A 72,089-nucleotide genomic window follows, 5' to 3' on the forward strand; every position below is an offset into this window, starting at 1 on the left:
TTTGCTGTTCACCCTATGTGGGAAGGGTATGCCCAGACGTGGGTCCCGTGCTCACTACGCCACTGGAGTCAAGCTATCCTGGCTGAAGACGGCTGATAGCCAGAAACCGGTCCTAGGATGCTTGGTTCCAGTCCAGGGAAGACATGGCTTGGCAGTTCAGTCTGGACTATTCCCATGAGGCACAAGGTCAAGACTGATTTGCATATGGCCATGTCTGAATTGGGGTGGCTTGGTGAGCAAAATAATGATGGATCGTCCATCATCTTGTGTGTTTTGCTGTTCACCCTATGTGGGAAGGGTATGCCCAGACGTGGGTCCCGTGCTCACTATGCCACTGGAGTCAATCTATCCTGGCTGAAGATGGCTGATAGCCAGAAACCGGTCTTAGGATGCTTGTTTCCGGTACAGGGAAGACATGGCTTGGCAGTTCCATCTGGACTGTTCCCATGAGGCACAGGGTCAAGACTGATTTGCATATGGCCATGTCTGAACTGGGGTGGCTTGGTGAGCAACATAACGATGGATTAAACCTAGATCTGTGACTGGGGGTGAATGTTTTGCCATTGTGCAACATTCCATCCATCATCTTGTGTGTTTTGCTGTTTACCCTATGTGGGAAGGGTGTGCCCAGACATGGGTCCCGTGCTCACTACGCCACTGGAGTCAAGCTATCCTGGCTGAAGACGGCTGATAGCCAGAAACCGGTCCTAGAATGCTTGGTTCCAGTCCAGGGTAGACATGGCTTGGCAGTTCGGTCTGGACTGTTCCCATGAGGCACAGGGTCAAGACTGATTTGCATATGGCCATGTCTGAACTGGGGTGGCTTGGTGAGCAAAATAACGATGGATTAGACCCAGATCTGTGACTGAGGGTGAATGTTTTGCCATTGTGCAACATTCCGTCCATCACCTTGTGTGTTTTGCTGTTCACCCTATGTGGGAAGGGTATGCCCAGACTTGGGTCCCGTGCTCACTATGCCACTTGAGTCAAGTTATCCTGGCTGAAGAGAGCTGAAAGCTAGAAACCGGTCCTAGGATGCTTGATTCCGGTCCAGGGAAGACATGGCTTGGCAGTTCTGTCTGGACTGTTCCCATGAGACACAGGGTCAAGCCTGATTTGCATATGGCCATGTCTGAACTAGGGTGGCTTGGTGAGCAAAATAACAATGGATTAAACCCAGATCTGTGACTGTGGGTGAATGTTTTGCCATTGTGCAACATTCCGTCCATCATCTTGTGTGTTTTGCTGTTCACCCAATGTGGGAAGGGTATGCCCAGACGTAGGTCCCGTGTTCACTACTCCACTGGAGTCGAGCTATCCTGTCTGAAGATGGCTGATAGCCAGAAACCGGTTCTAGGATGCTTGATTCCGGTCCAGGGAAGACATGGCTTGGCAGTTCCATCTGGACAGTTCCCATGAGGCACAGGGTCAAGACTGATTTGCATATGGCCATGTCTGAACTGAGGTGGCTTGGTGAGCAAAACAACGATGGATTAAACCTAGATCTGTGACTGGGGATGAATGTTTTGCCATTGTGCAACATTACATCCATCATCTTGTGTGTTTTGCTGTTCCTCCTATGTGGAAAGGGTATGCCCAGACGTGGGTCCCGTGCTCACTACTACGCCACTGGAGTCAAGCTATCCTGGCTGAAGATGGCTGATAGCCAGGAAACCGGTCCTAGGATGCTTGATTCCAGTCCAGGGAAGACATGGCTTGGCAGTTCGGTCTGGACTGTTCCTATGATGCACAGGGTTAAGACTGATTTGCATATGGCGATGTCTGAACTGGGGTGGCTTGGTGAGCAAAATAACAATGGATTAAACCCATATCTGTGACTGGGGGTGAATGTTTTGCCATTGTGCACCATTCCATCCATCACCTTGTGTGTTTTGCTGTTCACCCTATGTGGGAAGGGTATGCCCAGACTTGGGTCCTGTGCTCACTACGCCACTTGAGTCAAGCTATCCTGGCTGAAGACAGCTGATAGCTAGAAATCGGTCCTAGAATGTTTGATTGCGGTCCAGGGAAGACATGGCTTGGCAGTTCGATCAGGGCTGTTCCCATGAGGCACATAGTCAAGACTGATTTGCATATGGCGATGTCTGAACTGGGGTGCCTTGGTGAGCAAAATAACGATGGATTAAACCCAGATCTGTGACTGGGGGTGAATGTTTTGCCATTGTGCAACATTCCGTCCATCACCTTGTGTGTTTTGCTGTTCACCCTATGTGGGAAGGGTATGCCCAGACTTGGGTCCCGTGCTCACTACGCCACTTGAGTCAAGCTATCCTGGCTGAAGACGGCTGATAGCCAGAAACTGGTCCTAGGATGCTAGATTCCAGTCCAGGGAAAACATGGCTTGGCAGTTCGGTCTGGACTGTTCCCATGAGGCACAGGGTCAAGACTGATTTGCATATGGCCATGTCTGAACTTGGGTGGCTTGGTGAGCAAAATAACGATGGATTAAACCCAGATCTGTGACTGGGGGTGAATGTTTTGCCATTGTGCAACATTCCGTCCATCATCTTTTGTGTTTTGCTGTTCACCCTATGTGGGAAGGGTATGCCCAGACGTGGGTCCCGTGCTCACTACGCCACTGGAGTCAAGCTATCCTGGCTGAAGACGGCTGATAGCCAGAAACCGGTCCTAGGATGCTTGGTTCCAGTCCAGGGAAGACATGGCTTGGCAGTTCAGTCTGGACTATTCCCATGAGGCACAAGGTCAAGACTGATTTGCATATGGCCATGTCTGAATTGGGGTGGCTTGGTGAGCCAAATAATGATGGATCGTCCATCATCTTGTGTGTTTTGCTGTTCACCCTATGTGGGAAGGGTATGCCCAGACGTGGGTCCCGTGCTCACTATGCCACTGGAGTCAATCTATCCTGGCTGAAGATGGCTGATAGCCAGAAACCGGTCTTAGGATGCTTGTTTCCGGTACAGGGAAGACATGGCTTGGCAGTTCCATCTGGACTGTTCCCATGAGGCACAGGGTCAAGACTGATTTGCATATGGCCATGTCTGAACTGGGGTGGCTTGGTGAGCAATATAACGATGGATTAAACCTAGATCTGTGACTGGGGGTGAATGTTTTGCCATTGTGCAACATTCCATCCATCATCTTGTGTGTTTTGCTGTTTACCCTATGTGGGAAGGGTATGTCCAGACGTGGGTCCCGAGCTCACTACGCCACTGGAGTTAAGCTATCCTGGCTGAAGATGGCTGATAGCCAGTAACCGGTCCTAGGATGCTTGATTCCGGTCCAGGGAAGACATAGCTTGGCAGTTCGGTCTGGACTGTTCCCATGAGGCACAGGGTCAAGACTGATTTGCATATAGCCATGTCTGAACTGGGGTGGCTTGGTGAGCAAAATAACAATGGATTAAACCCAGATGTGTTACTGGGGGTGAATGTTTTGCCATTGTGCAACATTCCGTCCATCATCTTGTGCATTTTGCTGAACTTGTAATTCACTCCACACTCCTTCCACATTGCAGTCAAGTAAGTAGACATAAAGGTGCAAATTTACAAGCTCCTTATGCCAGTTTTGCGCCGCCATTACGTCACTTTTGGGACGCAGTGACAGAGCAAAGCCAGCGCCATGTTGCGGGCTATTTACAACGTGGCACATCTATGGAGATGCGTCACGTTGTAAAGCCCTGTGCCACATGTGGGTGTTCCTGCAAAGGGGGGGGGGGGGGGGGGGGGGTGTTCCGGCGCAGGAACACCTCAGAAAAGTGGCTGTGTGAAATCTACAAGAAGTCACTTTTCCGGCCATGCTGCGTCAAAACCCTGCGCCTGCTTGAAGCAGGCGTAAGGATTGACGCAACATGTTAGGGATAGCGGCACCCCGAGCCTTGCTGGAGCTGCGTCGCGCTTCCGACACAACTCCAGCAATGCGCCACCTTTCCACGGGGGGATTCAACCCGCATCTGCCCATCCGTGCGCCACGGCACGCCGCATTGTAAATGTGGCGCATCAGAGGTGGCGCACGGGTGGGCAGATGCGTCTCAACTTTTCTGGAGCATCCCTTCTGATTAGCAGAGATTCACCAGAAGTAATAAATCTGCCCCAAAGTTTGTATCTCTGTCAGATACTCCCTCCTTAGGGAAACCCACTCTTGAGAATACTCCCAAAGGGCTGTTGCCACCACAGGTGCTGTAGTGGTCCTAAGGGGAATTTCCTCTGGGTACCTAGTGGCATGGGCCACCACCACCAGGAACATCTATGCCCAGATGCTGTTTGAGGATCCATGGGACCAACAATGCCAATCCCTACCCTCAAAAGGGAACCCCCACCACAGGTAGTGGTATCAGGGGGGCCTTTATAGTACCACCTTCCTTACCACTGGCTTGACAGGTTTTGACAGGAGCGACAAAACTTTGTGTCTTCAGACATGTGGGGCCAATGAAAGTGAGGGACAATTTTGTCCCAAGTCTTGTTTTGTCCCAGGTGTCCTGCTAAAGGAATATCATGAGCTAGTGTCAATAGGAAGCCCCTGAATTTCAAAGGTATAACCAACCTCCTGGTTGCACCAGACTTGGGGTCTCTACTCTCTGAATACAGGAGTCAATCATCCCAATAAATCTTATGGGTGCCACTAGCATTCCCAGCAGCCTCAGCAGCAGCCTGCTGTCTGACGGGTTCAAGAGAAGGGCAGTAAGCATGAGCGTAAAATCTGTTCCGCTCGCGAATTTTGCAAATTTTTGGTAAATTCGCAATCCGCTAACTCTCGCGAATTTGCCGAAAATTCGCAAATTCGCACGCGGCAGATTTTTTTGCTTGGTGATCCAATATTGCGGCGCGCGGCATTCACTTACCTTCATTCAGCGCTTGCCGAGTTGTTTTCCTCAATATTTTGCGAGTGCTGCGCCATTTTGGATCTTGTTGCGGGATCCCGCGGGAGTTTGGCGACCGCGATTACGTCATCGCGGCTTGCCAACTTGCACAGCGAGAGTTTGTCAACGCGAGTACGCCGTGATCACGTATCGCGGGAGTTCGCAATTGCGAACACGTACATGCGGCGGGCAGCAACAATCTCGCACTCGCGAAATTACAAAATTAGCAATTCTGCACAAGAAATCCACCAGTAAGCAGCATAAACCTTCTGAAAATGGTGATTTTTATCAGAATAACTCCTCAGGTTGACATTTGCCTGCTTTTTTTGCAAGGAGTCCATTTGGGGGGGGGGTGGGTGGGAGGAAGGAAGTGCCCCACAGTCTCCAACTTCCTGTTCCTGTCCAGCAGGCTCCTCCCAGTGCTTTCTTCATGTGCTGGTCACTTTCATTCGGATCTTGACCTGGAAGGATTACTTTTTGTGGATGCTGCTGGATATTTGGATTTGAGGCCTTTTTGACTTTCTTTGGATCACTTTTGGATGAGAAATTTCACAAGTAAGTTTGTCAGGGGCATTACAGTTGCTGCAACCACAATTTTGGAATTTTCGATTTTTGGGCTGTTGTTGGGGCCTTTTGAGCAGGGGTAGTGAGTGTTGCATGGGCCTAGTCTTTCTGTGGGGTGTCTTGAATTTAAACATCATGGATGGCATGGGATTGTGCTGATTTTTCAGTGTTTTTCGATTTTTTGGGCTGTTGTTGTGGCCTTTTGACCAGGGGTAGTGAGTGGTGTATGGGCCTAGTCTTTCTGTGGGGCGTCTCTCTTGAATTTAAACATCATGGAGGCCATGAATGGCATGGGATTGTGCTGATTTTTCTGTGTTTTTCGATTTTTTGGGGTGTTCATGGGGACAGGCCATGTGGGTGGGGCCATTTTGAGTGCTGGTACAGGCAGGCCTTGGCCATGTGCTGGGAGGCAAGTGGCCATTTTGAATGCAGGCAGTATTCTTAGGCCTGCAACCATTTTGCCTAGCTTTCAACCAGTATGCCCAGGGGTAGTGAGTGGTGCATGGGCCTAGTCTTTCTGTGGGGTGTCTTGAATTTAAACATCAAGGATGGCATGCGATTGTGCTGATTTTTCTGTGTTTTTCGATTTTTTAGGCTGTTGTTGTGGCCTCTTGACCAGGGATAGTGAGTGTTGCATGGGCCTAGTCTTTCTGTGGGGTGTCTTGAATTTAAACATCATGGAGTGCATGGATGGCGTAGGATTGTGCTGATTTTTCTGTGTTTTTTGATTTTTTGGGCTGTTGTTATGGCCTTTTGACCAGGGGTAGTGAGTGGTGTATGGGCCTAGTCTTTCTGTGGGGTGTCTCTCTTGAACTTAAACATCATGGAGGCCATGGATGGCATGGGATTGTGCTGATTTTTCTGTGTTTTTCGATTTTTTGGGGGGTTCATGGGGATAGGCCATGTGGGTGGGGGCCATTTTGAGTGCTGGTACAGGCAGGCCTTGGCCATGTGCTGGGAGGCAAGTGGCCATTTTGAATGCAGGCAGTGTTCTTAGGCCTGCAACCATTTTGCCTAGCTTTCAACCAGTATGCCCAGGGGTAGTGAGTGGTGCATGGGCCTAGTCTTTCTGTGGGGTGTCTTGAATTTAAACATCATGGATGGCATGGGATTGTGCTGATTTTTCTGTGGTTTTCGAGTTTTTGGGGTGTATAACTGAACTGATGTTCCTCTGTCTTCCACTGCTTTTAGGTGCACAAGACTCAAGAGAACACCCAGTGCCAGGAAGAAGTCCTGCAGCGGTGTGTGTGTGTGCAGCATAACGTCACGCAACGTCACGTCTGGCCACAGACAACTCTGCAACTCGTGCAACTGCGGCCTGCTGTTCTGACCTCTGAAGAAGATGGACCCAAAGAAAGTTCCCCGTAGCTCCTCTAGCAAAAAGTTGCCAGTAAGGAGCAGAAGAAGCAAGTTACCAAGGAGACTGGTGTGCCGGCCGCCTCATCTTTTGGGAGCAAAAAAAAGAACGCCTGCAGCAGCAGCGGGATCTGCTGGGGACCAAGCTGGGAGCAGCACCCCCACACCATTGGGCTCAGTGCCACCACCACCACGCCAACTTAAGTCCAAGCCCTTGAGTGCTGCAGAGGCACTTAGTCTAGTTGTTCAATCACCATCAACCAGTGATGTTGGCTAATCGCAAGAAAGTAGCAGCAATGTCCCTCAATCAACACAGGTTGTTGTAACTCATCTGACGAGTGTTGAACAACTACAGCCGCAACAACAACCACATGTGCAAGTACAAGCCCAAGTACATGTGGAAGGAGAGGCAGCACAAGGAGATGCGCAAGCAGAGGTGCACGGAGGGTCACAAGTGCCCACAATAGTTGTTCCTCCCGAAGTAGGGCACATCAGGAAATCGACAATCAAGCCGAGGTATTATTTGAGGAAGCCACTCCTCCTGATGATCATTCATTGTCTTCCACATCCCTAGCAAGGAAAAGATCAAGGGTGGTGTCTACATCTTCTTCAAGCCCACCTCATTCTGATGATACGGATCTAAATTGGGAACCATCATCACTGCCGTCTGAGAGTGAGGCACACCATGATCTGAAAAAGGTAGTGAAGCGTAAAAGGAAGGTCGTCCAAAGTCTCAAAGTTATGGAGTGTGATGAGGCTCAACAAGAAGTGGCGGATACTCCTGCTGATGAAGACTCTCACGACGATGACATACACGTCACTCCAGGCTCAGCAGACATGCAGCAAACAGACATTTTGACCCTAGCCCGAGAAGCTGCTGAGCGTGATGATGATGACGTTGTCGTCGACGAGGAGGCAATGGAAACACCACAATCATTGGAGTTAACTAGTACACCAACACCTACCGCTTCCATATTTCTTCCTCGCCAGAAGGGACCTCCATCCACCTCGACCTCAATTGGTGGTGGTGAAAGTGCACAACGTAGTAAAGTTCGGCAATCCACATCCTCCACTTCATCTGGCATTAGCAGCATGACCACCACCAGTATCGCCCCCTCCTCCGGCCCCCACAGACATTTCAAGTCCGCAGTTTGGGACTTCTTTAGTGTTTGCCCAAAAAAGGAAAACTTCGCCATTTGTAGCATTTGTAAGCATGCAGTTAGTCGTGGTAAGTTTGGTACCAACTATGGTACCGGAGGCCAGAGAGGTCATCTTAAGAGACAGCACGCTGTGCAATGGTTTGCGCACCTAAAGGAGATCAAGAAAGCCCGAATTGCACGTCAAGAAAACGTTGATGTTTCATCTGATGATGACGAGGAGGAAGAAGCATCAAACGCTTCACTTACACCCAGTACCCCTGTCAGCACACCCCCTGTGAGCCACACTAAGAGTGTGGGAGAGAGTGAGACACCAATGCGAAAAAGTTCATCAGCAAGCGTAACTGGGTCGAAGAAGTCATCATTATTATCCCGTAAAAGCATGGTCCAGGGGAACATTAGAACCATGATGTTTTCAGACGCGCCATATGATCGCAACCTGGCTAAAATGCTAGCTCTGGACCTTCTCCCTTTTTCTTTTGTAGAAGGGGTTGGTTTTCTAGAATTAGTGGCAGCACTCTGCCCTAAATGGAATGTTTCTAGCCAGTTCTATTTTGCCAGAGTTGTGGTTCCAGCACTACATGAAGAAGTGCTGGAGGTGATTGGGGCAGTTTGCAGAAGAGTGCTGTTCACACTATACATCTGACAACAGACATGTGGACCAGTGGCGCAGGCGCTGATTACATGTGCATCACTGCACACTGGGTCTCTTTTTCAGGTGTTAAAGCAAAGCTAAACGCAGATGTTGACCCGGACCAAGTTTTTAAAGCTGCTCTGAAACATGCAACACTAGCCATGTTTGGCTTGGAGAAACGTCATACAGCACAAAACATTTTGAATGAGTTTAATGCAAAGGTCTTTCACTGGCTGTCCCCAAAAAAAAGATTGGTTATGTTTCCACGGATAAGGGCGCCAATGTAGTTAAGGCCATGGAGATGGGTGACTATTTCAGAGTACCTTGTTTGGCGCTCTGTATAAACCTTGTTGTTAAAAAATTCTTGAGTGATGAAGACAGTCCAGCGTGCGAGTTAGTGGCCACCTGCCGAAGAATGTGCAAACATTTCAGCCATTCTTTTAAGGCCCGGAAGCAAGTGAGGAGCCTGCTACATGAACGTCGAATGCCAGTGAAAGCACTCATCCAGGAGGTGCCAACACGTTGGAACTCAACCTTCTACATGCTTGAGCGTCTGTATGAGCAGTATACGGTACTCGATCACTATTTCTTAACACTGAGTACAGCTCAGAGTCAGAAGGACCTGAGGCTAGATGCGGCGCAATGGAACCTAGTTAAAAGCCTGACAGACATGCTTCGCCCTTTTGAGGTCTTCACGCATGCAGTCAGCAAGGAGGACTGTAATTTGGGAAAAGCTATCCCATTGTTGAACATATGTAAATGTATATGTAAATGTAAATGTACATGTATTTGTATAGCGCAAATCGCAGGCATCTATGCGCTTGCTTAGGGAACCCGTCCTGGTATTCCCCTGTGAGATAGCCCCGGCAGGGTATCCACAAGGTGAAAGCCAGGCATCCCGCCGCGAGGGGCCGTTGTGGAGATTAAGCAAGCTATTGCCCAGAGTCGCAGAGTGTGAACCCGTGAGTCGAGTAGGCACCGGAGCGAGAATTATCAAATCCGTGGAATTATTGAGCCCAACCCCCGTCGAGGCGGGGAATTGAACCCTGGTCCAGGGCCGATCTCAGCTTCCGGGTCTGCCGCCTCTAACCCCTGAGCCACACTTCTCCACATGCTGGAGCACAGACTGAAGCGGGTGTCTTCTATATTTGAAAAAGATGAAAAAAAGCAAGAAGTTTTTGATTTAGCTGAGAAATTATTACAGCGCCTACTTTGCGATGAACGTCTTAAAATGATCCAATCAGAACAGCATTACATTTGTGCTACTATTCTGGATCCACGCTACAAAAAGACGCTGGCAGGCTGAGCATTCTTTCCTTTTGATTGGATATTGGATATTGGATAGGTATTTATAGAGCGCGAACGTTCGCTCCAGAGGGAGCATCTTGGCGCTGTAAAAACCTGGGACCAGAACACTGGAAGGGAGGTGGAGAGTTAGATGGCTGCTTTAGTCCAGTCGTCAGAGAGATTAAAAATCCACGTTTTGAGGTGCTTCCTAAATGGTTTCTCATGCGTCTGAAGTCTAAGATGCCTTGGCATACTGTTCCAGGCTCTAATAGCCAGGGTGCTGAGAGTTTTTCCGCCTTTGGACTTCAGGTTGAATATAGGGGGGGTCATGAGGTTTTCTTGAGAGGATCTGAGAATGCGACCCGGGATGTAATGAGGGAAGCGTCTCGACAGGTAGACTGGGCCGGATTTGTGGAAGGCTCGGAAGGCTACGACGAGAATTTTGAAGAGTATTCTCTTGTGCAAGGGGAGCCAATGTAGGAATCTGAGGGCAGTGGAAATAGAAGATTTGCGTGGGAGTTTTAAGACAAGACGCGCGGCAGTGTGCAGGACACTTTGCAATTTCAGTCGGGTGGATTTCTTGGTCCCTGCCAAAAGGCCATTACAGTAGTCCACTCGAGAGAGAATGAGGGCTACCGCAATGGTCTTTCTGGAATCGAGCGGGAGAAAGTCACAGAACTTTCTCATGGATTTTATAATGCGAAAGCATTTCCCTGCTACAGTTGTGACATGGGAATCGAACGAGAGATCGGAATCGAAGATGACTCCGAGGTTTCTGGCCGATGAAACTGTCTGGGGTGGGGCAGCAGAGTTATCAGGCCACCACAGAGCGGGACAGAAGGAAGCATTCTTTCCAATGGGCAGGATCTCGGTTTTGCTGGAGTTACAGCGAAGATGGTTGGTGTCCATCCATTGAAAGACCGCTGTGAGGCAGCATTTGAGGTTAAGTTCGGCCGAGTTGGAATTGTCGTCGAGAGGGATGACAAGCTGAGTATCGTCAGCATAAGACGTGACAATTATGCCGAACGATTCTATGAGTGAGAGCAGAGGGATGAGATATATATTGAATAGGAGGGGACTAAGAATGGAGCCCTGGGGGACTCCACACGAGATCTTTTTTTCTTTGGATTGGAAAGGGCCCAGTGAGATGGATTGAGACCTGCCACTGAGGAAGGAACTGATCCAGGCCAGGGCTGAGTTGGTGATGCCAATGTCCATAAGTCTATTGAGCAGTATGGAGTGGGAAATAGTGTCGAATGCCGCCGTGAGGTCAAGAAGGATCAGGATGGCCTTCTTCCTCTGATCTTGGAGGTTTTTAATGGTGTCGGTCAGCTCGATCAGGGCGGTCTCGGTAGAATGTCTAGACCGGAAACCGGACTGCTGGAGGTGAAGTAGGTTGTGGGCATCAAGGAAGGACTTGAGCTCTTTGTGGACCAATTGTTCCGTAATTTTGCCCAGTGCAGGTAGCAGAGTGATGGGACGAAGGTTAGCTAAATCAGAGGGGGGTTTGTTTGCCTTTTTCATCAGAGGTTTAACCACACCTTTTTTCCAAGCGAGCGGGACAGAGCCAGATTTGAGAGAGAGGTTAACTATTTCGTTAATGATGGGGTTTATTTCATCAATGATAGTGTGGAGGATCTTGGGGGGACAAGGGTCAGAGGGAGAGCCCGATTTGCATGACAGGAACGCTTCTCTGGTCTGAGTTAGGGTTACCGGAGAGAAATGATTGAGGCAGTTTGCAGTCGGGTGAGATTTGTCTAGCTCCGAAAATGAGAACACCGGAGGGGAAGGGGGGAAGTTGGTGTGGATAGAACTAATTTTTTCCTCAAAGTAGTCGGAGATCTTATCACACAGCTCTTGGGACGGGGGGATCTCTGGTTGAAGGGCTTTTGGTTTAGTAAAAGATTTTACTATGGAGAAGAGGATTTGTTGTTTTTGACTGGCCTCATTAATGGCGTTTACATAGTAGGTTCTTTTTGCTGACTTTATAGATGAGAGATAATTTTTTCTCTGGAGAATGTAGTTGCTACGGTCGTCATTGTCGTAGGATCTACGCCATTTGCGTTCTGCTTTCCTGCAGAGTAGGTGAGCGGCGGTAAGATCGGGCGTATACCAAGGGGCTTTGATTTTCGTTTTTTTAAGGGTGTTATCTTTTTTATTAGGTGGACATCGTTCAGAAATTTCTTGAGAAAGCCAGTTATTAAAGGTGACTGCATCTTTATCGATGTTGCCAGAGGAGGGGGGGGCGTTAGAAGGGGAAAAGGGATGAGAGATAAGACTTGCCTGCACAGTTTTCCAATTTATGGAGTGAGTGTGTAGACGGATTGGTTTTTTACAGTTAGAAGGGGGAACATTGAGGATATGGAATCAAGCTGTGATCCGACCAAATTTGGGGAATGGGAGGTGAGGTGGAGATCGCTGGGAAATTAGAACAGACACCGTCCAGGGTGTGACCAAGGGAATGAGTGGGCAGCTTGACGCTTTGTTGCAGGTCAAAGATACCCAATGTCTGCAGCAGGTTACTGGTGGAGGGGTCAACAGGTATTTCCAGATGCAGGTTAAAATCGCCCAAGAGGGTGAAGTGTGGGTATCGGAGTAGGAAGTGTCCGAGTGCGTCATTGAGGGAGCCCAGGAATTTCGCAGCATTTCCAGGAGGGCGGTAGATCAGACCACCTGAAAAAGAGAGGGCTTGGTTAAGTTTGATGGAGAAACCTAGTCCCTCGGCATCAGTGAGGGGGTCGAGGCAGAAGGTGTGGCAGCTGAAGGAGTTCCTTAGAATGACAGCGACACCTCCTCCTCTACCTTTCAGTCTATCCTGTCTGTGAAAGGAGTACCCTGGGGGGAGGGCGATGGCTATGTCCGGGTTACTGTCTTCAGTAAGCCAGGTCTCAGTGATCATAAGGCAGTCCAAGTTATGGTCGATAATGAGGTCGTGGATGTCCTGACTGTGTTTGCACATTGACCTGGCGTTTATCAGACCTCCTGTGAAGTGAGGTTGTTTAAGAGAAGTTGGCTGCTTGGTGGCGAAGTTGAGAATCCAACGACAATTGTTACAACTGGTGGGACCGAATACATTAGAGAGATCAAGTTTGCAGGGGCAGTCAGATCTACCTCGAAGTTTGCGAAGGTCGTTGGGTGCATACCTGATGTTTGGAGGATGTTGGGCAGGGGTTCCTGCGCCTGGCGCGGACTTAGCGCGGACGGGCGCAGACGGGCTTCCCTTAGGCGCTCCCGCTGCGCTCGTCCGCTGCGCGCCCTGTGCATACACATTTATGTTGAAAGGTGGGGGCGTGGCCTGAAAAAGGGGCGGAGTCTGCGCGCACGCCGGTGGCTATGGCGGCTGCAGGTGATTAGCAGAGGAGGGCGCGATGCAGCCCAAGTGATCAGCTGAGCGCGAGTGAGCGCTACGTAGTGCTTTGGTTAAAAAGCATTCAATAATGTGACAACACACGAAAATACAAGTTTTTTAAAATAGCAGCAGAGTACCACCAGTTCCCGGCTTCCGCCTCAGGACTGGGACCAGTTTTACACGTTGCCGCTGATGTCAGCGGTTTAAGTAGTCAGGATAAGGGGGCGTGGCCTGAAAAAGGGGCGGAGTCTGCGCGCACGCCGGTGGCTATGGCGGCTGCAGGTGATTAGCAGAGGAGGGCGCGATGCAGCCCAAGTGATCAGCTGAGCGCGAGTGAGCGCTACGTAGTGCTTTTGTTAAAAAGCATTCAATAATGTGACAACACACGAAAATACAAGTTTTTTAAAATAGCAGCAGAGTACCACCAGTTCCCGGCTTCCGCCTCAGGACTGGGACCAGTTTTACACGTTGCCGCTGATGTCAGCGGTTTAAGTAGTCAGGATAAGGGGGCGTGGCCTGAAAAAGGGGCGGAGTCTGCGCGCACGCCGGTGGCTATGGCGGCTGCAGGTGATTAGCAGAGGAGGGCGCAATGCAGCCCAAGTGGTCAGCTGAGCGCGAGTGAGCGCTACGTAGTACTTTGGTTAAAAAGCATTCAATAATGTGACAACACACGAAAATACAAGTTTTTTAAAATAGCAGCAGAGTACCACCAGTTCCCGGCTTCCGCCTCAGGACTGGGACCAGTTTTACACGTTGCCGCTGATGTCAGCGGTTTAAGTAGTCAGGATAAGGGGGCGTGGCCTGAAAAAGGGGCGGGGTCTGCGCGCACGCCGGTGGCTATGGCGGCTGCAGGTGATTAGCAGAGGAGGGCGCGATGATGAAGATGTTACAAAGTACAAACGTTGGCTAGCCTTCTCAGCCATGAGGTTTGAAAGAGAACGGCAGGAAATTGAAGGAAAAGGCAGTACATCAGCATCAGCAGGCCAGCCCCAGTCAAAAGAATCCATTTCTGCACCTGTGGCTGTGGCAGAAGTGACCTCTCAGCCGTTAAAGACACCGGCAACCGGATCATCTGCACCAGACACAACAGTAATATTGGGTGAAGATCAAGAAGAGGATTGGCTATCTGAGCTTGGGTTTGGTTCTCTAAAGGTCCCACTCCCAGCAAAAAGTAAGCATAGTGGAGGAACCATGGAGTACCTTCAGTCGATGGTGCAGGACTATCTGAATGACTCAACAGAGGTCCATCTTGATGCTGACCCATTGGCGTATTGGTATGGGAAAAAAGAATTGTGGCCACAGATCTACAACCTGGCTATAAACTACTTGTCTTACCCACTCACAAGCGTGTCTTCTGAACGTGTTTTCAGTGCTGCTGGTGGCATTGTAACTTCCAAACGGACACGCCTCTCGTCCAAAAATGTGGAGAGGTTAACAATGATCAAGATGAATCAGCACCTCATACCACCAGATTACAAAGTACGAGAACACACGCCGGGTGAAGACGAGGAGGACAGCAACTTAGATCAGGGAATTTCTTCTTTGTTCGGTGACACTGACCTATTCCTGCCTAAATTCGCAGAGTATGAGGACGAACTCTTATTCTAATTCCCTGACACCGAGCCCTGAAAATGAGCCAATGAATCAATACATTTATTTTTCGTCCTTTTTGACTTTTATTCCTGTGTGTGTGTCTTTCGTTGTTTTGCACACTTAATATAATTAAAACTTTAATCACCTAATCACAAAAACAAGCCCATCAGCAGAACTGTCTTCACTTGTTTGCTTATTGATTTGAAGGTGTCGCAGTCTGCATTCCTCAGGTTCACAAGTTCACAAGAACATGCTCCTCTATCCTCCTCTTCCAGACTCCTATTTCCCTCAAAGCAGAGGGCTGGATTACGCCCAATGAAGAAAGATTCTGCACTTGTGGGGGTGTTCTACTTCTTTGCGGGTGAGTTGGCGGTTCCTGGGGCCATTGCTGGGAAGCTCTAATACCCGATAAAAGTGGTTTGGACCAAATCGGAGGCAAATTTTTTTCTGCGTTTTTGCTGACTTGCTTGCCTTTGAGGTGCTCTTTGGGGGGGTTCCTGGTGTTTGTGGGTGGGTTTTGGTATGTGGGAGCACTGCTGGGACAGTCTAATTTTGATTGCATTTGCTTTTCAGGAAATCCGTGGTGGGAAACAGGAGTTATGACCTAGTTGCACAGCGCGTTTGGACCGAAGGCCGATAAATATTGTAAGTATGAGATTTTCCTTTTTGGCTGTTTGGGGGTGTTGTGCTTTTTTTGCGGGTGGGTTGACGGGTCTTGGGGAATTCCCGGGAAGGTCTAATACCGGATAGGAGTGGTTTGGACAAAATCCACGAGGGAAAAGTTTTTGCTATTTCTGACATTTCGTTCAATGTAGAGTTTTTGGGGGCCTGTTTGGGGGGGTTTCGGGTGTTTGTAGGTGGGTTTTGGGGTCTGGGAGCACTGCTGGCTATTGATACCTTTGATTGCAAGAGGTTTGAATCAAATCCATGGTGGCAGACGGGAGATAGGGCCTAGCTGCAGAGCGCGCGCGGAGTGATTTTGGAAATTTCCATGAAAATGACTAAGTCCCCATTTTTGTACTTTTGCTTTTTGGCTGTTTGGGGGTCTTCTACTAGTTTTCGCCTGGGTTGACGGCTCTGGGGCCATTGCTGGGAAGCTCTAATACCGGATAAAATTTGTTTGGACCAAATCGTAGGTGAATTTTTTTCTGCGATTTTGCTGACTTGCTTGCCTTTGAGGTGCTCTTTGGGGGCGTTCCGGGTGTTTGTGGGTGGGTTTTGGGGTCTGGGAGCTCTGCTGGCTATTGATATCTTTGATTGCAAGAGGTTTGAAGCAAATCCATGGTGGCAGAGGGGAGTTAGGGCCTAGCTGAAGAGCGCGCGCGGAGTGATTTTCGAAATTTCCATGAAAATGACTAAGTCCCCATTTTTGTACTTTTGCTTTTTGGCTGTTTGGGGGTCTTCTACTAGTTTTCGCCTGGGTTGACGGCTCTGGGGCCATTGCTGGGAAGCTCTAATACCGGATAAAAGTGGTTTGGACCAAATCGTAGGTGAATTTTTTTCTGCGCTTTTGCTGACTTGCTTGCCTTTGAGGTGCTCTTTGGGGGGGTTCCGGGTGTTTGTGGGTGGGTTTTGGGGTATGGGAGCACTGCTGGCTATTGATACTTTTGATTGCAAGAGGTTTGAAGCAAATCCATGGTGGCAGAGGGGAGTTAGGGCCTAGCTGAAGAGCGCGCCGGAGTTAATTTGGAAATTTCCATGAAAATGACTAAGTCCCCATTTTTGTGCTTTTGCTTTTTGGCTGTTTGGGGGTCTTCTACTAGTTTTCGCCTGGGTTGACGGCTCTGGGGCCATTGCTGGGAAGCTCTAATACCGGATAAAAGTGGTTTGGACCAAATCGTAGGTGAATTTTTTTCTGCGCTTTTGCTGACTTGCTTGCCTTTGAGGTGCTCTTTGGGGGGGTTCCGGGTGTTTGTGGGTGGGTTTTGGGGTATGGGAGCACTGCTGGCTATTGATACCTTTGATTGCAAGAGGTTTGAAGCAAATCCATGGTGGCAGAGGGGAGTTAGGGCCTAGCTGAAGAGCGCGCCGGAGTTAATTTGGAAATTTCCATGAAAATGACTAAGTCCCCATTTTTGTACTTTTGCTTTTTGGCTGTTTAGGGGTCTTCTACTAGTTTTCGCCTGGGTTGACGGCTCTGGGGCCATTGCTGGGAAGCTCTAATACCGGATAAAAGTGGTTTTGACCAAATCGGAGGCGAATTTTTTTCTGCGATTTTGCTGACTTGTTTGCCTTTGAGGTGCTCTTTGGGGGGGGTTCCGGGTGTTTGTGGGTGGGTTTTGGGGTCTGGGAGCACTGCTGGAACAGTCTAATTTGGATTGCATTTGCTTTTCAGGAAATCCGTGGTGGGAAACGGGAGTTATGACCTAGTTGCACTGCGCGTTTGGACCGAAGGCCGATAAATATTGCAAGTATGAGATGTTCCTTTTTGGCTGTTTGGGGGTGTTGTGCTTTTTTGCGGGTGGGTTGGCGGGTCTTGGGGCATTCCCGGGAAGGTCTAATACCGGATAGGAGTGGTTTGGACAAAATCCATGAGGGAAAAGTTTTTGCTATTTCTGACATTTCGCTCAATGTAGCGTTTTCGGGGGCCTGTTTGGGGGGGGGTTCCGGGTGTTTGTGGGTAGGTTTTGGGGTCTGGGAGCACTGCTGGCTATCGATACCTTTGATTGCAAGAGGTTTGAAGCAAATCCATGGTGGCAGACGGGAGTTAGGGCCTAGCTGCAGAGCGCGCGCGGAGTGATTTTGGAAATTTCCATGAAAATGACTAAGTTCCCATTTTTGTACTTTTGCTTTTTGGCTGTTTGGGGGTCTTCTACTAGTTTTCGCTTGGGTTGACGGCTCTCAGGCCATTGCTGGGAAGCTCTAATACTGGATAAAAGTGGTTTGGACCAAATCGGAGGCGAATTTTATTCTGCGATTTTGCTGACTTGCTTGCCTTTGAGGTGCTCTTTGGGGGGTTCCGGGTGTTTGTGGGTGGGTTTTGGGGTCTGGGAGCACTGCTGGCTATTGATACCTTTGATTGCAAGAGGTTTGAAGCAAATCCATGGTGGCAGAGGGGATTTAGGGCCTAGCTGAAGAGCGCGCGCAGAGTGATTTTGGAAATTTCCATGAAAATGACTAAGTCCCCATTTTTGTACTTTTGCTTTTTGGCTGTTTGGGGGTCTTCTACAAGTTTTCGCCTGGGTTGATGGCTCTGGGGCCATTGCTGGGAAGCTCTGATACCGGATAAAAGTGGTTTGGACCAAATCGGAGGCGAATTTTTTTCTGCGATTTTGCTGACTTGCTTGCCTTTGAGGTGCTCTTTGGGGGGGTTCCGGGTGTTTGTGGGTGGGTTTTGGGGTCTGGGAGCACTGCTGGGACAGTCTAATTTTGATTGCATTTGCTTTTCAGGAAATCCGTGGTGGGAAACAGGAGTTATGACCTAGTTGCACAGCGCGTTTGGACCGAAGGCCGATAAATATTGTAAGTATGAGATTTTCCTTTTTGGCTGTTTGGGGGTGTTGTGCTTTTTTGCGGGTGGGTTGGCGGGTCTTGGGGCATTCCCGGGAAGGTCTAATACCGGATAGGAGTGGTTTGGACAAAATCCATGAGGGAAAAGTTTTTGCTATTTCTGACATTTCGCTCAATGTAGCGTTTTCGGGGGCCTGTTTGGGGGGGGTTCCGGGTGTTTGTGGGTAGGTTTTGGGGTCTGGGAGCACTGCTGGCTATCGATACCTTTGATTGCAAGAGGTTTGAAGCAAATCCATGGTGGCAGACGGGAGTTAGGGCCTAGCTGCAGAGCGCGCGCGGAGTGATTTTGGAAATTTCCATGAAAATGACTAAGTTCCCATTTTTGTACTTTTGCTTTTTGGCTGTTTGGGGGTCTTCTACTAGTTTTCGCTTGGGTTGACGGCTCTCAGGCCATTGCTGGGAAGCTCTAATACTGGATAAAAGTGGTTTGGACCAAATCGGAGGCGAATTTTATTCTGCGATTTTGCTGACTTGCTTGCCTTTGAGGTGCTCTTTGGGGGGTTCCGGGTGTTTGTGGGTGGGTTTTGGGGTCTGGGAGCACTGCTGGCTATTGATACCTTTGATTGCAAGAGGTTTGAAGCAAATCCATGGTGGCAGAGGGGATTTAGGGCCTAGCTGAAGAGCGCGCGCAGAGTGATTTTGGAAATTTCCATGAAAATGACTAAGTCCCCATTTTTGTACTTTTGCTTTTTGGCTGTTTGGGGGTCTTCTACAAGTTTTCGCCTGGGTTGATGGCTCTGGGGCCATTGCTGGGAAGCTCTGATACCGGATAAAAGTGGTTTGGACCAAATCGGAGGCGAATTTTTTTCTGCGATTTTGCTGACTTGCTTGCCTTTGAGGTGCTCTTTGGGGGGGTTCCGGGTGTTTGTGGGTGGGTTTTGGGGTCTGGGAGCACTGCTGGGACAGTCTAATTTTGATTGCATTTGCTTTTCAGGAAATCCGTGGTGGGAAACAGGAGTTATGACCTAGTTGCACAGCGCGTTTGGACCGAAGGCCGATAAATATTGTAAGTATGAGATTTTCCTTTTTGGCTGTTTGGGGGTGTTGTGCTTTTTTGCGGGTGGGTTGGCGGGTCTTGGGGCATTCCCGGGAAGGTCTAATACCGGATAGGAGTGGTTTGGACAAAATCCATGAGGGAAAAGTTTTTGCTATTTCTGACATTTCGCTCAATGTAGCGTTTTCGGGGGCCTGTTTGGGGGGGTTCCGGGTGTTTGTGGGTGGGTTTTGGGGTCTGGGAGCACTGCTGGCTATCGATACCTTCGATTGCAAGAGGTTTGAAGCAAATCCATGGTGGCAGACGGGAGTTAGGGCCTAGCTGCAGAGCGCGCGCTGAGTGATTTTGGAAATTTCCATGAAAATGACTAAGTCCCCATTTTTGTACTTTTGCTTTTTGGCTGTTTGGGGGTCTTCTACTAGTTTTCGCCTGGGTTGACGGCTCTGGGGCCATTGCTGGGAAGCTCTAATACCGGATAAAAGTGGTTTGGACCAAATCGGAGGCGAATTTTTTTCTGCAATTTTGCTGACTTGTTTGCCTTTGAGGTGCTCTTTGGGGGGGTTCCGGGTGTTTGTGGGTGGGTTTTGGGGTTGGGAGCACTGCTGGGACAGTCTAATTTTGATTGCATTTGCTTTTCATGAAATCCGTGGTGGGAAACGGGAGTTATGACCTAGCTGCACAGCGCGTTTGGACCGAAGGCCGATAAATATTGTAAGTATGAGATTTTCCTTTTTGGCTGTTTGGGGGTGTTGTGCTTTTTTGCGGGTGGGTTGGCGGGTCTTGGAGCATTCCCGGGAAGGTCTAATACCAGATAGGAGTGGTTTGGACAAAATCCATGAGGAAAAGCCTTTTGGCACTTTTTGTAACTTAGGGTTCGTTAGGGTTAGCCCTAGCAGCAGGATTGCATGTGTTTCGGTGTGTTCTAGATTTTTGCAACTGAGTTCTGGGGTCTTAGAGCACTCGTGGGAATGTGTAAGTTTGGTTGCAAGTGATTTGAAGAAAATCCATGGTGGGAAAGGGGGGATTTGGCATAGTTAAAGAAAGCGTTTGCCACTATTTTTAACTTAGGGCTCGTTAGGGTTAGCAGTATTTGTATTGCATGTGTTTAGGTGGGGGGCTGTTTGTGGGGGGGGTTTGCGAGTCTTGGAGCGATGCTGGGTATGGATACTTTTGCTTGCTTGCAAGTGGTTTGAATACAATCCACGGTGGGTAAGGGGGGATTTGGGCCTACTGTTACTTTCAAAGTACGTTTTATCACCAGTTTTCTACTAGGCCTCGTTTTTTGAGATCTGATTGGGGGTCTTCTACATTTTTGCAACTGACTTTAGTAAGGGTCTGAGAGGGAGCACTGCTGGGAAGGTCTAATTTTGTTCTAAAACACAGTTTACACTACACCTAGCTTGAGGGGAAAGATCCGCTAAATTAATTTGCCCATACTTATTTATCCTTCAAAAGGAGACTCAGACAGAGTACGCACTTTCAAAAATATTGTACTGTCTATTAGGAAACTCAAAGTGTGACTTTTTGCACTACACAGCGTACATACCTTATATTTATTTATCAGTTGTGTTCTAATGTATCACTTCCTGTTTTTCCATCAATAATTACAGGCCGGGTTTCAGTCTGTGCAATGGGAAAAAAAGGATGAAGTCAGGCGTCACATTAGCGAGCCGCAATTAGGCATCCGCCAGGCAGGCAGTGGACAGGGTGTCTTCTGGTCACCAACATTGATGGACGAAGCGTCAGCTGGAATGGAGGAGTGCCGCTAATAAGAGGAATTGTTTGATGCGTGCAACTTACTTACCAAATTCAACAGAACAACTATAACAACATACAGATACAGTATCCATTCTTTTCAAATCATTTTTTAAGTAATGTTATTGCTGTGAACTTCTATGAGTGTGACTCTGCATTTCTTGCATCTCTCTCTGCTTCTAAATTGATCCCTACAGCCATTCTATAGGTTTTACTTCGGCTATTTTTTAAACCTAATTTAATGTAAGAAGTGTTTCTCTGAGTGAAGAGATAGGCAAGTGAAAACGCTGTAGCCCTGTACTGTCGCATTCTGTCATTCACGGTCGTCGAAAGTACTACTTACTTTTCAGTAACAATGCATGCAGTAGTGCATGCACTTCCTTTATGCCACTTAAAAGATTTATGGTTAGCTTTGTACCCAAAGAGTTCTTTATCTTCAATTATTGTTTGTCCATGCTATGCTTTTTTTTTCTTCTCTCAACAAAACCTACCCAAAAAGAAACCCCCATTCCCATCCATTTTCCAAACCCAAACCCTCTTCCCCCAGGCTGTGTGGTTTTGATTGATGTGTGACTAAATGACATCAATAATTCCACACACTTGCTGGGGAGGATAAGGTCATAGCAACAGGCTGGTGAAGGAATCCGAGGATATATTCTAGACTTACTCAGCTTCAGTACCATTTCTTGTAGTAAAACTGTTTAGGGGTTTTTTGGTTGCGATATCAAGGGCGCACTGCCTCAATTTCTACGTTACTGTATGTTGGTTCAAAGGTTGCTGTGTAGTGCGTGAAGAGCAGACAGTAAAACACCCATAACCGTCCAATAAGTCAGAGACCGAATAACAATTAAACAACTGTGCTCTCCCAACTACATCAAGGTATTACAAAGTTACAAAACAGTGTGAGGTATGGAAAAATAAACAGAAGCAGATTCTTCAGTGTGTATTCTTGTCCCAGCAGGGAGATGGTTTATTGCATCCAGACTATAACAGTCTCACAAAATGCCGACACGTGTTTCGTCGTGTGCCGTAGAGTCAACACGACTCTTCAGGGCTGGTGGTACAAGAGAAAGTGTACATATAATCAGTAATTTGTCATGTCATTACAAGATGTACTGCATATGGTGACAGATGTGTAACACACATGCAGTAGTGGTGTGCATGCACAATTGCACATAGTGAATGTGAAGGATGACGACGCCCGAGATGTTGGGAGTGAACCACCTCAAGGAAGTGAGTGGTTGACCTTGAGTGGTGGTGTGAGGTGTGAGGTAGGTCTAGCGTATGACAAGTGCGAAGGTTAAGGTGAGCACACGGTGGTCCTACATTACGAGGGTGACAGGTGTCAGATAGTCGAAGTGAGAGCGCACTACAATGGTGTATATAAGAATAGTGGGTGACAAGTTCAAAGAGGGTAGTGTGGGCCTGATTGGTAATATATATACTAACGGGAGTGCACTGGTAAGATTGAGGTGCTCTCTCTAAACAAGCAGGTAGTTACCTTTAGACTCAACACCAGGAATGGGTCGAGTGAAGTCTGGAGCTAACGTTAACAATCCGTGTAGGTTGTTTAGATAGAAGCTGGAAATGAGAAAAAGTATCTGTATAAGACATCAGGAGGGCATGAGATCGGGAAGGAATGGTAACGTGCACCTCGGGGATTATCCCTAGATGACGCTCAAACAATGGGAAGGAAAGTGCGTAGGCAGTATCCTTACTCATGATTATTTGCAGCTCAAATCAATTAAGAGAGTGAGGTTGGAGTGTCCAGTTTAGTCACACTCTGTTGTGACCATTAAATTCCACCTTAGCCGGTGTGTAAGAGTCTACACACTAAGCACTATGTTAAAAGAAATAAATTACAGGTACCAGGATTATGAGGTTAGAGATAGGCTCCATCGCGTCATGCTAAGTCACTCTAATAGTGTGTCCAGTGAAAATCACAGTGTGTCAGAATAAAAACAATTGATGATACATACATTCTCTGTCTGGAAACGGGTATGTTCCAAGTGGTAGGGTCGAAATTGGTTAGCTTAGCTATATCCCGCTGTGAGCAGGGTAACGAGGTGTTCCGAGTGTTGGCTCTATGGAAAACGACAATGGGGGACAGAGTAAGGGCCCGCCATATTGAGTTAAAGGTGGCATTTGTTTGTTTGAAACACCCCGAAAGTCTCGGTACAAAAGGCGGAAAAGATAACAGGTTACTGTATAGACCATTACCTGAAAGCGTGTGTCTTTCAGGCGATAACCGGGAGGGGATCCGTCGAACAATGAACATCCAGAAACGTGTTGGTTTCAAAGATAAGCGGCGTGCTGTGGAGATTAACCGTAACACGCACGCATTAGACTATTGTAACTTGCGTTATGTGTGCGTTCTTTAAGATTTATAAGATAGGATAGAATAGCATCGCTTACTTAGATTCAGGTATCCCTCCTCTTCAGGTTCCCGGTGGCCGTCTATCATGAACGGACACATGACCGGGAGGGAGGCGTTACTAAATAGAAATCCTTAGAGATAGAAAACGTCGGCTGGTTTGTGGAGAAAAAGAGAAAACGTAGCCGCCATCTTGGAAAGGGGACTCGGCGAGAAAAGTGATAGTTCTCTCACAGTCCATAGTGATAGAGAAAATGTATTGATGAGTATACGGAGTCTCAATAAGGTATTGATGGCGAAAAATAAATGTGTGTGTGTAACACCACATTTATGTTAAGAGGAGAAGAGAAATGGCTATCTGGTGAAAGGTATATGCGCTATTTTACAAATGTTGGCTAGTAGGGCGTGACTGGTTGAATACGTATAATTGTAACTCGAGCATGTCGTTTCTATGTAACGTAGTGCCGAAGGCTCTAAATTGGAAAAAAACGAACAATCGGTGGTGAATAGTGCTTGACATGTAGCAATTTCTATTGTGAAACAGTGCATGTAAGTGTGGTGTGGTTAAGGGACACTTGATTAATTGTAACCTTAACGGTCGAGTGAAGGTGTATTCCCCTTCCCATAGAATCGTGACTGGGTTTATCTCTTGATGTACAACAAGTCATAGCATTTCAATCTAGTCGTGCCAAAGTTGGAATGGCTCATGGTTGAGATCACTGTAGCAGTATGGCATTACAATCAGCATTATCACAGTCATTGTATAAGTAACATTAAATGCATATTTCTAATAACAACATCCATTAAAATGAGTTTATGTACAGTAAAAGCAAATGTGTTCAAATTTCCCATAGGGTTGGAAGTAATTAGATCTTGGCTCTATGGATAGGTAGATGTTTTGAAATCAGGATCCCAAAAGGTGACTAGTCAGTCACCCAAGAAGTATTGAAGCTCAGGGTCATAGTTAAGTCCATGTTCCACGCTCTGTAAACGCATGATCCATGTGGCTTCCCTACGTCTGAGCGTTAATTCACGGTTGCCCCCTCGGATGTTGAGGGGAATCATGTCAATCCCAAAGACACGTACATTGAAGTCATTCTCCAGAGGTTGACATTCCGCTATATGTAAGGCCACAGGGTACCTGGGGTCTTTTTTTCTGAATAGCTCTCAAATGCTCTGCGATTCTTTCTTTGAGTGTCCTGATAGTGCTGCCTACATATACTTTGCCACATTGGCCCTCAATCACGTATACCACAAATTTGGTCAGGCAGGTGATGTTGTGTTTAATTTTGTATACAGTCCCCCAGGGTCCTTGAACGTTGTGGTGCCATGTTTACCCCAAATACACATGGAACAGAACCCACATCTGTAGAAACCTAGTCCTCGTGTGGAAAGCCAGTCACGAGCTGTAGTGTTAGGGGGAACTGTAGGGCTCAACTTATTCTTAAGGGTAAAACCTCTTCTGTAGGTGATGGAGGGTCTGTCTGGGAGAAACTCTTTGAGCATCGGATCTCCTGTGAGTATTTTCCAATGTTTGTTGAAACTCTTTTTGGTGGTGTAATTGAGTGCATTGTATTCCGTTATTAGTCTGATTTGTTTATCGGAGGACTCTGTCTCCGTGCGTGTCTTTAGGCAATCTGGTCTAGGAATGGCTCTAGTTTTGCGTTCTGCTAGTTTGAGGGATGCATTAGAGTATCCTCTCTGTGTAAATCTGTCTCTCATATTCGAGATACATTTCTCGAATTCACTGGATTCGCTACAGTTGCGCTTAGCCCTTAGGAATTCACCATAAGGGATAGAACGCAATTGGTGTTCAGGGTGAAAACTGGAGGCATGGAGTGTGGAATTGCAGGAGGTAGGTTTTCTAAAAAGTTTAGAGTGTAGTTGGTTGTCCTTCACATAAAATTCTAAGTCCAAGAATTCCATGTTTGTGAGGCTGTGTCGCATGGTGAAGCTCATTTGCCATGTGTTATTGTTCAGATGTTCCAGAAAAGATTGGAGTAGTGCCTCGGAGCCTGACCACAACAGAAAACAATCATCGATGTAACGACCCCAAAAGACTATGGAGTCGACGTATCTGATTCCTTTGGTGCCCCAAATAAGGTCAGCCTCCAAAGCCCCCATGAAGAGATTGGCAAAGGAGGGGGAGAATTTGGAACCCATAGCTACCCCCTTCTTCTGTCTATACCATTTGCGGTCAAAGATGAAAAAGTTGTTTTCTAGGATAATTTTCATCATTGTTATGAGCATGTTGGTGTGTGCCCAAAGTGAAGCCGGTCGATTAGATAAAAGTTTGGTGATAGTTGCTAAGCCTAGTACAGGATCGATGCTGGTGTAGAGAGACACCACATCTAAGGTCACTATAATGGTGTCTTGTTGCCACTCCATGTCTGACATGATACTGAGTATGTGTTTGGAGTCCTGTATGGAAGACGGAAGATTTTTGACTAGAGGCCCCAGAAAAAGATCCACATATTCGGCGATTCTTTCGGTGGGACCTCCAATCCCCGATACTATCGGTCTTCCTGGAGGAAATGGTAGATTTTTGTGGATTTTAGGTAGCGTGTACAGCCAGGGATACGTGGGTTTGGAAACTTTAAGATATAGGTACTCGTTGTCATCTAGAAGACCAGATTGTTTCCAGTTGAGAAGGTGTCCATTGATCAGAAGTGTAAGTGGACCCATGGGGTTATGACTGAGTGATTCATAACACGAGTCGTCACTGTTGGCCTTGGATCTCCTTGTTGTAGTCCACCAGATCCATGACCACCACATTTCCCCCTTTGTCCGCCTCCCTGATGATTATATTGGGATTGTCGCTCAAGATGGAAAGTGCTAGCCGTTCTCCTCTTTTTAAGTTGTCTTTGTATTTAAATTTAGAGTTCAAGTTTTTGAGATTGGTTCTATTAAGGGCCTCAAGAACATGTCTGTGAAATCTGTCAATCACATTATCCCCTGATAGTGTAGGTGTCCATTTGGATTTGCTTTTCAAACCACTCGCCATACTGTAATCAGTCCCAACATCCAACTCCTCAAGTAACTTTTCCATTTCGAGAGGACTGTCTTCCCGGTCAGTCAAAGAAAGAAGCAAATGTGTAGCTTGCACATCTTTAATGGTCAAACAATCGTCATCAAAAACATTTGGAGTGTGTCTAAGTTGTCTCTGTGTGTCTTGTGCTTTGGCAAAATGTTTCTTCAGTTTGAGGTTGCGAATGAATTTAAAGACATCTACCTTAGTTTGGCACAAGTCACCAGTAGCATAAGGATTAAAGTTAAGGCCTCTACTCAATAAGGAGACCATCTCGGGTGTCAAAGGAAATGAGGACAAGTTGATAACCTGTACTTCATCACCAGGTGTGGCTAGTTCTTCTGTGTGCCTGACCTCAGTTTTCTGCGATAGTCTTCGCTTGTTCCCGCGTTTGCCCCTATGGGGTTTGGGTCTGCAGCGACTCTTATTGGCTGTATTCTGATTCCTTTCCTCACACATTCCATTTCTAAAAAAAAGGTGGAATTGTTGGGCTCTGAGTTAGATAGAATCTCATTCTCAATGTCACTGAGCCCAGTAGAGCTCAGGGAGGTTGTACTGCAATTGGCAGAACTAGCCATTTACACTTAAAGGAAGAAAATAACACAGACTTAAGTTTCAGGAAAACAAACTTACTGTTAAACCCCCACCCACCAGACTCAAAAGCAGTAAAAACAGGTATGGTCAGATAAAGTTTCAAAAAAGTATCTTTTTTGTAGCCCTAACAAAATAATCTCCCGCAAGACCCTCCCTAACCCCAACGATTGTCCAATGTCCTTCAAAAGTCCCAAAAACAACCCAACTCCCAATTCCCACCCCCCAAAAGTCTCTAAAAAAGGGGCAAGGGACACTACGGCAGGGTGCTGTTGACTTTAGCGGCCAGGGCATCATACTCCTTGCGGAGGGTGGCATGTTCGTAGCGGAGGCCCTCCACCAAGTTCTTATAGGTTAGGACCTCCTGCTCCAGGTAGGACACTCTGAGGGATAAGCGGCGCTGGCGTGCCTTGCAACTCCTGTGGGGGGCAGCTGCTGTCTTTGCTGCTCGGCGGTGGCGGTTGGCTTTGATAGCCCGGCTCCATACCGCTGGAGCACTGCGCTGGCTGGAAGCCCATGGGGGCACGGAGGAGGATGCAGCTGTCCTAGTGGATGTTGTATCGGTAGACTGCGTGTCCTCCTCCTCCAGGGCCACCAGCCGCCGATATTCGGCGACAGTGGCATCCAGCCTCCGTTGCCGGGCCATTCGAGCCAGCTCCCTCCTTGATGGTCTGTTTGATTTGGAAGGAGCAACTATATGAAGAAAGAAAGACATAGTCTGTAACCAATGCTCCTTGAGATTAACACAAAATGATTGAGCAGAAAGTTGTGTCACAGTATAAGTAGCACTGTATACAAAATTAAACACAACAGTATAAGTAGCAAATTGAAAGCACAGTACACAACTGTTGAGGACAGGAGGAGGAGCTTCGCGGGCAAGCAAGATGGCCGTGTAAGCTCGGAGCTCCGCAGACCCTCCGACCCTCCGCAATAATCCTGCTCGAAATCCTGTTCCACGTAGGTGGATTCCGACTGCTGACGGGTCACTGATGCGGAGCCTGCCTCCCGCCTGCGAATCGGAGGTTCCTACGCTGAGCTACGTCGCGTGATGCCCCTTGCCAAGGAAGCGCCATTGTCTCCTCGGTCTCCGTCACTCCGCATGACTGGGATGCGTAGTGCTGGGTGGTGATCCCCACTGGCGGAATTTCCGATACTGCTGTGTCTCCTATCACTAGACTGTGCTCCACATCTGTCCTACAACCTCGGCTCGGCGCACCTTAGGCTCGGAGCTGTGTGTGGTGGCCCCACGGTCTCATCGGACCCAACATGGCGGGCAAGGGCGACCCGGATAAGACATCGAACAAAGGAGTTTGTGGCAAGTCCCAAGTGCAGCAGAACAGAATTGATAGATATGCTCAACTGGGCATCTCGCCCGCACCGGGGGCCTCCACTAAGGACATCTCCTCATCGGGCTCGCCAGACGGGTCCGAGCCCACCCTCAGTGACATTATGGGGGCCATCTCGGGCATACGAGCCGAAATACAGAAACAGCACGAGGTTTTGACCCACAAAGTGGACACATTGGCGGTGGACCTCACCCTCATCAGAGCCGACCTGGGTAAAACTAACGATCGGGTGAAATCGCTGGACTTAAAAACTTCGAACCTTACCACTGACGTCTCGGACCTGCAAACCGAGGTCCGGACCCTACGGCTCGCCTCTGACCAATTCTCCAGGAGACTGGACGACTATGAAGGTCGTGCCAGGCGACAGAATGTCCGCATCATTGGCGTTCCGGAAGGGTCGGAAGAGGCATCGGCAGACCTGTTCGTTGAGGACCTGATACAGAACCATCTTACTCCCCCCGGGTTGAGCAAATTCTTTTCGGAGGAGCGAGCACATCGGGTACCAGGTGGCCCGCCAAAGTCGGGCGCGGCACCTAGACCCATCATTGCTAGGTTCCTCAACTTCAGGGATCGGGACGCAATTTTACAGGCGTCCAGGAGGCACGGACCGTTACAGTACCAGAACTCTGAGGTGCACTTCTACCCTGACTTTACCAGAGCGGTACAGAGACAACGCCAGAGCTACGTGGGAGTGAAGCGGCGACTGAGGGACATGGGACTCAAGTATTCGATGATGTTCCCGGCCAAGCTGCGGGTTGAGCTCGAAGGCCGTGCACTGTTTTTTGACTTTCCGGACAACGTAAGCGAATGGCTCGACACCCTACCACAGCGTAGCGATGACCGGAAGAACAGCGAAGGGGGCGCTGCTGGTGGCGCTGATTTGTGAGTACTGGCTCTACTACGAGGACACTGGCGGTTGGTAGTCCTGCAATATGTGACATTCGTCCCTTTTTCAGTGTAATAGCAATTGGAGCTCCTGTCGTTTCATGGGGGGCGGCGGGAGGTGTCCGCGGGGAATCCTTACTCCTCTTGGGGCTTTTTGTAGACTAGTTAATGGGGCGACAGGCACACTGCTGGTTGGGAGGGCTTTTTAGTCTGCTGCAGGGGTGCAGGGTGGGGGGTGTTTTGGGACAAGTTCGAATGTCTCTTGGTGTGATTTTGTTTTCTTTCTTTCGGCAATGGGTGATGTATATTGTTGCACTTTTGATTCTGCAAGGGTCTCTCGGGCCGGGTAGGGGAGGGTGCCACGATGATGGGGGGTAGGAAATTAAAAGTGATCAGTTGGAATGTCAATGGGTTGGGTGACCGAATCAAACGGGGGATTGTGCTTCAAATGCTCAAGCGTCACATGCCTGATGTGGTTTTTCTACAGGAAACACATTTGATTGGGAACTCATGTAAGGCGCTCAATCGCAAAGGGTACAAGATGGTGGCGCACTCAGGGTTCACTTCGGGCTCTTGGGGGCGGGCGTTCTTTTCCGGGCTTCCCTTCCGCTGGAGATTGACGTCACTACGATAGATGATAGGGGACGCTACGCAGCGGTGGCTGGGCGGTGGGAGGGGAGGGCCCTCATCCTACTTTCAGTTTACGTCCCGCCTGGCCTACAGACCAGCACGTTCCAGGACCTTGGTGGCGCCATTTTAGCTCTGCCTGACGGCTTACTTATTGTTGGGGGTGACTTCAATTCGGTCTGCTCTGGCACCCTGGACCGGCAACCGTCTAAAGACCTTCGCCACTCTCAATTGTGGTTGCCCTCGTTTATAGATTCAATGGGCCTTGTAGATAGTTGGAGACTCCTACACCCCACGCTTCGTCAGTACTCCTTCCTGTCTAGCGCGCATGGCAGCTTGTCCCGTATAGACTACTTTCTTACCTTGGCAGCTCACGCTACGGCCGTGTCTGAGGCCCGTTTCCTGGCGCGAGGAGTTTCTGATCACTCGCCGCTCCTGGTCTCCTTTGACTTTGATATCGCCCTGTTGGTGCGACCGGCAACGGTCAATCCTTGGTACTTTCGGAACCCAAAGACCCGTGCCCTACTGGCCAAGGCTATAGACCGTTACTTCTCCGAGAATGAGGGTTCGGTTGGGTCGTCCGTGACCCTGTGGGAGGCGTTCAAGACCGTCCTGAGAGGCGAGGCATTTGCTTTAATAGCGGAGGCCCGTCGGAGTAGAGATGCCGATCTCCTTTGTATCGAGGAAGAGATCTTGAACCTCGAAGCCCAGCTGGATCCTGAACCTAACCCAGACCTCCTCCATGCGCTTTCCCTAAAGCAATTGGAGTACCGAGATCTCGCTACGAATGCCGCCCAGACCTTGGCTAGGGAACAGCAGGGCCGTATCTATGACGTGGGTGACAAGGCTGGCAAGCTGTTGGCCTGGTTGGACAGGAGGGAGCTGGCCAGTCGGGTTGTACCTGAGATCCTAGGGGCAGATGGAACCCCTGTCACTGACCCTTCCGCCATTGCCGAGTCATTTGCCGACTATTTCAGGGGTGTTTACACCTCCACTTCTGACTGCTCAGAGGCCGACTCGGCAGAACTTCTTTCGACCGTGGATCTTCCCTGTCTCTCTGAGGCGGATCGCGATGAACTGGATAAAGACATATCTTCTGACGAGATTGCCCTCGCGATCCTCTCCCTGAGATCTGGCAAGGCGCCGGGTCCCAACGGTATCCCGGCTGAGCTCTACAAGATACGGCCTGATGTGGTCTCCCCGCATCTCCGTACTATGTTCCTGGAGGCGCGAGACGCCGGCGTTCTCCCCCTGGACCAGAGGGTGGCCACTATTGTGGTCATCCACAAAGACGGTAAACCAAGGGATGTGTGTCGTTCATATCGGCCTATCTCCCTCCTGAACACCGAACCCAAGGTCCTCGCCAAATTGCTTGCCAACCGACTGGTAGGGGTCATTGGCGACTTGGTGCACCCGGACCAGTCGGGCTTTATTCCGCACCGCAACACTGCCCTTAATTTGAGACGGCTTCACGGCGCCCTGGCTAGGGCGCACACTCTTACGGAGCCAGCTGTGCTGGCATCCCTCGATGCCACCATGGTGTTTGACTCCATCGAGTGGAATTACCTCTGGGCAGTGTTAGCTAAGCTCGGTTTTGGCCCGGTCTTTCTTAGCTGGGTGAAACTTCTTTATGCCAGCCCAATGGCTAATGTATCCGTGAATGGTCGCCTGTCGACGTCCTTTGTCCTTCACAGGGGTACCAGGCAGGGCTGACCCCTGTCGCCTCTCCTTTTTGCCCTGGCTCTCGAGCCCTTGGCGGCCACACTGCGCTTCCACCCTGACCTCCATGGTATCACCTGGGCACCTGACTTCGAGGACCGTATCTCCCTGTATGCAGATGACATCCTCCTATATCCGACGTCCCCGTACAAGTCTCTCATTGTTGCCTGTGACGTTCTCAGACACTATGGGAGATACTCTGGCCTGATTATCAACTGGGCCAAGTCCTCCCTATACGTATTGAAAGTTGACACGCCGCGCCTCCCCAGAGGCTGCAACATTCAGGTGGCCACACAGGGCTTCAAGTACCTAGGGATCTACATCTCTGGGAACCCGAAGGTTCGATACGACCAGAACTTGCTCTCCCCACTACAGCGCCTTCAACGCGACGTGGAGGGTTGGCGTAAGCTCCCGCTCTCCCTGCTTGGCCGAGCGGCCCTGTTTAAAATGATGTCCTTGCCCAGATTCCTGTATGCCCTACAAAACACCCAAGACCCGGTACCGGCCCGATATTTCCGGGAAGGTGAGAGTCTTCAGCGGGCCCTACTTTGGGACGGCCGCCCTCGGGTGGCGATCACGAAGCTCACGCTCCCGTGGTATGACGGGGGCATAGCACTACCGGATGTTCGTAGGTATTATTGGGCCTCCCAGCTTTCAGCCCTCAATCACGGGTTTTATGGGCCGGTGAATAGCCCCGGCTACGCCATGGACAGGTGGCTTATGAGTGGTGGTAATTATTACCGAGCCCTTTACTCCAGATCTCTTGATCGGCGTATGTCCGGTCCCACGAGGACGGCAGTCTCTATTTGGCGTACGATCACCAAGGTGCAGGGATGGCAGGGCAGACTGACCAGCTTCACTCCTCTGTATGAATCCGATATGTTGGGCAGACTATGGCACACTAAGGGCTTTGACAAATGGGACCTCATTGGCATCTCTAGGGTGGGAGATGTGATTTCCAAAGGGACTATCAAGACCTTCCCCCAGCTACAGACTGAGTACCAGCTGGGTGCCTCGGAGTTCTTCCGATATGCCCAGCTGAGGCATGCCTTGCTTTCTGCTATGACCCCTGGGGAGGATATCCCGGAGAGCTCACCGCTGGAGGACAGAGTGCTGGACGGCCATATGCCCGATAGCGCAATCTCACTGTCCTTCAAAAAACTAATTAATGTCCGCACTGACCTTCTCCTTGGGTTGCGTGACCAGTGGGTGGCGGATGGCCTGGAAATCGACGAGGAGGACTGGCAGAGTGCAGTGTCCTCCCCTAAGGAGGTGTCCATCTCATCTCGGCTTCGTCTGTTATGTTATGTTATGTTATAAACCGTTTTGTAACGCGCTCTGTTACTTGTGAGTATCCTGGCGCGGGAAACGGATCAAAGCGGCAAAGAACAAGACAAGAGAATCCTCCTAACCTGCACTCGTAAATAGGTGGGTTTTCAGATGTTTTTTAAAAGCAGTTACTGTCGGCATGGAGCGAAGGTGGAAAGGGAGGGCATTCCAGGCTCGAGCAACCACCACCGACAATGACATACCACCCAGTCTGGCGCGTTTGAAGCGGGGAAGAGACAGTTTGAACAATGAGGCAGATCTCAGGGTGCGTGTCGGGATGTACTTAGTGAATCTTCTCTTCAGATAAGAGGGGCCTTGGTCATGAATTGCGCGAAACGCCAGCACCAAGGCTTTGAACCGAATGCGTTGTATAACTGGAAGCCAGTGAAGCGAGCGCAACTCCGTGCGCACGCTCTTCCACCTAGGGATGTTAAATAAAAGGCGTACAACCGCATTTTGAACAATTTGGAGGCGATTAACCAGGTATGCTGGAATGCCACTAAACAGTGCATTAGCATAATCAAGGCGGGCCAGTATGAGTGCTCTGGCAACCGACTCTCTGGCCTCCCTAGGGAGCAGGGGAAAAAATTTGCGGAGCATTTTCAGAGTGGCAAAACAAGTGCCGGTGAGTTTTTTGATGTGGTGCTCAAATCTGAGATCCTCCGTAAACCAAACACCCAGATTTTTTGCAGGTCTTCCCATCTCGGTTGGGCCAGGAATGTTTGGGGGCCAGAGTGTGCTCTTGAATGAAGGGGGAAAGGAGCCGTAAAAGAGCACCTCGGACTTGTCCTCATTGCACTTCAGCTGGGCCTGTGTTAACCAGCGAAATACTGAGGACAAACAAAGATGAACAGTGGATGTATCCAGGTTGTCATCTGGCCAGGTAAACAGCAGCTGGGTGTCATCAGCGTACCCTACAATCTTAGCCCCGAACTGTTCAGCCAAGTATACCAAAGGTGTAATGTATACATTGAACAGAAGGGGGCTAAGAGTGGACCCCTGCGGGATCCCTGTAAGCAAAGGTCTTTGCTCCGAGGCATGCGGAGGCATCCAAACCTGCTGGGTCCTATCTGATAAAAAAGAAGAAAGCCAATCAAGCACCACTCCCCCAACACCAATGTCTGACAGCCGGCCAAGAAGGAGATCATAAGGGACAGTATCGAACGCGGCAGAGAGGTCCAATAAAATTAGGACCGCTCTGCCACCTCCATCAAGACACTCCCGGATGGCTTCAGACATCTCCACCAGGGCCGTTTCGGTGCTATAGGCAGCCCTAAAGCCCGATTGGGCCGGGTGGAGGGCATTAGATGTTTCCACAAAGCTCTCCATTTGAAGAAGAGCAGCCTTCTCACAAATTTTTGTGAGAGCAGGCAGGAGGGAGATGGGTCGATAGTTTCCCGGGACCGACACATCTAGTCCTGGTTTTTTCAGGAGTGGAAGGAGTTTAGCTTGTTTCCAAACCTGGGGGACCACGCCAGCGGCCAAAGAAAGATTCACCAATTGCATGATCTCACTGCAAACAGTCTCCGCCACTTCCGAGAGCACTCGGGCAGGGCATGGGTCGACAGGGGAGCCCGATTTAAGGGACTGGAGAAGACGGAGAACATCCTCTTCCAAAACCTGTGCAAAGGTGGTAAGTTGATGCACAGGGGGTGCGGGAGAGGGTGAGCAAGGGCCGGCTACAGAGCGATCAGCGGGAAGTGCCTCTAAAAGGCCTCGCTGGATCTTCGCTATTTTAGTTATAAAAAAATTAGACAGCTCCTCACACCATTGTGCAGAGGACGGGAGGGCCATGGCTTCCGCCACAGGGGACACAAAGCTTTTGACGATCGCAAAGATCTCTCTGCTGTTGTTGTTGGCCTTGTTAATGCGCCCGGCATAATAGAGACCTTTAGCGACCCTAATAGCTCCATAATAGTTTTTTTGAGCAAGTCGAAGGGCGGATTTAGCCTCGGGGCTATACTCTCTCCTCCATAAGCGTTCAAGTCGCTTACAGCCCTGCTTCAGTTCTCTTAGTTCTGGGGAGAACCAGGGTTGGGAGGGCGCGCGTCTGGCTCTGGTCAGCACTGTTTGTTTGGTAGAAGCAGTCGCCGCCTGCCCTATCCATTCATTAAACTCCCCCACTGCATCGTCCAAGCATCCCTTGAGATGTGGGCGAGTGTTAGACAGGGCCAGTCTGAACGCAGGTAGATTAATTTTTTGACGATGACAGGTGGGGGGCGGGGGGCTGGACTCTGCCAGCTCCCAGCTAAACCTGATCAGGTCATGATCAGACCAGGATGTTTTTTCCACCGACACTGGCTGGATGGGGAAATTCGTACATACCAGGTCGAGTAAATGGCCACCCACATGTGTAGGCCCCGACACCCATTGTACTAGCTGGGCAAGCTCCAGAATTTCCCCGAGCCTGCGAGCCTCGGAGGAATCAGGGATGTCCATGTGGACATTTAGGTCCCCGACCAAAAGAAACTTAGGAAAGCCTAATGCCCGTGGGACTAGGTGTTCTTCTAAAGAGTTGAGGAATTGGGTGGCTGAGCCTGGGGGCCTGTAGATCAAAGATCCACCTAAGGTGAAGTGGGGAGAGGTTTTGATGGAGAAATGGAGAACCTCACCCCCTAGATTCTCAGTGAGAGGCTCAGTTTCAAAGCTCCATCCCTCCTTGAACACCACCGCTAGTCCGCCCCCTCTACCCAGGGGGCGGTCAGCTCTAGCTATCTTGAACCCCCTGGGAATGGCGAGTTCAACGCTAGGAGCGGAGGTACAAGTCAGCCAAGTCTCTGTAAGAAACAGCAGCTCCAGTTGGCCATCTGAAAGTAGTTCAAAGATATCAGCCGCATGCTTCACTGCCGATCTGGCATTGATCAGGCCCGCCCTGATGTTGGTAGTGGCGGCGTTGCTAGCTGAACGTGGAGCGAGAAAGGGTTGGGGCTGGAATGCACACATAGTACATCTTCCCAAAGCATTAGCAGGGTTAGCGCGCGTGCACGGCAAGCCCTTGCTATGAGGGGCAAGTCTCAGAAGATCCGCTCGAGAGTATTGCAGCGTCTCTGAGCTAGCCAGCACAAAAGGAGGCCGGGCAGGGTGACTGGCCCTGGGCCCGTCCGGGGCACGGACGGGCACAGACGGGCCCTCCTTTGGCGCTCCTTCGGCGCGCAGTCGGCGTGCCCGCTGCGCGCTCGAGGGCACATCGCTATTTAAAGGCCAAGCCCCTCCCCGCGCTGGACCGCTAACTCGAGTCCAGCCGGGAACCGGGACTACCAAAATGGCGCCCGACCTAGCCCTCCACTACAATCGGCACTGGCAAGCCGCGGTGGACCGGGGCCCAGGGGGACCGGTAAAACGCTCACGCACACAGCGGAACAGCAGGTAGGGGTTAAAAACACACACAGCACAAATTGACAATCAATTGGGGGTGTTTTTAAAAATGAATTAAAAATCAGGAGAAAAGTCCAATTTAAAATCCTGCACAGGGTATACGTTACTGGCCCCGCCTTATACACATGGGTTACTCGCCCGACGGCCTCTGTCGTCGAGGCTGTGGTGCCCTCGCCACCTTCTTACACATATTGTGGGAATGTCCGGCCACAGCGTCCTACTGGAGAAGAATTCACAGGGTCATGAGCGAAGTGTCGGGAGTGGGGATTGCGGCGGAAGCTCGTAGGTGCCTCCTCAACATTTGGGAGCCAACAGATCACAACACAGCCCAAACTCAGTGGGTGACCCTAGGCAATATGGTGGCCAAGAGAGACATCGCTCAGAGGTGGGGGGCCAATACGGCACCCCTTGTGGTACAATGGAAAGCCAACATGGATTGGTGTATGTTCCGGGAAAAGACTGTCTATGTTGCCAGGGGTAGACCTAACAAATGGAACAAGGTTTGGGGTGCCTGGAACTCTTACCGGGGAGATGTGTGTCTGCCACCCGAGCCTGTTTCATTGGATGAGCACCTGTCACTGTGACCTATGACACCGACTGTATACGATAACTGATTGATCCTGTTTCCCCCCCCCCCTCCTATCATCCTCCACTCTTCTGTACTTCTGAGTTGCTGGTCTCTTCTCCTCCCGGCCTTCTATTCCTTGCTGTATTCTTCTCCCATTGCCACTCTTCGGCGCCATTTGGCGTCTTCTTCTTATTGTTATAAAATTATAAAATAAACCTATAATTTCCTGCCGTACCTGACTTGCACTATTATGCTCTGCCAACTATGCTGCCTTGCCTCCGGGATGTTAGGCTGAATAGCTGTGTGCTCTTGTGAAATAAAGGTTTTCAAAAATTAAAAAAAAAATAAAAATAACTGTTGAGGACAGTATCTATCTAAACTCCCACTTCTTCATCCTTGCTCTAACATTAGTGGGAGTTTAAGGAACACATTCTACGAGCACTATGGACTTCCATTACAGTTGACTATGACAGTACACCAGTCTTTTTCTTCTTCTTCTCTCTTGTTTAGGAAAATTGGTACGTTACCTTATGCAAGCCGGCATAATGCCAGCGCAGTGAACTTGCACCCGAGAAAAACAGACGCACACCATGATGAGTGAGACAGACTTGTGTGACTGTACCGGCCCAGTACATGCAGGTGGTGAAGCTCTTACTTTTCTATTACGGGTGGCACTGAGAATACTCTGTTAAAAGGGCTACTGCTTAATTAATTTAGCTTTCACCCTACAGTGCAAATGAGTACTAGAAAAGGAAAATGAAGCAGCTAAATAATCTGATTATCTATCACTTCACATGGGATGTATTTGATTACATATGGGATGACTTTAGGTGCTTTGCTTATTATTGAGTGAACAGTGATACACTCACACATGAATGACGTACTACTATTAAACTAAAGTTATTAAGAGAGGTAGCGAGTGTCCACCTTAATAGCCGGATATATGCTGTGCTTGCAGTTGCAATACAAACTACTGCTACTATTCATGGTAGTATTTGGACAAAATTACAACTTCTTTTCCTTGCCTTTCCTACACTGGAACGGACGTGCAGGTGCGGTGTTACATGCTCTTCAAAGTAACACTTAGTTCATCCAGTGACCGTCTACTTTCTCTAGATACACATATGCTATCTAAGAGTCAGATAGTACCATGATCCAGGCATCCATCCTTTCAAAGTATATGCACACATACAGTTTCTGTTTCACCCACCCAGGCTGTTCTCCTTCCACCCATCCTTGCTTCATCATTCACCCAGCCATGCACCATACCATATTCTTTCCTTCCCAGCCACCTCGGGGACCAAGCAAACACATATCATTCTTCTTTGCCAGTCATCATTACATTTCTCGTCCTTCCACACTTACTTACACCCTTCTTTCACTTTTCGTTCATCCCATCCATCAAGTTCATCTCAGATCTGATTGGGATTCTTCTCGCCAAAAACTTCACAGCTAAGACGAAGTACATTTAGAGGAGACTACTACCTGGTTGATTTATAATACACCCGTGCAGAAAGCACACTCTGCAGTCTTCAATCTCAATAAGTAAGGAATATATAGCTTACCTCTGCCCGCCACCACCGTGTGAACCCTCACAGGCACATTGGTGTCGTCCGGCACTTGCACCGCCTCCTCCCCAGAAGCGTCCTTGTCCTCATCCACCACCACCACCACCTCCGTGCTGGCCCCGCCACCAGATGTTCTAGCTACAAAGTCATTTAAGAATGTTAGAATACACCACTCACTACTATATAATATTTGGTCTAGGAATAAAGAAATGTGAAAAAAACAGAAACAATGTAATAATTTGTGACTGTCTACTCTAAAGTAAAAATGTCCCTTTTTCCAGGGAAGGCTGTTGTCTTGCTGCAGTTTTTGGCACAACTGATGAATGCTTGCTTTTTATTTTTAACACGCACCACTTTTTCTCCTAACAGACAGAAGCTTGACTTCTAAGAACACCAGCAAGATCAAATTCAAACCAGGTGAGAGCTCGGCTCGACCACAAGAAATGTGTTCAATTAATCGTCAGCACTAAGCACTTTTCCATTTTTAGTTAAACGTTTAGTTTAATGACAAACTTGATTTTAATAAATGTGTTTACTTTTAATAAAGTTTTTAAACTTAAATAGACTCTGTGGTTTTTGGTCCTCCAGACTAGAGTGGCTGAGCTCAAGGTTTTGCAATTTTTGCAAGCATGCGTCCGTGCCTCTGACATTTCTTGACTCTGACTCCGTACTCTTGTCCTGCGTTGAATAATCAACATTGGGGATCAATCATCGGTGACTTTCGGAGCTAAATGACTCTGCCACACTATCTAGTCAGTAAAGAGATTGGGGGTACAACTACAAAGTCTGTTATCACTGAGGTATGTGGAAAGTCTAACAGCGCCTATTATAATTGATAAGCTAAGCAATGCATTATTTAGTGTCCATAGTTCTGTTTGTGCAGATTTGTCCCTGCAACAGTAGTAGAATGGATTGTTCTCCTATCCAAACCAAAAGTAAAGTAGTATCTTATTCTTTCTTGGTGGTCATTCACCTTTTTATTGTTGGCAATTGTCAAAGCATAAACATTTAGAAGACTTGAAAAGACATTATGGACAATCCCAGAGGACTGCACTCAGTGCATAGCGCTATTGCTGACTAGAATGGGAGTCCAATGGAATTGCCAAATGTGCAATCTTAGTTAGCGAGGCAGGATAAGAATTTAGATCTAGTCTACAAGAAGATCAAAGATGATTTGGAATAAATCGAATGAGGAACGCTAGGAAAAAATAGGTACTCTATATTAAAATTAAAACTTACCGGGGCCATCAAAGGAGCCCTCGCCTGCCCGATCCTGGCCTGCATCCTGTTGAACAGCACCCTCCTCCTCCTGTGTCCTCTTGCCCCTGGGGGGAGCTGATGTACAACATGAAAGAAAGAAAGACCAGAAAACATGGATGATATTTGTCAACCAAATCAAACATTTCAAAAGAACAATAACAAAATATTTTGCCGAAATAGCAAATAGACAACTATTCCACGGGATATATTGACCGATCTCATGTGGTCTACTACGTTATTAGTATTGCTTGATTTGCGGACCGTCGACTTGGAAAGTTCTTATGTAACTCACTAAACAAAGTATTCAAAAGGTTCGCCTAGGACTGGCAGGCAGCAGTCCGCAGCACGCGAAGTGACAGACAAAGTCCATCGTGATTGCAGATCAGCGACAACACTAAAAAGTTTCCTACTACATTAACCAGTCATTAAAATACTCAAACTATCAATCCACCACCACTATTTCTTCTTATCGTCATGTGTACAAAGGAATGACTGGACTTGAGTCTGTAGGGGCTGATTTAGAAGCCCCTTGCGGCTCTTTTGCTCCATTGTTGCGTGACTTTTGTGACGCAGCAGCAGAACAAAAGAGGCGCCATGGTGCGGCGTATATTAACAATGTGACGCATATGGGAGATGCATCACGTTGTAAAGCCCTGCGCCATCAGGGGGCGTTCCGGCGCAAGGGAGGACGTTCCTGCGCAGGAACACATCCTAAAAGTGGCTGAGGGAAATCTACAAGACTTCAATCAGTCACTTTGAGGACAATAATGTGTGACTCAAACCCTGCGCCTGCTTGAAGCAGACGTATGGCTTGACACAGCATTGGGGAGATAGGGCACCCCAGAGCATTGATGGAGCTGCGCCATTGTTGCGATGCAACTCCAGCAATGCGCCGCCTTTAAAGGCACAGATGCGTAACGCTTTGGTGACGTTTTGGGCCCATGGTGCGCCGCATTGTAAATATGGCACACCATGGGTGGTGGTGGCGTGGCGCAGAATTACTGGCGCATCCCTGATACTTTGCAGGGATGCACTGGTAATTAAAAATCTGACCCTTAGGGCTCCATTAGGATGTCGGGCGGATCGCCACCGCCATGGTGGCGGTGGCGATCCGCCCGACAGGGGCCCGCAACGTAGGGAAACACAGCCCGCCACTTTTCCGCCCCGGTCGCATTGCGGCCGGGGCGGAAAATGATTAATATGGTGGCTGTGTCTATAAGTCACCGCCAGCCATATTACAATGGCACGAGTGCAATGCCTTTCTGCGGCGGCAATGCCGCGACGGAAAGGCAGGCGGTGTTCACTCTGGGGGCCCCCTGTGGCCCCCCGGAGTGAAGGCCAAAGGGGGGTGGCACACGGGGGGTACCGTTGGTACCCCCCTGCATTTACATAATCAAAGCGGTAGGCACCACGCGGTGCCTGCCGCTTTGATTATGTAAATGCTGCAAAGCATTTTTAGTATTGTGGCGGGTGGAGCACAGAGCTCTGCCCGCCACAATACTATAAATACAGGATGTGCCCGGATGGTCCCGATTTACGATAGGATGGCGGGCGGGCAAAGCCTGCCCGCCATCCTAATGGGGCCCCTAGTGTCTAGCATTACGCAGTTCTTTAAACTACACTCATACATAATTTCACAGGCCAATGAAATGAACACAAAATCGAAAACAAATAAGCATAGTAGCAACGCTACTGAGAAGGAGAGCAGTGCACCTGAAATGCACAGAAGATTTTGAAATATAATTTACCTACAACGTAATCAGCAGCATTAATGCTCTTGGTAAAAAACTAAAATTTGCAATATAATAACACACAGAGCAGGAGAAAACAGAGTAGTAAAGAAATAGCTACTACTACTCACCAAGCCCGGGGATCTCAAGGCCGAGCAGGTCCAGCAGATCGCGTTCCCTGTCCAGGAGATCCGTCCAACGGTGGGTGGCCTGGTTGTAGGTGCGCCGGACCCGAGAGTGTTTGTACATGGCCCGGCACACCTTCTCCCACTGCTTCCGGCACTCCTGGATCCCGTACCCGCCAGCGATCTTGCCGCCTGCCATGATGGTCCTGGGGAGGCGGCGCTGAACATAAAAAATGAGTGCGGCCACCTCCTCCGGGCTGAAAATCTCCCGGGTGCGACCTGCTCCCCCGTCAAACGCCCGCACGGGAGCCAGGCACGGGGTGCAGGACCCTTCCCCTTCTCGGGATGCTTCCCGGCTCCCTTTACCATGGTCTGGGCAGAAAGGAAGCTAAATAATAAAGAAGAAATAGAATAGGGAAGAAGAAAAGAAAAGAGTTTAAAAAAGTAGTTTAAAATTAACCAAAAGTAGCAGAAAACACAAAAATATAGAGCTAGAAAAATAGAGGGATAGATAATAAGTAAAATAGATTAAAAAAAACTTCAAACAAGCAAAGGATGGCAGAGATTCAGAGAGGATACAGAAAGCATGCCCAGAACCATAGCAATGAGTGAAAAACAAGATGGCCGTGCCCGTTCACGACCGCGGGGGTAAGTTCGCGCGAGATTTTCCTCGCAATCACACGCGAAATTGTACTAGCGAGCCGCACACTTTGCGAGATTACACATCGCGCCCGGAAACGGAAATACGTCATGCAAACAAGATGGCCGCGCCCGTGAACGACCGTGAGGGTAACTACGCACCGTTGCGCTATAAGCGGCTCGCTAAACCGCACAAAACCTTGCGAACTAACACACCGCAAAAAAACAAATCGCATATTCGCACGAATTCGCGGCTTCCGAAATCGATCTCACGCACGCTCGCGCCCCGCGAATCCCACGAAATTGCAGAAAAACAAGTTTTGCAAAACTGAAAGCACTCAGCAGGTGCAAAAGTTCAAACTCATCATTAGTAACAATTCCCTGTAGTGCTTCCTGACTGGGGCCCCTCCAGAATTCAGTTGCTAGTTGCAACAATTCTATGACCCTGCTCTGACTCTCACAGTAGGCTCATAGAATAGCTACAAGTAGGCCACAAAGGTCCTGGAAAAAAAAATTGCACTGCAACAGAAAGCAAATTACAGATAAGGATGCAGGTGCCAGACTGGAATTTTAAAACAGTGACACATTAATAAATCAACGCCAAATTAATTCAAGTCAGTTGAAGCAGGGCAGGTGTGCTTGCTTTTCCCCCCCATAATGTACAGTGATGATGAACCAGAGAGTGGCATTGATGTACCAGAGGCTGGCATGGGTGAAACAGAGGGTGGCAGTGGTGAAACAGAGGGTGCTGTGCTGTGAACCTGTGATGATGATGAACCAGACGTAGAAACAACATAGTCGCGACCGTTGCGAGACGACAAGTAAGTTCGCAATTGCGAACTGGTACAAAACCCTCGCGAACTGGCAGAAACCCTTGCGAACAAAAAAAAAGAAAAATCCGCAAATTCGCGAGAATTCGCGGATTTTGCGGATTGCGAGATCGCAAATACGCAAGTTTGCGAAGGCCAGATTTGCAAAATTCGCCCATGCTAAAGGGCAGATCTGTCCTGGAAGGACCCCCTGTCCCCAAGAACTCAACATGATCAGGCTGAAGCTCATCTGGGACAGCTCCTTCTTCAAGAGCACAATCATCTCCCTCAAGAGACTGATCCTCACTCTGAACCAGGGGGAGAGGCACTGCCTTAACCCTACTGCTCCTGTTCTTGGAAGGCACCTGGTTCATTATTCCAGAATCCAGGGTCTGTTCAGTGTTAGGCATTTTGGCCTGTGACCTAGTCACAGCAAACACATGTGCAAAGATACCTAACATTTCTGCATGGGTCGTGAGCTCCACTTCAGCCCAGGCGGAAGTTTCCAAATCATTCCCAAGCAACCATTCTACAGGGAGGTCTGCACTTACCACAACTTTCTTTAGGCCAGTTACCCTTTCCCAGGAGAAATGAACTACTGCCAAGGAATGGTCTGTCCTGACATTGCTAGCATTGGTCACTTGCTAAAGTTCAACAAATGTAATCTGCTCAGGGGCAACAAGGTCTTGTGTCACCATTGTGACACTTGCCCCTGTGTCTCAGTAGGCCATGGCCTCTTTTCCATTTATCAAGGGCTACTGTCTGTATTTGCCCAAGTTACTGACTCACAAAGGAGGGCATATCCATGCCTCCATGACAGATCAATACAGCCTGAGTTGGAACTCTGACTAGGTCAGAGTCCATCTCTGTACCCAGGGTTAACCCTACTACACCCTGAGTACCACCACCTGGAGCTGAACTAGGGGGAACAGTTTCCTTAGGGGCAATGCTGGCTGGAGTTGAGTCTTTTGGCCTAGTGTAATCACAAGCCAAGTGGGTGTTTTTCTTACCGATTTTACACCATGGTTTCTTTTGGCCTTTCTTTTTGGATGATTGGGAATCCCCACCATTAGAAGACTTTTGGGGGCTTTGTGAAGACTTCTGGTCTTTACCCTTCTCCCCACCCTTATTAGGATCTTGCTTCTTCTGGTCACCACCTTGGTTCTGTACCTTCTGCTTCACCCTGGTTCAGACTCATTTGTCTGCCTTCTTTCCCAATTGTTGGGGAGAGGTCAGATCAGAGTCTCCCAGGTGCTGATGCAACAGCTGATTCTGACAATTATTAAGGTTCTGCTCCCTCATAATCGAGTTGTACAATCATGTATAATCGCACCCTTTACTGCCAAGTAACCAGCCTTCCAGGGACTTAGTAGCATAATCAACAAAGTCAACCCAGTCCTGAGTCGGAGCCTTTCGGGTATCTCTGAACTTTATCTTGTATTGGTCAGTGGTTAGGCCAAACCCTTCAATCGGAGCACTCTTCTGGGCTCTATAATCATCAGCATCCTCTTCTCTTACAGTGAGAAGCTTGTCTCTACCCTTGTATGCAAAGGAGAGCCACAAGATAGCTGCCCACTGCCCCTGGGGGACCTTCTGAACTTTGCAGGCTCTTTCCAGTACAGTTATGCATTTGTGGATGTCATCCCCACTCTGGTAGGGTGGAACAATCTTGTTTAAATTCCTATGGTCATAAGATCTTTCTCTACCACTAGGGAAGTTGCTGCCACCATGGAACTCTAGTCCCATCTTTTTTCTAGCTTTTTCAAGCTCTAAGGACTCCCTTTCTAAGGCTACCTGCTGTCTTTTAATTCTCAGCTGGGCTTCCTGATACTTCAGTTGCCCCTCTCTCTTCTCCTGTGAGGATTCCCTCCTACGAGAAGAGACAAAGGTCCCTATAGATACACCAGAATGGTCAGACTCCACAGACGGGGATCTGGGCCTTCTAGGAGTACCCCCAACTCTTCCTGGGGGATAAAGATAGGGACACCTTGACCTCCTTCTTCATCTCCAGTAGGAGCTGGATTGTCCAAGTCAAGGAGATTGTCACCTTCCTGGTCAGCATCAGAGTCGGAGTCCTGGCGGTTTGGACCACTTCTCCTCTGCTGCTCCCACCCCACTGCCTACCCTTTCAGGCTCTGAAGCCTTTCTAAGGTCATCGAGCAGTAACACCTCTATGAGGCGTTGGGTGTTGGCACTTTTGCCTGTTTTCAATTTCCTCATAGTACACAGAGCCCTTAATTCTAAAAAAAGGAATGTGTCATACTTGGATGCCTGTACTTGACTGACATCTGGCAGGGACCCACTGGTTCCTGGCCTTGAAGACATTACTAGTGAGGTGTGGTGTATGCACCTACCTACCTAGTTGTTTACCTACTAAACTTTCTTGAGTTGTAGAAAGGGCGTGCTAAGCTCTTCACACACAACTCTGAGGGGCATATTACCAACAAATAGCGATGTTTATCGCTAAGTAGGGTTAGCGGCAATATTTGTATCGCCGCGCATCACCGATTTTTATCACTGAGAAAACTTGCTATTAGCAAGGTTTATCTCAAAAGCGATAAAAATCCAGGCGATAGCAGCGAAAAGCGTTAATGTCGCTGAGAATACAGCGATATTCACGCATTAGCGACGAACTGCTCTTAGCCATGTTATCCACCTCCCATTGGATAACACGGCTAAGGACTGGTCTGGACAAGTGTTAGTATTTGGAGATATTTGGGCTTAGCGTGAATATTTCCATCTCCACGCCTGCCTTGCTAATAGGAGATAGCGACGTTAGCGACTGCTGTCAGTCGCTAAGGGGTTGGGTACGCCCACTTTTCATGTCATTAGCGATAAATATCGCGGACATGCAAAGCGGGCCCCAAACCGCTCGCTATCGCCTACAAGCTGTCGCTAACTGCTGTTAGCGACAGCTTGTTAATAGGGCGATAGAATTATCGCCGCTTAGCGGCCGAAAACGGCCGCTAACGCGGCGATATTCGCCTATCGCCCTCCTTGGTAATATGCCCAGAAGTTCAGTAGAACTTACTGTATTTAGGCTTGTTTTATATGTACCTCTGGTACCTTTAGTGGTTTTCAAATGATCAATCACTTCAGATTATCTGGTAAAACAATGGCAAGCTGGAATCCCACACGCTGCACACCAATGTGAGAAGTTGGACTGGCATATGCTGTCCACTATTCTAGTGGGCACCTTGCACCAGTCCAAATGACCCTTATTGATGGTAGGTTAAAGACAACCTTAATAGAAAGCTATCCTCGTGGTAGCTGTGGAGAGCAGCCTTCAGGCTAAGTCTTGAAGGAATGTAAAGCAGCTTGTTTTACCAGTCTATAATCTCCTGAATGACCAAATGAAAGGAGAACCACGCCAGGTATATGCAAAATATATGTATTTATTCTAAACACATTCCACTAGTCTCTTTATGAGGCTAGAGGCAAAAGTACATTCAGTAAACTTAATAACACACAGTAAGTTAGTACAATATACGTTGAGCCCTAGGGGAGTACCAAACCATATATTAAGAAAGTGGTATAAGAACCACGACTTGCATAGACACAAGGCCTAGAGCCATTAGAACCGCTGTGGCCACCAGGAACCACCCAAAGTAGTGACACAGGGACCCACGGGGGACGCGTGCAGTGTGTGAACACAGCTGCGAATCACCATTAACTTCTATGGGGAAAGTCGCGGTTGGAATTTTAAAGATGAAGGACACTTAGAATGTTGTGAACGTATCTAGGACCCTATTTAAATATTCCCGATTTATGCCCTTATGTGGTTATAACAAATCATATCCTTATGAAGGCATAACAATCATATCCATATTTAGTGATAGCCAATGCAGTCCAAATGCGGCAAGGCTACTCCCATAGACTCCTAGAAAGTACAATGCGTTCTTAAACAAACCAAGCCTCCAGCAGCCCGGGAATTCCCCCTGCTTCTGTTTTTATTTGTCCAAGAACTCCTGGAGTCCTGAAAGAACTGCGAGTTCTTAGTGACGTCTTATGTCCAACCTTACGTCAAACTCGGCACCTTCCAGGTATAAATATACCAGCATCTGCCTTAGCAAACATTCAGTGGTTTGGAGCAGATCGGCTATCTACTTGCCCGATGCCCTGCTGTAACGAGTGCCGAAGGAAGCCGACCCTCCCATTGACGCACTGAGAGAGACGCTGTCTTTTCTCCTGCCGAGAAATCCAGCTCCAGTGTTTCCAGTCACCCTTGCGGGTTGCTGGGAGATCGAGTCCTGAGAAAGAGATACAAGACCTCCTTCATTCTATAACCAAGATACGGAGCTGATTAGATCCTTAGAGAATTCTTGATTCAGATTCTTGGCAAAAACTATCTTAACTCCAACTACCTCTCACTTACTGCTTCCCACGTAATAGACTTAGGTTCGGTACACCGTGGTAGGCGTATTTTAGAAACACCAGTTGAGTACGTTTAGCCAACTTTTATCATTGTATGTATTTTATCCGTTTTAAGTATCTTATGGCCCAGAAACCATATAAATGCTTTTACAGTATTATTTCATAATACTCCTTTTACTGTACGCACTTTACTTTATGATAAGTATTGCAATTGTGGCAATTCACTTCTCTTGCATGAGAAAGAAGACTGCTCAATAAATAAATTGCCGTTCAAAAGTAAAGAACAGGAGGATATATTCGAAGGGACATGAAGGTTCAAACGCTCTATACGTCGGATGACACGATTCCCGGACGAAGGGCCGTAATGCCTGAAATGCATTGGAGTAGTTTGAAATGATGAAATGATGATACATTTAAATATGAATATGAAAGAAATGAAATTAATATATAGACTGTTATCATGAAAATTAATGATGATATCGAATTAAATTTCTAAATCAAGTTTCTAAATCAATAAATAACCACTTTTATTGAAAACGCCGTCTCTCTATTTCTCTGCACTCCTGGTGAAACTAAGCATGCACGATTGACTAAGTGAAATAGCTGTCCATTGTTTCCGCGACTCTGGAGATATACTCCTTATTCTGGAGGGAGCAAAGTTGTCATGTTTATGCGGTTGTCAGAAACAAATCCCTTCTTGTCTATTCAGGAAAGTTAACTCCTTCCTGTTCACTCGAGAAAGTTTCTAGAGACCTCTGAGCTAGCTGGCATTCATAATTAAGTCTAACATATTCAGTAGAGACCTAGTCGACCTCAGTCCTACATCTAAACTATCGTTTATGTTATTCCAATGCGCAGAGCCTATTGGGAATATAAGAACTACACTACAAGAAGAGGACTTGGAGAAAACCCCTTTAGAACTAGGAGGTTCTAGAATCAACCCCCATGGGAGCACTGGAGTACTCGAGTTACCTCACCCAGGGAAGCCGGGGGCATAGGTGTCTTTTTGTGTCAGGTTTCGTCGTCGTTTTCAATGGCGATCTGCTGCAAAGTGCTGCTGGCATCCAAGTGGAAAGTGTCCGTAGTGATTCAAGGCTGGATGAGGGATGTGAGGAACCAGAAAGCAGAGGGGACAGAGTCTGGTTCACTTGCCATTGACCAGGAGCACGATAGGCGGATGCCCACCGATGTTGGGTGATTTCAGGTGAAGAAGGTGAAGCTTGACTCTTCAGCCATGAGGACCAGGAGGTGGCGACGACAACCAGGATCTGGATTCGAGCTGTCCCACAAAGGATGTCGAATGAAGCGGTGTTGGTTTCCGGATTGGACTCAACAAGCCTTGGCAACAGCAACCCACGCAGAAAGCAGAGATGGTTCCTTGTTTAAATATCGATAGCAAAAATATAGCCAACAAAAATATCGATGTAAAAATATCGATTACAAAAATATCGACTCCCTATACTTAAACAAATAAGTACAATAATATTGACTCCAAAATATCGATGTAAAAAATATAGTTGTAAAAAATATCTACTTCAAAAAATAACATAACTTAAATTTAATTAATTAAATAATATTAATATTATTAACAAATAAATAAATGTAATATATATTTTAACTAATTATAACAAATAAACTTAATTTAATAAATATAAACACAACATATGCGTACATATACATATATTTACTTAAATACATTTTATTAACTATTATCTTTATTTAATTTATAAACTTTACTAGCAGCCCGTCCCGACGTTGTCCGTGTATGAATTGCTGCCGGGCAGCAGTATATTGTTTCGTAGGATTTCGTTTTGATAGTATTTCTTATCTGTGACAGGCCTGTGAAACACTCCGATTCACAGTGCACTGCTGATGCACTTAAGAGTGCGAGTTCAGTAGTGTGTGAACTCGAGTTTCCCTACTTTATTTTCCTTGCAATATTATATAGCGCGAACTCGACAACATGGCATGAGCACAATTTACATTACAGAAGAACACATTCATTTGTGGTAGGCACGGGGAGACAAAGCGATTTGCCTGGAATCACAGGATGTTGAGCTGATGCCGAGATTCGAACATAGCTCCCCATCTCTAAAGTTCGCAATTCTAGAACTTGTGGTGGGAGGTGTGTCTAAAAGTGTATGTCGGTGCTGGGCATCAATGAGAGAGACCTGTGCATTTTTCCAATCGGTGGTGAAAAAATATGAGTATGTTGCTGGAGATGTGGTCCGCCGTGCCACCAATGTACTTACGGGGGAGGGTTATTCCGCAACTTTCTTTCCGCATACCATCACTCCGCATACTTTCATTATAAAAGTACCATGACTCCGCAATACCATTATAACGCATGGCATTACATTTTATATGCTTTTACCATGCATACATTTACAACGAAATTCATTGTAAATGCATGAATGGTAAAAGCATGTTTTTTTTTTAATGTTTGGATAAGGCAAGTATGGGTATAGGGGTATATGTTTTGGGGTACTGAGGTATATGTTTTGGGGTGTTTGGGTATTTTAAGGGTTCAGATATAGTTTTGGGTTATGGGGTACAGGATTATTTTTAGGGTTCAGGGCTAGGTTTGGGTTTTTGGGTATAGGGGTATTTTAAGGGTTCAGGGCTAGGTTTGGGTTTTGGGGTACAGGGGTATTTTTAGGGTTCAGGGCTAGGTTTGGGTTTTGGGATACAGGGGTATTTTAGGGTTCTGGGCTAGGATTGGGTTTTGGGGTACAAGGGTATTTTTAGGGTTCAGGGGTAGGTTTGGGTTTTGGGGTACAGGGGTATTTTAAGGGTTATGGGCTAGGTTTGGGTTTTGGTGTACAGGGGTATTTTAGGGTTATGGGGTAGGTTTGGGTTTTGGGGTACAGGGGTGTTTTTAGGGTTCAGGGGTAGGCTTGGGTTTTTAGGTACAGGGGTATTTATAGGGTACAGGGCTAGGTTTGGGTTTTGGGGTACACTTTAGTAGCGGAGGGCAGAGCCCTACCCATTGATGCTGTGTAAAGGATAGTATGTATACTATTTGTCCCCATACATCTCCGTTCCACCGTATAGCCAGGGTCGGACCTGTGCCCATACCACCATTCATTCAATATTAAAATATGCAAGGCCATACAATATGACTGGACCTCCGAAGTGGCTAGTCCGCCACAGTAGGTCAAATGGAAGGATGTCCGCAGTGCCACTCTAGAAGCCCTTCCTGCCCATAGAAACTGCACCAAGGCAGAATTGACCCGGAGAAACCTCGACAAGGGAACAGGGAAGGGAAAATTGTGCAGTTGATACAGCAATCGTGGTAGTGACACCATCTTGAAGACGGCCGATCGTCCAGGGAGAGATAGGGGCATATGCGACCAGGTCTTCAGCTCTTCAAGCGCCCATGCTCATACCGGTAGAATATTATGCTCCCATGAGACCTCCAAGGCATCTGACAGGAAGACCCCCAAGTATTTCACCCCTTCTGTAGGTGTCTGCACTGCTGAGGCCCAATGACCGAGCTACATTCGTTGCCCCAAGGTCCACAAGGTAGACTTACATGGATTCATGAACAGGCCGGAAGATTCCCCAAAGATCTCCATAATCCGGAGCAACCTAGATCCTGTCCAATTGATATCCTTCAGAAAGAACAGGACATCATCGGCATATAGGGCGATGCGGTCAGACAACCCCGGTTCCCACTCAAATCCGGCAAGCTGTGCTGTTTGTTATATTGACGCGGAGCCGTGAAAGCGTAAGTTGTTAACTGTTGCGGGTTGATTAGTAGTGGGGCTTCAACAGCTACTGTTTTCCTTGGCAGAATCCGCTTTGAAATAAAGATGGGCATGACAAATACCACTACAGTGAGTTCGTAACCAGCGATATAGAGGAATGATTTTTTTTAGTTCCAAACACTGGCATGTTTAACACTAAGCAAACCACGTGGATATATATATATATATATATATATATATATATATATATATATATATATATATATATATATATATATTATATATATATATATATATATATATATATATATATATATATCAATATTCTTCTTTTATAGAGAAGTAATATAACGAACTATCGCTTCTGAAAAAAGAAAAGCCTCAATTTAAGCCCTCATTTTTGAAAACCTGGAAGGCTTTGACTGCCAGTTTTATTCAGGTACATTTAGAAATGTTAAAATTTCAGCAGTGTTATGTGTGAGAGAGAAACGGTCACAGGTTTGTACATAAAACTTTATTGTTTTCTTTACATCTTACACAGAAAATTGACAAAGCCCTGATGAGATTCCCGGAACTGGTTTCCTGGATTCCAAACGCTTCGGCGAATTTGAAGGAGCGAATAATGTCATTCACAGTGTGAACTAGGAAGTGCTAGCTTAAAAATTGTTTTCCATTTAATGACTGTGCTCCTGTCTTTTCCTTTTGACTTTGTATCTTATTCCTTTTGGATATAGATTTATTTAATCAAAACAAAAAAAAATACAAGTATATGATGTTTGTCTGTACAAAGTATTGTTCTTGGAATGTATGATGTTACTTTGATTTTGAGAATATGTGGAATGTGAAATCTATGTTTGTAAATTGCATTGTATATTATTGTAAATACATGAATGTATAGTTCTTCCTGTTTCATGCATAAATGTGAATAAGATTGCCTCTTTAAAAAAGTAATAAGTATAATGGTATAAATAAAAATACCGGGTCAAACCAAAGAAATTGGTGTTTGACCTTTATAACTAAGATTGTTTAAAGTAAGGTTGCTGTAGGAAAATGTTGGTGTTGTTGTTATAATAAGGTCCAGCCTACCCCATGCCCCAAATGGACCTAACTCCTCAGTTATACATAGTTGCCCTTTGGGGCATAAAACCTGCCTGATCCGGGTGGACTATTGAGGCGATATGTGGCTGAAGGCGATTAGCCAATGTTAATGTTAATGTTAATTGCATTTGTGAAGCGCTGCTGCTACCCAAAGGTGTCCTGGCGCTGAAGTGAAGTTCCTACTGAAGGAGCCAGGAATTGAAGATTAATGCAACCTAATTAGTGAAAAGCCATGTTTTTAAGGCCTTCCTAAAGGCCATCAAGTTTGTCATGTGTCTTAGATGTGGTGGGAGGGAGTTCCAGGCTTTGGCTGCATTGGCAATGAAACCTCTGCCGCCCCAGTTGGCTTTTTCCATCCGGGGCGTAATTACAAATTTGGCGTCAGATGATCGCTTTGGCCAAGATCTTATTCTCTATATTCAGCAAAGAAATGGGGCGATAGGATGCATCCAGGTCCGGGGGTCATCCCGGCTTGTGAAACACTACCACCTCGTCCTGTCTCCAATCTTGGGGTAGGTAACCACGCTCTCTTGCCTACTCCACAACGCAGAGGAAGTGGGGTCCAAATCAGGGCTGTAGCCATGGGTGGCCCAGCAGGGCACAGGCAGCATATATTTATGTCTGCCCCCCCCTAAAATACTTGGTTCAGGTTTGTTGAACTTTTCTTTCTTTTTAATCAGGTTAGGAGTGGTGTGGCTCACTGGTTAGAGGTGGCAGACCCGGAAGCAGAGGACGGCCCGGGACCAGGGTTCGATTCCCGACGCGGCAGGGTCGTGGACCACGGTCAACGGACTTGATAATTCTCACCTCGGTGCCTACTCTAACCAAGGATCACACTCGGCAATTCTGGGCATTAAGCTTGCCTCATCTCCACAACGGCCCCCCACAAACGCCGGGGATGCCTGGTTTCACCTTGGAGATACCCAGGAGAGAACATCTCACAGGGAAAGCCAGGACGGGTTCCCCAGCGGTCTATAGCGCCAGGACGCCTCCGGGTAGCAGTGGGCTTTACAAGACACACACATTTACATTTAACATTTATTCTTTGAGCTTTAGCCCAGTGCCTGGTTCGGTGTTCTGAGAGCTGCACCACTGCTCATATTTGAATGTGGTAGTGAGTGAGCAGGGTGGGGGCTTTCTATCGACCAATGACCAGGCGGGTCACACATAGGGCAGGGAAATAAATTGTCCCTTATAGTTAGCAGGTGCAGAGTGAGGCCAGACAAGGCGCCGTGGAGCGGCATCACTGCTAAACTTGGAGAAAAAGTTTTTCAATCCAGCAATTTCAATCCGCTGGATGAGGAAGGAAACACTGACACACACACGCCTTTTCAGTGTGTAAGCAGCAAACCTATGAACGACTGCGATATATGAATCACCACCAAGCAGAGAGGGCTTCGTTGCTTGGCTCTTCCCTAAAGCTGATTGGACGCTTGTCCCTTGAATGGCCACCGCACAGCTGGTGAACTGCAGGTGAGCCTGGCAAACATGGGTCTACCTATAACATTTCCTGAATGTTGTTTTGTGGCAGTTCTACTTTGTGCTCAGCCCTTGGTGGACATTTCTATGCCCAGTGTGTGACATTTTGACTATTCAAGGGCATGGAGTTTTGTGTTAAAGATATTGTAACTTTATAGGTACCAAAATTCACTACAAGAATGAATATATTATCTGCTCAAACGTATCGTACATAAACTGACGTCATGTTGAGACTGCTGAACTTGCACTAAGGTAGATTGATGTTTATTTTATTCTTTGAGGCTGTGACACTCATTTATGTGCAACAATAGAAAGTTTGTTCTAAGCAGCTGCACATCTGGATTTATATTAAAACCTGTGTATCCAAAGTCTTGTTTGTTCATATAGGGACACTAACAGGAAAACTGAGACTCGACAGCGCAGGCGTGCACCTTGGCTTTCAACCATGAACCTGTAGGCTGGCTCCTATCACTAGAGACCTGAGAGCTTGGCATACCCTCCTCCAGGCACAGGTTTCTCTCTCTGGGGCATGCTAGCAATGCTGCATCCAGTGTGCTTTGTTTGTGACGCTGCCATATGCACACTCAAAGCCAGTAGAGCACAAGACAGCTTCAGCCTAAGGTCCTCCATCACCACCCTCTCTACTGGTGAAATGGTGTGCGAGACAGACTGTAGGGGTGGGGGGAGGGGGTACAGCAAGCCGGACATTGTATGTCTGTGTACCTGGTCAGGGGAGTGTGTATGTCTGTGTTTTCAAGTGCATAGGTCTGTGTTTTCAAGTGCATAGGTCTGTGTTTGCAAGTGCGTATGTCTGTGTTTGCAAGAGTGTATGTCTGTGTTTTCAAGTGCATATGTGTGTGTTTGCAAGTGCGTATGTCTGTGTTTGCAAGTGCGTATGTCTGTGTTTGCAAGTGTGTATGTCTGTGTTTGCAAGTGTGTATGTCTGTGTTTGCAAGTGTGTATGTCTGTGTTTGCAAGTGCGTATGTCTGTGTTTGCAAGTGCGTATGTCTGTGTTTGCAAGTGCGTATGTCTGTGTTTGCAAATGTGCATGTGTGAGTTTGGTTTCTGCTTTCGCTAACTGGGCTTTTATGCGCTGATAACTGCGTTGTCATCGGATGTGCTGATAGGAGAAATGAGCAAAATGAGTTTTAGAATATAGATAACATGATGCCATAGAGAATAGTCAGAGAGTCATGCTTCCTTCTGACATTCACAGGGATCTGCAGCTTACAAATTCGCATGACAGCAGGGCAGACTCAGCCCTCCATCTTCTCAAAGTTGATACATTTGTTAATAGTCACACCTGTTATTTACAGAGTTTTGAAATTGGAGAGGAGCGGCACAGAGTGCTACAAGAATGTGTTTTTATACAATTCTTTGATGTTGGACAGGCCACATGACGGGCCGCTCTCCCCCGGCTCGACCAGGCCCGAGCCCAGTCACGCAAGCACCACACACCACCATTGCACGCCCTACGTCCCCTCAGGGACCCCTGCCCTCGAACATGATAACCTCGTGGGTCCGATCCACTGCCGGCCCATGCACCCAGCCCGGGCCGCCATCTTGGACACCTCGCCACGAGGCCGCCTGGCCCCCGATCGACCTCAACCCTGGGCCTAGCCCAGCCTCAGACAATCCGGCACCACCCTCCACCCAGGAGGTGAGCGGGCTACTTGGCAAGTCAATGGGAGAAAGAGGTGCCGATGGCTCTCCCCCCGCCCAGTGCCGCTCGCCCATCGCCTCCCCGGGCGCTGGCTCCACCCCCCTGCTGGGTGTCTGGACTCCCTCATCCCGGACCTCCCGACCTCCAAGTGCGAGGGTCCGGACATCAAAGCACGCCAGCCCTATAACTGGGGCAGCTCCAGAGCAGGAAGTCAGTTGTATCTTGGAGTCGAGAGACGTAAGAGGAACTCATCCTGGACGGACTACTGGCGCTGCCGTAGCTCTGTCCTGTGCACCATCGTCCTGCCTGTTGGCGCTGCCACAGCCGTCGTAACCTTCATCCTTCACCGTCGTCCGGATCTGCTGGCGAGGCCGCGGACCGTTGTAACCGTCATCTTCATCGGGACCTGCTTGGCTTCTCCACGGCCCGTCGACCATCCTTCTTCCATCTCGGGACCTGCTTGGCTCCTCCACGGCCCGATCAGCAACCACGCCGAGCTCGAGGATTGAGAGCTATTTAACTCATTGGTAACTAAGACTGTCCCGCTACCCCTTTTCCTCAACCAGAGATCAGAACCGAGGGGACCCCTGAGTCCAGACCTCCTTGTATCATATCGACGTAACCTAAGAATTGCATATAAAGTCTCGTTAACCTTCAATCTTGTGTGGTGTCCGTCTGTGGGGGGGAAGTTACTTATCTGTACAGTCGTTGGAGACGGCTCTCCCTGGAGACCTCTCCCCATAATCTCGGCCGACCCTCCCGGTCCGTCTAACATTGGTGGCAGCGGTGGGATTCGAACCCACGCCTCCTTGTGTGGTGTCCGTCTGTGGGGGGGAAGTTACTTATCTGTACAGTCGTTGGAGACGGCTCTCCCTGGAGACCTCTCCCCATAATCTCGGCCGACCCTCCCGGTCCGTCTAACATTTGAATTAAAAGTTAAATAGTCCTGTCTACGTATGTGTTTGGCCCTGAAGTTGGGGAGTCATTGGAAGATGGGCCCTGATTGATTAGTGTGGGGTTTTGGTCGAGAAACTTGTCTTCGCTCTTTGGTACTGGCAATGATTGTATTGCCTTCAGTGAGAAGCTGCCACTCAAATTTCCAGTTACAAACAAATATATACTTCCAACAAGCTGCAAACACTGCTTGTGACAGGATTAGAAGGAGTCCACAATAAGCTATCGGCCCACAAAAGCTTCTGAGAGGCCTGCATGAGGAATACCAAGCACTCCTATTCAGGATGCTCTACCTGTGTTTTCAAAACTTTCCACCATTTCCCACCATTCTCCTATGGTGCAATATTGAAGCAATCGCTTTAGTTCCAGGCTGCTGAAGATCTTCATCTTGCTTTTTTGTGTTGGCCTCCAGCCTAGCCCTCTTCTGATTGAGTTCTTGGGACTGGTTCCTAGCACTACAGCCAGACTCTCAGCTGTCTATAGCGACCAAGAGTAGGTGTGATAGCAGATAGGTCTTTTAGCCTGGCCAACATGAGGCATCTGCCGTCTCGGATCATCTACAACCTGATTCATCACTCCAGTCTTATGCCAGAGTGTGTCTAAGGATAAAGAAATAGGCGGCATGGTGTAGATGTGCATGTTAAGTCCGCTTCTGGTGGCGCTGTCTTCCTCGGGGCTCCATGAGGGTTAATGTGTAAAGTATGAGCTCAGTTCCGGCCCATGACGTACCAGAGATGCTAAGGGCAAGATTCTAAGGCTCAGAAGAATTTGCTGAATTCCAACCCTCAGCATTGCTAATCCAGAGGGTAGTGAGCCATAGGGGTGGTTATGAGCACTGATGCAGGTGTTTCCTGTGAAACCTGAATGAACATCATGATGATGGGTACCATGAATCAAAGTATTCACCAAGGCAGAGTTAATCTGCTATATTCTTATCTCACTTTAGCAATAGGCATATTTGATGTCTCAAATACAGAGGTTCCAAGCCAATAATGAGAACAAATTCAACAGAAGACATTTTGCCCCAGAACTTTGAAATTATTCATACCATATTACAGCTTACCCACCAGTCTCATGTTTCCTCTTTCTATAGCAAGGAAATTCTTGAACCATTTCAAACATACTGTGGGTTGTGTGAGAATATACATGAACCCTTCATGCAAGTTTAATTTGCTGTTGCTTTTCATGGAATCACTGTCCTGGTGCTGGACCTTTCTGCTTGCAGAAAGTGAGGCTGAATTAATCTTTCATCATGTGCCTGATGACTATGGTATTTTACTATTAAAACTGCCCAGCACAACCATGGCGCCAAGATCTAGCGCCACCATGTTCAGAGACAGGCAGCCTAGTTGCAACCTGATCTGTGGCCCAGCTAATGTCAGATCCTCAGTGAATGTTTTTATGGTTAACTTTCAATCTGTAACTTCAGAACATTCCGAGCCTTCAGTACAGTTTACAGCTCAAGATAATCTCCTTATTTACATGTTCTCTTCCACTTCTAGATCTGCACCGTTTCCCCATACAGTGCCACAGGTGAGTGGAAGTGCGTGGGGCACAGACTCAGATTAGAGGTCCCTTGAGGCCTATGCATATCTTTGGGTCTGTGCCTGTGACTATGTTCCAGTGTACAAGATTACCTATGTGGTAGTGGGCCTGTGTTCTGCTGATAGACCTGCATGCCTGTATGATATTAGACATTAGGAATGCCTTTTTCTTTCCATCCCTTCTTTATTCTCACTGAGAGAGTGTTCTCATGTGTGAGAGAATAAGTATTCTGAACAGGTTTTTAGACACGTTCCACTTTCTCATTTCCTCTTCTTTGCATGCCAATGCGATGATCTGTGGCTCCTTCAAGCAAAAGAGAGGCTGCACTGGTAACTATAGAGCATGGCCCCTTTCAAAAGGTAGTGAGGCCCTAAAGTACTGTTTATAAGTACCACCAGGTGTTGCAATCTGGAAACTCTAAATATAAGGCCATCTTAGCATTGCTTTTCAAATATGAAAAGACAAGGTTGTGTAAATGTAGGAAATCCATTTTTTCCGTGCTGTCAACACAGTATTTTATTTTTTGCTCAGCCTTATACATTTACTGGGTTTGGCACTCTGTGCACTTAACCCCTACTAACCACCAGTTGAATGCTGGTGTACCCCATTTAAGCATGGTTGAATTGACATACTCCTAAATGTTATATTTAACTTACCTAGAAGTCCCTAGTATATGGTATATGGTGTACCCAGGTCCTGGATGTTAAATGCCACTAGTGGACTCTATCACCTATTGTGCCATCCATTACAATGGTAGTGCAAACTTGCCTTCAGGCCTGCACTGTGTAGCCTGACTGCAACAGTGTAAAAACTGCAATCCGACTTGCATAATAAATACAGACAAAACATCCCTTTTAAATATTAATAAGCCACCTCTATGTAGACTGTGTGGCCCACAATGCATGGTTCATGATTGTTAAAAGTAGGACATGTAGAAATGTAATGTTAACATGTCCTTACAGTAACTAGCACCTAAAAGATTTTTTTTCACTGTGGCTGGCCTAGCTGTCCCATGGAGAAAACTAGGGTACCCATTAAAATTATAGAACTGTATCTTAGGAATAGGAGCTGGAAAAATAAATAACTATTTTTAATAGTTAATAAAACCATTTTAAATGGTGAAGTTGGATTTATTTTAATAAACATTAATGAAAACAAACCTTTAGGAAGTTACCTTTTCCCTGCTTGCAGCTCTTTGAGGCTAATTTGCATTTGCTGTCTTACTTCCCCTAGCCAGATATTAGCATTTGAAAAGGTATGAAATGCCTCCAGGACACTACACAAAAGGTTGCTGCGATTCACAATTCAACCTGAATGGGCAGGATGACTCCTCGAACTCCACAAAAGGGTAGGGGCTTTGAGCATCCCTTTTGACATTACAGTGTCAAATCCTGTTTAAGTGACAACTCCTGCTTGACATGTTTGCTGGGTTAATATAGAACACTGGGGGTGCACTTGAGAGGAAGGGAAACAGGATGTGAAAGCAATTCTTATGTATACACTATTTTGTTGCTATAACATCCAGCTTTTGATTTACCAGAGTTCTGCCTCTGGGTTTATTGGGGGCACAGTGATGCTGCAAGCTGAATGTTGGTGTTCTATATGGGAGGACACTAGGATTACCATAATACACTCTCCTAACACACACCCAGCCATCAGAGCCCACGTTTAGTGTGGCAGAAGACTTTTGACATCTCGAAAATGGCTAAAGTGGGTTGGGTTGACCCAGGTAACTTTCACTCCATTGGTTAGAGGATGCCCAGGAGCCATTCCCACCTACTTGCTCATGCCAGCAATAACTGTGGCACCCCCATGCACCCACTTATAAACACTTTATGGACCTGAAGACGAACAGAAGTGGACTGGACCCGTTGCCTGTGACCTGGGAGGAGCCCTGAAGGACTGGATTTGCTTTCTCTTGTTCCCAGGACAAAGATAGTGGACGCCAATGGTCATAAGGCTCGTCTCTTGTTCAAGCTATAGGGATACAACAGCTACCTTCTCCTGGAAGTACCCATCCGACCAGCAGCACTTGGACCTGAACTGGACCCAGCTGTTGACCTCACCTGTGATTCTCTAAGTGCCTCCCCTAAGATCCTTGGGGGCTTTAGAAGTGTACCACAGTTATGGATTGGGACTTAAAAGACTAAAGTCAGAAGGTTAAATGTTTGACCAGCCCAAAGCTGGTTGATTTACTTGACATGTTTTCCATCATGCTCATGCGCAAACTGCACCTCAGTCCCATTCTACTGCAACCATTGCCTACCATTCGCAAATTGTACTTCTTAGTGCTATGCCTACTTACAATTTTAAAAATTCAAGTCTATGGTTCTCCTTAATGGATTGTTTTCATTTTTTTGTTATTTTGTTTGTTACATTTTACTCTACTTTATAATTCGGTTTGGGATTGATATCATTTTGCATTTCGACATTATTATTTTATTACTGTTTTGATACTGCCTAAATACCTTACACATTGCCCTAAGGTAAGCCTGCCTGCTCTGTGCCATAGCTACCAGGGGGTTGAGCTCAGATTAATTAGTGAAATTTAGGGTTCCCCCTGACAAGAACTGTGATTATTTCTTGGAGTGGATAGTCACCCACCCCAAATAATAATCCAATTTCTTACTGTAAACATTTAGAAAATGTGGCATTTTTTTCTACAACTGATTCAAAATGTGTTTTTTGAAGTAAACTATTAATGGTAACTTAATAATGTAGCTCATTAGGGTGGCGGATCTCAAGCCGATACCTGTGTGTAACTTGCAACCCACATTTTTTAATCCCTTCATGGCTATCTCAGACTTTCACACTACTGGAGTCAACAAAATTGGTACCATAAGGTTAGCCAACAGTACTCTGTAGTTCTGAAGAAGGCAAAGCTATTTTTGAACAAGCAACATGTAAAATGCAAGTTATTTAATTTGTGAGAATTAGACAAATGCAAATGAGCTTCAAGGAATAGTCGGAAGGTGCGTGAATCAATGAGAAAAATATAACCTGCTCAGCAAAGTTGTGTTGAAAGTGCCTCCTTTTTTTCTCAATTGAATTGATCAATTATCTATATTAAAAAACAAAATTGGAGGACGCTAGAGACCCCTCCCACCCACACCACAGTGGCCTCAATCTTTCCTTCATTTTATAAGCACTGGGGGCCATGCCCCCCCCCACGCAAATACTCCTAGATACGGGCCTGGTCCAGATTTAGTAAAATATTTCTTATAAATCTCACATGGGCACCCATTAGGGCCCGGGGCCTTCCCAGAGCTCAAGGCTCCCAGAGCCACCCCCAGCATCCTCCTCCATGAACGTAAGGTCCAAGCCCGCCCGAGCTGCATCCGAGAGGGTCTGAGGCGAGAGGTCCGCCAGAAACCGATGTGTCTGCTCCTCCGACAGTATTTCCCGAGGAGTATAGAGTGTGGCATAATAATGTGCGAAGCTCTCTGCGATCGCTGAGGGATACGTCCATCGCTTTTGATTGGCTTCTTCGTGTGTTTTTCAAAAATCCTTTATTTTAATTGGCTTACAGCTGTCCCCCTTCTGCTGGTTTAGTGATGCTTTGGTGACTGGCCTTGTTTCATGCATTATTATTCTTTTATTTTAATACAGATATATATAGCGCGAACTCGACCCGAAGGTATTGGAGTGCTTTACATGAGCACCGGTTACGTTACAAAAGGACACATTCAGCACAGGAAGAATAAGTGATTTGCCCAGAATTACAGGATGTGGACACGACCCGAGGCTCAAATCTTGGTTTCCAGCACCAAAGTCGGCAATCTAGCTGTCAGACCACATCCTCTCCCGATATATGGCCCATCATGCATTAGTGCATGATGGGCCATATAGGTTAGTATCACGCACTACTTTTTTCCTGATGGGTGACGCCCACTCCATGAGGCACGCCCGTCTGTGCCTCAAACAAACGGAACAACTGAGGCGACATCCAGGCGCACTCCATGCAGTAGTTACTGTTATTCCTCCTGCTGCAGGCATATGCATGCGTTGAAGGTGTAGGGGAGTTTTATATCCCAGCTTATGATCTTTTTTCTCTTACCATGTGCTAACTCGTGTACATCGTGTATCTAGGGTATGGAGATTCAGAACGCCCATCGCTTTTTTGTTGTTGTTGAAAACAATCTTTATTGCCTCAATCATCAAATATTATGCAGAGCCCTGTAACCCAGAGACCAACTGCCACATTTTACAGTACAGAAGGTGTGTCGACGTTTTCCAAGCAACGATATATGACTTACAAAGGAACATAGAAAAAACCCAACAACCCCCCATGCACCGTCCTTGCACTACATCTTATGCCATCTCTCCACTCCCACAGCATCTTCAACAATCCCTGGGCACCAGTGAGTTCCACTTCCTACCCCGGGTTCCAGCACCCCGATCTCCCGAGCACCTCATCCTCGGTCGTGGAGGGTTCCAGAGGGAGACCTATATCCTCCGTCCACTTTTTCCATATCTTTGCATACTTTTGCGGACATCCCGTGCTTTAAAGATAGGGAACTGTAAACCCATATTAAAATCCAGTCCGGTCTTCCATGCTGTTAAAGAGGGTGAGGCCTCCGCCATCCAATTCTGTGCAATGTCACGCTTTACTATAGTAAATCCTATTAGCATCAGGTGTCGCTCGTAGATATTGTCCTCATGTGAGAAGTTGGCCTGGCATATGCTGTCCACTATTCTAGTGGGCACCTTGCACCAGTCCAAATGACCCTTATTGATGGTAGGTTAAATACAATTTTTTTTTTTTTGGGAAAAACTATATTCGTGAGTGTATATTATCAACGTAGCGTTCAATTTTACCACAGGCATGTAATACATCACGATTTTCAATTTTCTCCCGTTCTACCAATAAGGGACAGAGATCCGTCTTCCAAGTCTTCCCATCTAAATTCGTATACAATAGTAACTGTCTCTATGAATTTCAGGATCTTTTAAATACAACCTTAATAGAAAGCTATCCTAGTGGTAGCTGTGGAAAGCAGCCTTCGGGCTAAGTCATGAAGGAATGTAAAGCAGCTTGTTTTACCAGTCTATAATCTCGTGAATGACCAAATGAAAGGAGAACCACAACAGGTATATATAAAATATATGTATTTATTCTAAACACATCCCACTAGTCCCTTTATGAGGAAGGAGGCAAAAGTACATTCAGTAAACTTAATAACACACAGTAAATTAGCACAATATACGTTGAGCCCTAGGGCCGTACCAAACCATATATTAAGAAAGTGGTATAACAACCACGACTTGCATAGACACAAGGTCTTGAGCCTTTAGAACCGCTGGGGCCAACAGGAACCACGCAAGGTAGTGACACAGGGGACCCACGGGGGGCGCGTGCAGTGTGTGAACACAGCTGCAAATCACCATTATCTTCTATGGAGAAAGTCGCGGTTGGTATTTTAAAGATAAAGGACACTTAGAAGAGGACTTGGAGCAAACCCATTTAGAACTAGGAGGATCTAGAGTCAACACCCACAGGAGCACTGGAGTACTCGAATTACTACACCCAGTGAAGCCGGGTGAATAGGTGTCTATTCGTGTCGGGTTTCGTCATCGTTTTCAATGGCGATCTGCTGCAAAGTGCTGCTGGCGTCCAAGTGGAAATTGTCCGGAGTGATCCAAGCCTGGATCAGAGCTGTGAGGAACCTGAAAGCAGAGGGGACAGAGTCTGGGTCACTTGCCAGTGACCAGGAGCACGATAGGCAGATGCCCACCGATGTCAGTGATTTCAGGTGAAGAAGGTGAAGCTTGACTCTTCAGCCATGAGGACCAGGAGGCGTAGACGATGACCAGGTTATGGATTCGAGCTGTCCCACAAAAGATATCAAGTGCTGCGGTGTCGGTTTCCGGATTGGACCCACAACCCTTGGCAACAGCACCCCACACCGAAAGCAGAGATAGGCATCGGTGCAGACCAGCAAGGTCTGAGGGACTCACCACTTGGTGGAGAGTCAGGGCACATTTGGAACAACCAGGGATGCTCAAGGAAAAGTAGAGTTCCCTTCGAGGGGGCCCACCAGTCAACGAACCAGGGATCGCGAAGGAGCCTCAAGCAGAAATGCAAGAAGCGGGCTCACGGCACACTCGTGGAGTGTAGGCCCACAATCTTCAGTGCAGATGGTGCTCGGTCTTGGGCTACAAGTACAACTTCAGAAAAGATCAGGAAGTTAATGCACTTGCAAATGTGCACTGTTACCAGGAGTTCCGGTTCCACGTCACTCGTAAGGGCTGCGGGTCTCAGCTTTGCTGGGGACTCGGGTCAGCCTTCGAGAAGTCTGGAAATCCTCTTCCTGCACTGCAAATACTTCAGAGTCCGGCAGGAGCTTCGGAGATACAGACTGGCAAATGCTTTATTGGTGCCTGATGGAACATGGGAGTCACTCCTTGACACCAAGGGAGATTCTTCCGTCCTCTAATCGTTAGTAGAGCGTCAAAGTTCCAGGATTCAGTGTCAGAGTTTCGTCCAGGTGTGATCTAAAGTCTGATTGCCAGGGGTCCCTTACTTATTCTAAGAAAAGGGGTTAAATATACTTTGGGGACCCAGCTATGGGAGGGTTTGGAAAGAGGGGTGCCTATTCCCATTTCCTTTGTCCAGTTTCGCGTCAGAGCAGGGGCTGGTAGCCCCTGCAACCGGTTTGAACCGGGCTATGCACAGGGCCACCAAATGTGCCCCCATTGCTGACAAAGCAGTCTCAGAGTGCACCCACCCAGCCCCAATACACAAAACCCTGTCTAGGAGGTGGTTACACCTCCCTGTGACAGGAAACCTATTGTCCGGAGTTTCATCTAGCAGCAGGCCAGACTAGTGTCTGTGGCTGCAGCATCCATTTTGTGATGCCAGGGCTCTTTTAAACAATTACAAGTTAGACCAGTGTGTACATGTCTCTCCCTCTAGAAGGGTGGAATTTCACCCCCGCCGGCAGGACTGGTGGGGGAGGGGCTAGGATTCCAAAGTGTTTGACACCAAACACGACATGTTTCCCTGCAGCCGTTCCAAAGTTAGCATTTACCGCGAGGTTATAATGCATTTAAGAGTATATGGTCTGGCAGCATCACAGAACAGCCTCAGAGAATAGACTCCGAAAGCTGCAGAGGGGTCCTGCTCATGCATGGGCACCCTCTCACACAAAACCAAGCACTCAGCCTTCAGGATTGATAAGGCCTGCCATAGGAGTGACTGTTAGGCTTATATGTTTCAGTGATTAAAGATAGATATATGTAACCTATAGCTCAGTAAGGGGTGCATGCACCACCTTACCCAGGCCGCAGTAGCAGTCCTACGGTGTTATTTTGGAAGGCTTCCCAGGGGTGGCATAATACAGGGAAACAACCTTTACAACGCAACTTTTACATCGCACTACCATTACAACAAAACTTTTACAATGCAACATCCATTACATCGCATGCCATTACAACGCAGCCATTACAACACATGACACTACAACGCATACCACTAAAACGCATGTCATTACAACGCAGTCAATACAACGCATACCATTACAACGCATACCATTACAACGCATAGTACCCTTACACTATCCAACACATACCCTACTGTTGCACCCCCTGGAGTTAGAATAGTAATTTTTACCCCTACACTATCCAACACTTACCCTACTGTTGCACCTCCCTGGAGTTAGAATAGGATTTTTTACCCCTCCACTATCCAATACTTACCATACATGCAATGTAATGTTATGCGTTGTAATGGTATGCGTTGTAAAGGTAGTATGCGTTGTAATGGAATGCGTTGTAAAGGTAGTTTAAAAAAAATTGTTGTAATGGAATGCGTTATAATGGAATGCGTTGTAATGGATGTTGCGTTGTAAAAAATGCGTTCTAAAGGTATGTGTTGTAAAAGTATGCGTTGTAATGTCATACATCCCATAATACATGCTGCAGCTCCTGGTAATCCTATGGGGTACCTATTCCCTTGGTACCTAACGTACCATATACTAGGAACTCACAAGGGTACCCCAGTAACCAAACTGGAGCGTACCTAAAGTACATGCAATCAATTTAGAGAGAAAGCAGCTAGGCTGGGGTCCTGGTTAGCAGGGCCCCGGCCAGACTAAAGTAAAAAAACAGTGAAACACCAGCAAAAAGTGGGGGTAACCATAGTAAGCAGATCCTACTGACCTACACCCCACACCCTCCTTTATATGCAACAATTCTAATTTAGGTGAATAGGGGAGCACCCAACCCAAGACCTCTGCCAGGCAAGCCACCAGTCCCCGCCAGAACTTCACATTCACCCTACACTGCCATACTGTGTGGAGGAGAGTACCATCTTCCCGGCCACAGCTCAAACAAAGCGGAGATGCCACCAAGCCGCCCTTCCAGAGTCTGACTCGAGTATAATATACTCTGTGTAGGTAATTACATTGGATTAATTGGAGGTGCATTGCGATTTAAGCCTCCCAGAAAAAGCCAGTGCCCCAGTCCAGTCCTCTCCCTCCAAAGGGCAAAGGTCTAACTCCCATGCCTCTCTGAGTCTATCCAGCGTAGTGGGGCTATTCGTTACAACAGAATGGTAAATCTGGGAGATTTTTTATGGTCTAGTAAGTCCCTCATAAACAATTTGGCCTCAACAGGGCTAAAGTCCGGAAGAGACTCCAAACCATTGGCGCTGGGAAGAATGGCATTTCTGAAATGAATAAATTTATAACACTGGGTCTTAGAGATCTGGAAATCTTACTGGAGCTGCAGAAAGGACTTAAGAACTGTACCTCGCATCATATCTCCAAGGGTGGAGATCCCTATATTGTCCCAGTCACGGAAGCCGCCAGGCCAGCCAGTTGGAGAAACCTTCCATTGGACCAAAGTGGAGTCTCTAGAGTCTAGATATCACATAAGCTCCTGATTTATCGCCTTCTTGAGGATTATTGCTGTGACTGGAAGACAGGAGATGGGTCGATAGGTCTTCACGTCTGTGGGGTCGAGAGTAGTTTTTTTTAAAATGGGGCTTATGCAGGCTGTTTTCCATACCAACGGGTATATTCCTGACTCAAGCACTTGGTTTAAGAGAGGGGTTAAATATATACTAGTCGACCCAGAGACCAAGTGTAAGATTGTTGGCGGACACGGCTCATAATGGGATCCAGATTTGATGGAGAATAACCTTTTATTCACTTCTATTGAAGTGAGGGTGCTAAAACTTGCTAATAGGCTATGAGGTGCTGTTTCCTCCAGTGCCAGATTAGGGTCATTTTCAGCGGACTGCCTGTCTGCTAGTTTGCTGTCTAGGCTCAGGAAAGAGATGCTTGGGGGTTCATTTATGAGCCCTTGCGTCACTTTTGCACCACTGGTGCGTCATTTTTTGTGACGCACCAGCAGTGCCTTGTTGCGCCACAATTACAAAGTGACGCATCTAGGTAGATGCGTCACTTTGTAAACCCCTGCGCTACATTATACCTGTGCCAGGTATAATGTATGCAGGGGAGTGTTCACATGCAAGAAAAGGTCATAGAAGTGACGCAGTGAAATCTTCCATATTTCACTGCGCCACTTCTAGGACTCAAATGCGTCAAAATCTTACGCCTGCCTCACGGCAGGCATAAGACTGATGCAAGCCCTTTCACATGGGGCTTACCCCATGTGAAAGGACTCATTGCTGGGGTTGCATCACTTTTGTGACACACTCTAGCAATGCGTCACTTTTGCGCCATACGGATACGTCAGAAATACTGACGTATCCGTAACTCCTTGCGACATGATGCATCAGACTGTAAATATGATGCATCAGGTATGTTGCAAGGAGTGCGCACTGAGAAGTGACGCATCGCTGCTTTCATTTCTCATAGATGAGGCCCTTGGGGACTGATTCACAGAACTAACTTAAGACAAAATCCAAAAATTACTACTTTTGGTATTCACAGAAGTTAGGATTTTGTCTTAAGACAGACTTAAGACAGACTTAAGGCAGACTTAAGACAGAATCCTAACTTAAGTCTGTCTTAAGTCTGTCTTGAAACAAAATCCTAACTTCTGTGAATACCAAAAGTATTAAGTTTAGGATTTTGTCTTAAGTTAGTTCTGTGAATTGGGCCCTTGGTGTCTTGCATGTCCTCCAGTGCGTCACCCACCAGCTCTGCTCAACGAGGAGCATAGGGCCATGCCAGACATCACAAATGGGGCGGAGCACTAGCATATGTGTCAGTAGCAGGGTTGCCTGGCAGTGAAGTTGTGCTCAGAGTTAGTGAAACACTAAGTCCAGGGCCACTGAAATTATATGATTATGCGGCCGCAGCGATTTTCATATACTTATAGATTTGCCCCATAATCCATTGTCTACTGCATAGTATGCAGATTTTAACAAAAAATAGTTTTGAGTTCAAACGGTTCAAAAGTTATTTAAAACATAGCGACAGCTTCGGGTTAGTCAAAGATGCAGGTCTTGAGGTCCTTCCTGAACGTGTGTAGGGTTGAGAGGCATCTGATTTTGATCAGGAGCTTTTCTGCCATGTAGGAGAAAGCTCTCCCGCCCGTTCTGCTTCTATGGATGCGGGGGACCTCTACAAGGGCGAGGGCGGCAGAGCGATGTTTCCTCTTGGGTGCGTGGAAACATACTCGGTCGTTGAGGTATTTGGGTCCGATGTTGAGGGATTTGTAGGTGTGGGTGAGGAGTTTGTAGGTGACCCTCTTCTATATGGGGAGCCAGTGGAGTCTTCGCAGGTGTTGGGTCATATGTCTGTGGCACGAAGGGCCCGATTCACAGAATGAACTTAAGACTCAATCCTAAACTTACTACTATTTTGGTATTCACAGAATGCACTTACTACTTTTGGTATTCACAGAATGAACTTACTACTTTTGGTATTCACAGAAGTTAGGATTTTGTCTTAAGTTTGTCTTAAGACAGACTTAAGACAGACTTAAGACAAAATCCTAACTTCTGTGAATACCAAAAGTAGTAAGTTCATTCTGTGAATGCCAAAAGTAGTAAGTGCATTCTGTGAATACCAAAATAGTAGTAAGTTTAGGATTGAGTCTTAAGTTCATTCTGTGAATCGGGACCGAAGTCCCTAGGACGAGCCTGGCGACAGCGTTTTGCATTGGTTTTGGGCTTGCATAGAAGAGTTTTGTTGATTCCGGCGTAGAGGGCATTGCCGTAGTCAAGTCTGCTGGTGATGAGTGCGTGGGTGACAGTCTTTCTGCAGTCGGGGGTGATCCATTTGAAAGTCTTACAGAGAATGCAGAGGCAGTTGAAGCTGGTGGAGGAGACGGCATTGATTTGGCGGTTCATGGAGAGGGAGGGGTCGAGGATTATACCGAGGTTCCGAGCGTGGTCTGTAGGGGTGGCTGGGCTCCCGAGGGCGGAGGGCCACCAGGTGTTGTCCCAGGCGGAGGTCCAGGGGCTGAGGAGGAGGACCTTGGTCTTCTCGGAGTTAAGCTTTAGGCAGCTGCCCTTCATCCAGGCTGCTACGTTTCTCATTCCTTACTGGAAGCTGAATCTGGTGATTTCTGGTTTCTTGGTAAGGCAGAGGATGAGTTGGGTGTCGTCAGCGAAGGAGACGATGCTAAGTCCATGCTGTTGGACGATGGCGTCAATGGGGGCCATGTAGATGTTGAAGAGCTTCGGGCTTAGTGAAGATCCTAGGGTCACTCCGCAGACGATGTCCGTAGGGTTGAAGCGAAAGGGGGGGAGTCTTACCCTCTGGGTTCTGCCGGAGAGGACGGATCGGATCCAGACGAGGGTGTACCCCTGTATTCCTGCATCTTGAGGTCTGTCGGTTAGTGTGCGATGTGAGACGGTGTCGAAGGCTGCAGAGAGGTCTAAGAGGATGACAGCTGCGGTGTGTCCCTGGTCGAGCAGCATGGGGATGTCGTCTGCGGCAGCGAGGAGAGCAGTATCGGTGCTGTGGTTGCTGCGGAAACCAGACTAGGAAGTGTTTAGGATGCAGTTTTCTTCGATGAAGGTGTTCAGGTGGCCGTTCACGAGTCTTTGGTGACTTTGGCTGTGAATGGGAGGAGAGACACAGGCCAGTAGTTCTTCAGGTCAGTCGGGTCAGCCGTTGGTTTCTTGAGGAGGGATTTCACCTGTGCGAGTTTCCAGTCATCAGGGCAGGTGCCGGATGTGAGGGAGGAGTTGATTGTAATTCCTAGCTCGAGAGCGATGGCAGTGGCGGCCCTGTGGAAGATGTGAGGGGGCAAGGGTCGGTTGAGCTCGACGGATGCGGTGGTCCAGGAGGTGATGGTCGGCTTCTCGGCAGTGGTGGGTGGTGTGGTGCTGTCTTCTGCAGGTTCGCTGAAATTGTCGTAGAGGGCCAGGTTCTTCAGGTGGAAGTAGGCGCTGAGTTGGTCGCAGAGATCCTGGGAGGGTGTGATGTCAGTGGCTCTGCAGGAGGGTCTTGCGAACTGCTGAATGACATTGAACAGCTCCTTTGTGTTGGATGCGTTAGTCTTGACTTTGTCACTGGAGAAGGTTCTTTTAGTGTCCTTTATACGCTGGTGGTAGTCCTTCTGTCGTAATTTGACAATGACTGGGTTAGCGTTAAGCTTCTGCTACACGAATTTCCCTTATCTTGACCATAGTTATCAAACTCCATTTTGTATGTTATGGCGGCCATTTTAGAGAATGAGTTGCCTCGTGGTCAGCGTGTCCTTTAGTCCTTTGTCCGTACCACTGACCACTCGAGTTTGCCCGGCAACACGCTATTTTTAGTATCAGTCAAGCCCGCACATGCACAGTTCCGTCTGACCGGTCATCTCTCAGGAATGTTCCGCCAAACTGACCAGTGGTATTGTAACCCCTCCCATGAGTTGGCTGTGTTCCAAAAATGACCATATATGTACCTAAACCTCTGCAATTATGTACCGCCTACCTTTTATTGCTGTAAAACTGTATAAAAGAAGGATTTGCACCGATGTTCGGGGTGATACTTCTTGCATTGCCGAAGGGTGCTGTAGGAATGTACCACCACCCCATGGGGTCTTAATAAACTTGTCTTTTGCATTTTCTAGTTTCCGTGCCAACAGTTCTTATTGTGTAGAGGGTATTCGACGGAGTATGTAGGCCTGGAGAACCCAATACCACAAATTGGCGACCACGAAGGGACTCATCGGCGACTCGGATGCCCGAAGGAGAGGTCGTAACGAAGGATTGGAAACTCGCCATGGACGCGTACGCTGCCACTGAGTGACCCGAGTCTTGGCACCCACGGTGTTTTCTTCCTTTCCTTCTGATCTGACCTTCCAGGTGGCGCCGGTCTCCGACTGAGATCCTGTTCGTCTGCGTTGCTGTACAGTGCCTATTTGGCTGATTTGATCAAAGACCTTGGCAGTTGGAACCTGGAAATTTGAGATTTGGGTGAGATTTATGAGTGGTAAGGTAGTCTGTGGATGCTTACCTTGGTTCTATGAAAATGAATTGTTTTGAGTTAGCTAACATTTGAGTTTGTGAATTTGATTTCATATGTGCAGTGCACTTCACATAGGCAGGCATGTAGAGATATTTCTCTAATTCCGTTTGTACTTTGAGCGGCACATTTGTGTGAAGTATAGTAAGTGCCATTTTTGTGGTATCACGTTTTCGTGGTACTTTTTGAACATGCCTGTTTTAAGCACACTCCGAGGGATGTGCTGTCTTGGAAATGGTACCACATATAGATTAAATGAATCACAGCAGGCTCCCCCAGAGGGGACCCCTAACCGTGAGATGTATATTAAATTCGGCCTTCCCCCTATATTGTATAGCAAATTATGGAATAAATATACCAAAACTGATCCCGAGTTGCAATGGCCACTAGATGGGTCGTTTGATTTACGAAAGGTACAGTTTGTGGAGCAATGTTTGTTTCAGTGCAGGTCTAGACAGGATATGTTTGACTGTGTGCGAATGTGGGAGAAAGCAGTGCGTGAACGGATGAAGCATGAGATTGCCTTGGCGGCAAAAGAGCAGCGCAAGGCTGCTCGAGATAAGGCTTTACAGCTGGAAGAGAAGGAGTTACATGAGAAGAAAGAGAGGGAGGCACGGGAACGTAATTTGCAAACGAGTGGGCAATTTCCTATTCGACGTTCGCTTTATCCTGTCCTTACTAATGAAGTTGATGATTTTTCATTATTAGATCGATCTCCGCCTCCGTACGTTTCGCCGACTGCTCCGGACGAGGACTTTGGTGATGAAGATCGAGATAATGCGAGTACAAGGTTAACCGCTAGTAGAGCAGCGGATTTGCGTAGTTTCGCTAGGAAATTGAATTTGAATAAAATAACTCTGTCAGAGATTAATGC

Source organism: Lissotriton vulgaris, chromosome 1_2 (genome assembly GCF_964263255.1).
Source record: "Lissotriton vulgaris chromosome 1_2, aLisVul1.2, whole genome shotgun sequence".
NCBI classification, from domain to species: domain Eukaryota; kingdom Metazoa; phylum Chordata; class Amphibia; order Caudata; family Salamandridae; genus Lissotriton; species Lissotriton vulgaris.